This window comes from Anguilla rostrata, chromosome 10 (assembly GCF_018555375.3).
Source record: "Anguilla rostrata isolate EN2019 chromosome 10, ASM1855537v3, whole genome shotgun sequence".
Lineage (NCBI taxonomy): Eukaryota > Metazoa > Chordata > Actinopteri > Anguilliformes > Anguillidae > Anguilla > Anguilla rostrata.
Window position 1 is genome coordinate 34,625,892 of NC_057942.1, and position 72,089 is coordinate 34,697,980.

The window sequence follows — 72,089 nt, forward strand, 5'->3', positions numbered from 1 at the left end:
AAACGATTTAGCATACGGTGAGATTATAATAAAATATGACAGTAAGCGTAAAGAATCCTTCAGGGGGAAAACTGCGTTCCAGAAACTTGTTTAGCCCTACAATATAATCTATGATTAAAAACACCTGTCATAGAAGTCCACATTTTAAGTGAGTAAAACGCATATCAGGAGAAAATATATATTTCCGGATATACGTTTAATTTTTGCTTTTTTCTTTCAACCCGAGTTTATTATTTATTATTTCTGGACCATACATAGATTGTTAGACAGGCTTTTGACATATGCGTGAAGTTCTTCTATTTATTATTACACATATATAATGATTTGTATTCCTGTAAATTTGTCACCTTTTTTAAGCACTTGTTTACCCACACCGAATACAATAGGCACAATAAGAACAGAACAGGTGGCATGACCATGTGTAGCCTCTTCCATAGAATTGTAGGCCACCAGATCATAATACTACAGAAAGACTACAGAAATCTCATATGACAAAAGGAGTGTCCTGCTGGCACTGAGGCCTATGTGAAATCTTACAGTCAGAATGTGCTATTGTTACCAGTATGAAGGGCTTGGTTTAAAAGACTGCATTATGTGTTTTAAGACATTGATTTATTATTATTATTATTATTATTATTATTATTATTATTATTATTATTATTATTATTATTATTATGGAACAGTTACATAATAATACAGTTACAACTCAGCAGTGTTTGAAGTTACTGAAAAGGGTTAAAATAAAAGATAAGTAAAATAAGGACAAACAGGACAACAACAACAACAAAAAATACAGACTCAAAAAGACAAGCAATGACAGATCAAACAGCACACAAAAAAGTTAATGGCAAGATAAAACTGCAAAAGGATAGAACAGATCATATCTGTTCTATCTTGCTGACCTGAGTGATTTCTTATAAATCAGCTCTCCGATAGGGTAAAATTTGAAACCACTGTGATGAATGAATCATCACTTAGCTAATTAATTTAATATCCCTGGTATATTACATATAATAAAATTAATGCCATTGAGAACCAAAAACAGTTACAGTACCTGACTGTGGTTTGGACTAATACACTATGTGGAAGTAATTACAGGTTTTAACTAAAATATTCAGTTAGTACTGTTAATCATCAAAAGTGTAATAATGAATGAAACAGTAAAGTAGACATTTCACTTTCTCTTGGTAGCAAACATCGTGGGCCTCAAATGGAAATAACAGGCAAGTCATCTGCCGATTCCCCTTTTGCCTAACTTTAATAAAACAGACCCTCATTAACACAAAATGGAGAATGGTCTCTTCGGGCACATCAACCTTCACACCACTTCCTTACGAGTAATTGGTCAACAGCGACTTTGATCTCGCCCTTGATGGTGGCTCACAAGTACCCTTAAAGGACAGAAGCACACAACCTGCTGGTGATGAATGGGAACGTGGAGACAAATGATACAGGAGCCGGTGGAGAGCAGAAAAAGAGTGTGCAATGTAGTGGTGCGCTTTTAGATCCACGAGAGGGCCTTCCTACTTGAGTCTTGTCCGAGGAACTGAAGAGGAATCCGCCCAATCTAAAAGTGATCCTTTGAAGAGGACTTGAAGGGGACTTTTTTATTTTTTTGGAGAGGGGGGTTATATGTGTCAGGTTTTTGTGCTCCACTGCCATTTAACTAAGCTTGTTTTGCTCTGAGGCATCAAAGGTATGGTAGGTGGAGTTACACTCTTACTCCCCCCCCCGTTCTAGCCATTTCATTTCTGGAGAGTTGAGATCTCTATTGGCATTCCACTATGGAATGTTCAACTATTATATAGTGTAATAAATGGAACTCTATTCTTGGTTTGTGGTTAAAGAGAACTTGCCAATCAAGTCTGTTTTTTTGTGTTTTTTTTTTGTTTGGCCAATATATCCATTGCTTTTTTTCTTTAGTATTTTGCTATTTTCCTTAACAGAAACAATTACATTGGGTTGCATCATTTGAAGAAGACAGGATGGTTAACTGCCTCTCCGTTGTTTTTCTAGTGTTCGGAGATGTGAAAATATATATTTTTTTGAAAGTATGAAATAGTGAAAATAACTGAGAAGGCAAGGAGTGAGTAAGAAGTATGAGAAGAATATGTCCCATGTTTAAAAGACAATATGGGATGCGGGCACATTCAGCACTGGAAGATATCTTATTAAGAACTGAGTGTTGACCAGCATTCTGAGCTGAGAGCTCTGCAACAGGGACTCCCCACAGAAATGCTATGATTGATTCATAGCAAGGTCAGGGGAGTGTGACTTAATTTATCCTCCATGCGACCAAAGGCATTACTCATGCTCTATTCTAGTATTAAGGTGCAGATGTAGTGTACTGTATTGTACGGACTGTTGGCAGTGGCTTGCAAGGTCACCTGACCCAGGACCTGTTCAAAGGTCCACTGCCACTCAGTCAGTCCCTGCATGCAGGCTGTTAGCACAGTATTGGAGCTGTTATCTTTCAAGCGCATCAAACCTCACTGGGATGGCAGGTATACCATCCACCAATTTATGCCCAATAGATATCCAGCACCAAGACTTTGGTACTTTTTAGGGTCTCCTATAGAAATTACCAGTGACCACACATGCTCATGTGTTTTTGTAGAGATATGTGTTTTTGTAGAGATATAATTTACCAAAGATGTCATCAGATCAAGTTTTGGCAAATAAGTGATTGCATGGAAACTATGACGTGTTAGCTGCTTCCAAAAATGGGAAGACTGAATGGCATGACTAGTCAATTGGACTAGTAAAGTCCTCTATCATGACACTCTCTAGACTAAAGTCATGGGAAGAATATATAATCTGATAAGCCTGACATTTATTTTATGACAGAAGTTACAATTGGTAGTTAAGTGGCATAAACCTAATATCAGTGTGGCTTTAAAATTCCTTTCACTGAATATGTATAATTAATCATATGTTTACATTTGGAGTGAAGCTCCAATCCTGCTACTAAAAATTTAAATAATAATAATAACATAGAAATGGACTGAGCGTTAGGTTAAAACTGTAAATCATCAGTTGTAACATTTCAAAGATAACACTGTCAAACCTGCATGGATTGAACAAAAAGCAAACGATTGCATATTTGTTTAGAAAATTAACTAAACAGCTATTTTTATCGCTGACGATCACAGAGTGGAATGTGAAATGTGGAAGGAAAACATATCCCTCCAGTGTCCCTTTCAAAGCCTGACACCGATTCACTTTTTCCTTTCGAATCGGGGACGACCCGGGAACGCTCGCCCACACGGTTTACCCCAAAAAAAAAAAAAAAAAAACGTAAACGCTGGAAGCGGTATAACCTGAGCGAACTTAAGCACGGGGCATTTACATAATGCATGTTACATCTGAAAGACGCATCTGATAGACATTAGGCAGGAGTAGCCTACGCAGACAGCTGTGATGAACTCGTCATAATTAACCATGTCTGGGCAACTTTATAAAGCTGTCCAGAGGTTTGAAACGTTAAATGGTTTTGACATTAGACATTGGGTTCGTTTCTGATTTTTTATCTCCCCATTTATCTAGCAGAAGGCATAACAGTGATGTTGAATGTAGTTTCACCATCTGTAACAACTTTTGAAAGCAAAAAACCAGAGCTCACTTCATGAGCTTTTTAATGCACTGTAGGGCATCAGGCCACAGATTACTCGAACAGACTGAATTTAGTGCTGCAGTATTACTCTTAATAAAACTTTGTCTTTTTTTAAAGTGCTGACAGCGAAGAAATGGGATATGCACAGGTATAAGTGTTAACACCCATTTGTCAAAATGTGTGCCTCTGAACAATTTATTTCCACAATTACTGGTACAGAGGCACTGATTTTAAATTTAATTTAATATGTGGCATTCTTATCCAATACTTACATTACTTCTGGTAGCTCAATGTGTTCCATTTCAAGAGCATGGAATCCTGCGTCCATTTCAAAAGCCTTGTTATTGCTCCAATATGGCAATCCCGGAATGACTTACCAGCAGTACCACAAGATCCCTGAACCAGTTTCAGGAGATGAGTTATTGCCCAGTTCCATGAGAGGGGGGCATTCGCCTTCTAGAGATACTTATCTCCCTATATTGCCATAATGGCCATTTGTAAATGGGAAATTCTTTAAAGACATTTGTGAGACTAAACAAATAGGCATTAAAAATAGAAGCGAAAAAACAAAACCAAAAGAGAAACCATAAGAAAAGGTCAGTGTGAGAGATTATGGCCTTTAAATGGCTAAATCAAGGCAGATAGTTAATAGCTTGAAATATGTTCAGGTGCATTGAGGTTATGACAGAAAAGTATGACAGAGAGACGTTCGCTCGTGTAATTTTATTCAGATTCTAATGCAAGTGTATAAATATCAAAGGGTTAAGTGGACGGACAGTAAGTCCGTTTATTTCGCGGACCTCCTGGTCCTTTTGTCCCATGAGAAATTGGCTCCATAGGACTTGACTCTTGGTTTGGATGTCCTCTTCTCTTGGATGTCGTAACTCCAGCCTGCGTAAATAAAAACAAAACAAATCGAAACTACATTTGGATTCAGACCACCATTATCAGTTGTTTCACTGATGGCTGAGGAACACTCTCACTCTGAGGAACACTGATCAACAGTGGTTCCACCCATGAACACACCTTGTCGATTCTGTACCAGTAAGTGGATGCGAATCGTAGCCAAAGCCCCAGGAAAGCTTACCGTTTTTTTCAGCGAAAGCAATAGCGTCTTCCTTGGAACTAAAAGTGAGGATCATGTTGGACAAAGGATCAGCCCTACAAGAGAGTACAAAGAAAAACATGCAGAAAATAAATCCAAATAGCGTGTGATGCATTATTTGCTGCATTGCAAATAATTTAGCAGACGCGCTTATCCAGAGAGACTTACAATTGAAGAGCATATTAACTTAAGTGCATCCACTAAAGTTTTCAAAGCAACAGTGCCAAAGAGCTGGCTCACAACTCCCAGAGTTTGTGCAACATCATTAAAGTGCTAAATGTTCACTTATGACAACCTAGCCTAGAACCATAATACAAATCATATATTCATCCAGCCAACATCTGTACATTTTGCAGTTAGTGCACTTAATTTCCTGTATTCATTAAGTGAAGCAGTCACATGACAGTGCAGTGCAGACAATCTGGGGTGTTTTTCCAGCTGTTCAAACAATGCTACTACCACTTTTCGTTGCGTTTTATGATTATAATTTTTATTTTATTTTTTTAAACAAAAACCAAACATATAATGACGCTGTTCCTCATTTTCCCCTCCATTTCAGGATGGCCATGTGTACAGTATGAAATTTTTTTACGCTTTCTAAAGGTTTGGCTGGCACTTTTTTGTGTGAAGGAGGGGGATTTCAAATAAGCCTGAATGCACACACACATAGTGAAATGTGTGGTACATGAGGTTGGCGAGAGAAACACACATTTTTCTCAAGATGTTAAGTGTGTGTAAAGCAGGCATGTAGATGTGACGTGAGTGTAAAGCAGGCGTGTAAATGTGAAGTCTGTGTAAAGCAGGTGTGTAGAAGTGAAGTGTGTGTAAAGCAGGTGTGTAGATGTGAAGTCCGTGTAAAGCGGGTGTGTAGATGTGAAGTCTGTGTAAAGCAGGTGTGTAGAAGTGAAGTCTGTGTAAAGCAGGTGCGTAAATGTGAAGTGTGTTTAAAGCAGGTGTGTACTTAATGGGGACAGCGAGGGAAACGTACGTGGAGGCCCAGCCCATCAGCGGGTTCTCCCAGCGCTCTCTGGTGTCGAAGTCAATCCTCCACTTGCGGGTGTTGTTGACCCCGGACTGCATGGCTGTCCGCGCCGGCACGAAGATGCGCACTTTTCGGGTTTTGATGTGCTCCTCTGGAACCCCGGTCAAAGAGGTGATGTCCTGGGACAGGAAAGCATAAGTAAGACAAGGCTGCGGGCCACATTTCTGCTAACAGTCCAAGCCAGAGCTGCACATATTTTAAGTACAGTATCTAAACAAATTAAACAAAACAAAAAAAAATCCAAACCTGAGTAATTAACAAAATCATATTTTAAAAAGAAAAAGAAAGAAAAAAAGGAAAGAAAAAAGAAGCATATTCTGGGGCAAGAAGGATTCTATTCAGCGATCTTTAGTGAACCCAGTACAATTCCCCAGGGAATTAGCTAACAAGCGACGGGAAGTCGGTGACAAAACACTGACAAACCTCCCAGCTCGCAGCCAGCAGCCAGGCTAAGGCTGGGAGACCGGGTCCCCTCCTTTCAATACCGCAATTTCACACGTTTCAACGGCCATTATGACTTCAAAGAATCAAATTTTCGCTGTCTTTTAGCTGGGGAAAAAAAAAAAAAACACATCGCTTTCGCTTAGCTGCCAGGTGATTTGTACAAAGCTTTTCGCTTAAACTCGACACAAAAGCGGGCTCGATATCTGTTCTCTGATCTGCAAAGTCGATCAGCAGATACACGTTATGAACTAAGAAGCCATATACAGTGCATGTGTCTGCTACAATGGTGGGTTTTTCTAAAGCGTTCTGTAAAGCCAACACATTGTTCGTTTTGTAAGCAATTCAAAACGCCGCCACCCTAAATGGTGAGTAAAATTAATGTGTGATTCACTTCCCAAAACATTTTCTTTTCAAAAGAGTCAACTTGGGCTGAAATCAGACTGAGGCATTCTCAATCACGGTTATTTCTTCAGCAATGGGTTCCAGGCTGGTCCCCATTTGGTCGACATTAAAATTGTCTGAACATTACTCACGTTCATTACCTGCAGAAGAACGAAACGAAAGAGACGAGTAAAAAGAATGTCTGGGTTTTTACCATATTTGTAACAATTTTGGATTACTGCTTTAATTTGCTGTTAATCAAAAGAATATGATCAATGTGCCCATATCTATACAGTAAAGCCCATTCTACGCCGAGAATTGTTCAATGTTCTTCTACTAAAAGAAAGACTGTTCAAGATGGATGGCAATTTCCGTCCTAGCACATGTACGGGTTAGTCATTACCGCCATAGTATTAATAATCCAGACTATGGTAAACACACATCACCTAATCCTCCGTAAACACATCGCAGACCTTTACAATTTTCTTCCAACACTCCAGATGCTGTCAGCCTAAAGCAGCTTGGATTGTTTTATAGGAAAAATAAAGTTTGTTTAAAGCGTTTTGTTTGGATACCGGACTAAAGGTTTCTAAATATGCCTTTTATGAAAGCATTTACTTGGGAGCATGCTCAGAAGAGACAGCAGACCACATTTCTAAGGTTTTCATTTTCAAACGTTAACTGCCTTTTTCCAGGACACTTCAAATTCACTTAGTTAAAGTTATCTGCCTACGTAAATAGTACTTGGTAAAGAAACCTATGTGGTAAACTACAGCAAAAGTTCTCTGTCGTATTTAATTCACACAAGTAGCTAATCCACAAGTAACTATAAAAGTGTGCGCAAGGTTGGTAAACATGTTGTCACGATTGCAAATTCAAACACATTGTACATTCGATTCACCGCCCAACATATTCAAAGTCTAGACTTCCATGATATTCTTGAATACATTAAGGAGAAAAAAAAAAACGGCTTCAGGGGAGACTACAGAAGGGACAGGGGCACAAAGCCCTATACAACAAGAGCGACGGAGGCTGGAATGCGGTGCTCCCAGGGAAAACTAGGAAAGGAGATTACAAAGGGAAAACCCACACTGTGGCCACTTTTCTTAAACGTACAGGAAGCAAAATGAGAACTATGAAGTTTGACACTATTCAGGGGTCTACAATACCTGGGTACGCAGACAGAATGGCCCGGCTTAAGAGTCGCCAGGAGAGGCTCGCAAAGTCTCCGTCACGCCAGAGCGTGTCGAGATTTCTGACACCTACGGCCTTTCTAGGAATAAAGAGCAGGGGAGAGGATTCAGACTCGCGGACCGCAGACCTACCGCGCTACAGACTGTTCCCTGTTTTTACAGAGGCTTCCAGTGCAAAACAAGCACGGTTTTTTACAGAGCAAAATGTGGGGCCAAATGGAAAACACTGAGAGCGAAAAGAAATCAAGGTAACTTCAAAGAAGAAAATAAAAGAGAACTGGATGAAAAACGGTTGTGTTGTGGTTTTGCAGAAGCTCTCTAACCGCAGGCAAAAAACCTACAAAACAAAACATGCCCTGCCGTCATATGTTGAGACGATGAAAATGCACACAGCAGATGTGACATCAGATGAATAACTACAGTATCAATTAAGCCATAAAGCAGTCACAAACAAATGTCTGTGTGCGAGAGCATGGACAGTCGCTCGCAGATCATTCGAAGAAACTAGTCAGATAGTCGTGTGCTTCCCAAAAATTCCCAGTCCTCTCAATTTTGTAGCAGGTGCACGGACATTATATTGTCCAGACATAGCAAGGGCAACTTAATTAATATTAATTAACGTTCCATCATTAGCAGGACTAAAAAACAGGTGGTCTACTCTGAAGGTCATAGGGTCGTAATGTATGTTACATTACAAGCTGGAAATCTGTGTTGCATGCCCTGCACAAGACTGTAGTCACTCGACCTGTGCGATTCTCTCCAATTCTCTCCGTCATCTTTTCTGTTCTGACGGGACAGCCATTGTTAGAGCAGCATTGTGTGGATGTCTGTCGGCCTGTTGGAGCGGCATCGCATCAAGAACGCACTCCGGGAGTGGAGGCCTCGGGACGTCGTCGACGTGCCGCAGAGCAAAGTTCGGTGGAACGCTCAAACTGCTGGCGGTGCCGTCATCCGCACTAACCTCTGGCCGCTATAAACGAGCTATACAGAGCAAAAACAGAGACGCAACGCTCTGTTTATGAGCAGCATTTGTCCCTGGCAGGTGCATATCCCACATAAAATAAAAGTCAACTCAACTATCAGAAGCTGGGGCCAAGTATCTCCATGACCAGTTCTTTCCCAGTAGTTTTTTTAAGTGACTTCCAGTCCATGAGTGACCCTTACATAGTTTGGACTGATTCACAGATGATGATCTTTTTCCGTAACTTACTGACTTAACAGGTTTCTACAGCCACCCTGTCCAAATAGATTAGCCAGTCACTGACAAGAATGGTCTTTCTGATAAAGATAACATGTTGGGTAAAGATATACCACATAAACCTCAAGATGAATGACAAAAGGCCTGTTCTCTGAATCTCTGAAGGCATCTTGGTGAAACACATTGGTTTCATCGATACATTTTTCATTTGTTTCTTAACCCACGTGAACAAGAAGCCCTCTTTAAACTGTCCTCTGAATCTAAAAAAACAAACAAAAAAACCTTTAACTTCAGTTTATTTTTGTATATGACTAAAGTGGGTTCCATAAAATTACTGACCAATGTTCTCTCTTTCGTTCCTCCTCATGGTCATTAGTTAGAGCGCCAGAACAAGGGGTGGAAAAAAATACACACGGCAAACTGGGAATAGCGCGATCCATCACTGCGCAATGACACGCCACTTACGCTCTGTGCGGTGAAATTTACTCGCTGTTACATCTTCCAGCCCCGATGAAAATATCATCTGTCGGGGGCAGACGGGTGCTCCTCTGGTGATACATTTCAAAAGCAGTCGATGTTTGTGGGGACCGGGTTACGCGGCACTAAAAAAATGCGGACTTGAAAAGCAATTAGCAGATGGAACTCCCGTCATCTGGCCCGCCACACATGCAGATCCACTTACTGTACGGGCCGTAGACAAACCTAATACGCCCGACCCATCTGTGCGATACCGCTTTCATTCCAGAGGGAGGTCTTAAACCTCTGCGGAATATTTAGCCGTCTAACGGCGTCGAGAATTCTTTTACAGCTTTGAGCACTTCTGAAGATCAGAGGCCTTTTTGTACCACTCCCCGAATTAATAAAAAATGTTGCTAAAGAAAAAAATGTCGGCTATACGTTGGGACAATTCTAATTTGTGTGGCTCTACACTGTGGTGGTCACGTTCTTAGCGTGTCTTCTCGTGAAGGCAGACATGTGTTGAGTGTGGACAGAGAAAGAGATACAATGGTACTCACAGAGTAGGCTTTGAGAACATTGTGTGATATCATCAGTGATATATCAGCATTACATTGCAGGGTGTAAGACCGATAGGCCAGTCAGTCAGTTCATCTGCAAAGATCAGGATCAAGCAAGGAAGCCATGCCAATGACCGAAGGACACCGAGCAGAATCGTACAGCTTCCACAGCTCGGAGACAGGTGAGAAGTGTCTTAACTCTTAGGGTGGGAGCAGGCTGCTCTTGGGTCAAGGGCAAGCAAGCCTCAACAAACCACTTCAACGCTCAATCTGATCTGGAGAACGCCACTTCATTGTACACACTGGAGCCAACTGCTGTCAACAAAGAAGGGAACTTCTTCACACCGCCAAGAGCCTAGGAGCCATATGGAGGCAGCATGATGAACAAGACCAGGGGTAAAAGCTAAAATATTATCTGTTTCAAGTCATAAATCATGAAAGGCTGACCTTAAAGGTCAGTGATATTTACCATTAAAACACAACCCACATTCAGCCACCTGTTACACAAGATGGCTCCTCTGCAATTCGAAGGCACTGAAACGAAATTGATCTGTTCAAACAGTCAGCCCGAAAACGGTCTCAGTTTTGCCACATACAGTATATACAGTGCACTTGAAGGAGAGCACTGTATATACTGTATCCATGTTCTCCATTCTCACACTCATGTAAGGATGGCTGCGCAGCTGCTGCAGTAATTTCACAGGACAGGGTTTCAAACTCTAAACGTCGCAGACACAGCTGTCTGACTCCGTAACCGGTCGCGCACCAGTGTACGATTGCTCTGTGCGTAGCGGTAGCCATACCGTTACAGAGGGATGCGATTGATACGTTTTACCGCGTTCTAGAGCAGCTAGAGCAATCCCACAAGCCAGTATACAATGCAGACTTTTTTGTATCAGTTTGATTAAAAAGAAAAAAATACATACAAAATACCGTGTGTGGGCAGAGCAAGATTTAACAGGCACACGCATGCTAAAGGAATTCTTGAAACGGTGTGTGTGTTTGAGTGTGTGTGGTGGGGTTTAATGAAATCCAGCCCAGCGCACCAGCCTGAATGTCCGTGTCTCTCGTTCTTCGACAGAGCGGGAACGGCCGCCGCTGGAGAGCCCTTTAAAGGTTACTCTCTCTTGAGTGTTAAGTAAATGAAATACTATTTAGCGGATAATGCATGAAGCCTCTTGTCTAGCCCCTTCAAACGGTCACATCCTCTGACCCAGTGCTCCAGACTGAGGCCTTGAAATTTTTCGCACAAGAATGCCGTGTGAGGGGCAACCAGACAAAACAGACACTTGAGATGTGCGTGCTTGTGTGTGTTGTGTGTGTGTGTGGTGGTCAGGGTAAAGTGGGGGGTTGACAGATTACACTGGAGGTCTGTTGCCGAATCTGCCTGACAAAGACCTCCGTTCAATCTAACCGCACTGCGCTTTGTTCTGAACTTTGAATAAAGAATTTTTGAATGCCGCTCATCTTGGAATGTTCAGAGGGCGAAGCTAACGAAAGAAATGTAGAGCAAGATGCGACAAAACACAACGCTCTCTTGATACCTTTTGCTTAAAGTCGTGGACAAGGTGCACTTGGTTAGACTGAAGAATATTTACCAGGAAGGCTTTTGCCTTCGCAATGATGAGCATTGTGCTGGTAATGAGGTGAAATTGCACTGAAGGGACCGTCGCTGCATGCCAAATCAGCAGGCTGGCACAAAGGGACCATTGAGCGCTGAATACCTGTTCAATGCACCCTCCGTGCCCCCCCCCCTCTCTCATCACCTGCTCCCCCCCCCCCTCCCCAAATCCCCTTCCTTCAGACTTGTTAAACTCAAAGTGCTCTCTGACAAGCTCAATAAAAAAAAGCTTCACAAGCAGTTAAAGGTTCTAGCGTTTCCTTTATTTGGGTCATCCTCTCCCTGCTTGAACTCTCTCCTTTCCGCCCAATAGGATGTAAGCAGCTGCCCCCGGACATCCCGCGTGAAGCTCCGTGTCACTGGCCAGGCCGCCAAGTGGTCTAGAGGCACAACGCGCTGAATCAAACTGCAATGGCTAAGGAAAGCAGGCCAGGCCATGGCAGGCCCCAGAGGGGTAACCCAGGGGCCACACCTCCGCGCCTCCCTTCAGCCTAGTACACATGCGAACGCTTGATAGAACCTGGCCATTATTTCTCTAAGGGGGCGTAGTTTGTGTCCGAATTTTCTCCCGAAAATTCCAAACAAACAGGTATTTCTATAATATCTGCAACTCTGCCTTTTCCCTATTTAAATTAATATGATCAACTGAGCGAAATTTACACAACATTTTGTGCACATTAACAGCTTGTTGACCACAGCAGCGCTGAGCGCAGTTTCCTCAGAGATCACACTGGCGCCTTTTCTGTCCGCGCAGGGCTGTGAGACAAAGAGAGGAGGGGCCCCCACGGCGCTCTGCGGCCGCTAGAGACGCCGCCGGCGCCCCCCGGCCCGGCCTTTCCTTTTAATTTCCAAACCAGACACCGCGAGGCCTCTGCGTTTCTGCAGGGTCACGGCTAAACACCTGCCGTGTGTCCGGCGTACAGCCAGACCTGACCTCACGTCAGAAACGTGAAGAAGAAAAAAAAAAACAGCCCTGCCCGTGCTTCCGCTGCGCTTGTGCGCGAATCGCATAACTGCGCTTTCCTGCTTTCATTTGACTGGATACACATCAGTACATAAAACGGTCTGCACGTTAGCGCTTTGTACGGAAGAGACTAAAGCGAGCATAAGCAATGCGGCGTTAGCCATTTTGCGGTGCCCGTGTTACGAAACGCCCGACAGCTACAGTGTGCGCATGCAGCAGACAGCTTCGTGGCCACACCACGTTCTGTGGGCCGAGTTGTTTGTGCCCAGCTTCATGTCACAATGAAAGCTCTGTGGCCGGCAGTCTGAGAATGGCTGGCTTCTGAGTGGGAGGCTTTTTTTCTGCACTTCTCTTTTCTTTTTTCTGCCTCTTTTCCCCTTTACTTCACAGTGGCCCCAGCTGGGAGCTGAGAGGCAGTTAAGGGGTTAAGGGCCAGTGCCAGTCTGACTGCTCCACCAGTCTGGGAGAGGCTGGCCACCTCGTTTTACCCCTGCCCCAACACGTCTGCTCAAACCTCACCCTGCCCCAAACACGTCTGCTCAAACCTCACCCTGCCACAAACGTGACTGCTCATGCATTTTCCTGCCCCAAACACACATCCTCAAACCTCCCCCTGCTCCGAACCACATCTACTCACCTCCTGAACCTGCCCTGTACCCACATCGCTAATGCACGCTACCCTGCGCCCACTCCAAACCATCCCTCCCACAAACACTCCACAGTACAGCACATCCTATACCACTGGCTGTTAAACTGTTAAATAACAATTATTCATTACCAGTGAAAAACTGCATTCATGCTCATTTCTGATAAACACAGCATTATATTTTGACATTTAGCAAACAGCAGATGATGCAGTTTTGAAAGTCATACCATCCTTTCGAACTGTGAACATGAAATTGTTGTACCTTCAATCTACGACAATGCATGACAGCTGAAAACATTACTTTGTGTTGCACTGACTGAACACTGATGAGTTACTGAAATCATCTGGCGAATGGAGTGGGTTGGGTTAGTGTGTGTTCATAGCACTAGGTGAGAACAGGCCTCAGTAGCCACTCCAGACACGAGGTCCAGTGAAAGTGTTCAGACTGTGAAGGTGAACGCAGGCCGGCACGTTCAGGGCGAGGGACCCTCACCAGCTTCTCGTCCACCGTGATGAGCTGCGACTCGCGCTCCGCCTTCTCCGCCGGCCTGCATGCCGAGGCGCTCACGGACCTGCAAGACAACGAGCCAGAGAGAGAGAGACGCTTCAGCCAGGAGCCTGAGGCGTGAACGCAAACGCAAACGCGAGCGGCCGTGCTTGAACGCGAACACAAACAACCGTGCGTGAACGCGCCGGCCGAAACCAGCCGTCCCGTAGGAGGAGAGGAGGATGAGGGGAATGCAAAACAAAAAAAAGAGAGGACGGGCAGATCCCTCCTGGCCCGTTCGGCTCGCTCTGCCGGGAATCCCACTTAGCGGTAGGTCGCAGACGGTGCTGGGCCACCGGCCAACTGTCACCTGCCGTGCAAATACGGGGGGGGGGGGGTTGACTTACTGAGAACAGAAAATAACTGACACTGCTGAGGGCAAAGACTCTTTCTCTAACTTACCCCCCCCCAATTCACAGTGTGTCATTAGAGGACAAGGCCAATCCCGGCCATGGAATCTGAGCTGGGCACCATTCCAACAGTGAGGGGGCGGAGGAGGGGGGGATGGGGACGATGGCGGATCAGCACTTTTCAGACTTTGACGCGAGGCTCTGCTCGGCTTTCCTCGTACAGAGGGGCTCTTCTCGGACAATGTGGCTGTGGCGCCGTGCCACCCTGCTCTTTCATCTGCGTAATCGCGCCAGTTCTTTGAACAGTACAACATTTGACGAACTAGCGACTCTGCGGGTGCCCCATGCCAAGAAACTTTGCAAAATCGTGCAGCTTGATATTAGTGCAGACGCTTTTCTTACGCCTTTCAGTTACAATATCATTGGTTGACCTATCACAGTTTGGACCTGAAACTTGTCTTGCACAGTGCTGTGCAGCAGATAACTCACAGAGAACACTCTCACAGAGAATGGAAAGAGTGAGGTGGTTGAACAGTGAGAAGTTCAGATGAGTCGCTTGTTCTTGAATTATTTAATGAACAAATACTAATTAATACCACCCTGATGAGCAGGCTGCATCGAGGGAATTTTTTTTTCTTCTGATGGTGCCCTGGCAGTTAATGTTCTATGTATGAAACAGCATATTGGACTGTTGGGCTCATAAGGACACTTCATTCATTACCAGAAGCCTGCAGAAAACGGGGCTGATGGCTGACATTATACGTCTGATTTTTATCAGGTCCACAGCTGTCTAGTTTGTCCTCTCAATAGCCTATTCATAACTATACAACACTGCAAAAGACTTCATGATTAAAGACGTCAACACCAATAAGGACATTGTGTACTTTTTACACCCACACATATGGACCTCGTTGTGTGGCTGGGGACAATGTCATGCTGAAATGTCATTGCATTACGATTTGCCTTCACTGGGAACAAGCCCAAGCCGTGAAACACAGCCCCAGATCAAGGGGTGTCCACACACTTTTGGACATATAGTGTATATACTGTGCAATTATGCGTCTAAGCCAAACATATTTTGAGAAAACACCTTACGTAATCTAACGTAATGACGTACATTTCATGGACAGGGCAAGCTAGCCTGCGGACCTGTTTACAAATACGTACTCGCTACTCACTAATGACGACGTTCAGCTTCCCTCTCTGCAGGGGACAGGACATTTAATAACACGTCCTTGCCGTTAGGTAACTTGCAAGAAAATGCTAACAACTACCGTTGTGCATCAATTTACTGTTCACAATGGGCAAACGCAGATAAAACCCAGCTACATTAGCTTAACAGCCAGTTGGCTTGTTATCTTTACAGGTAACATTAGATCTAACAACTCAGCTAGCAAACCATTCATGTAAAACTAGCTAGGTGATGTGAACGCCAATTCGTCAACTAGCTAGCTGGTTTGGTTAGCTAGGTGAGCTTTGGTATGTCATCTAGAAACAATGACGTGTTACTAAAAATGTTATTTATAAAGGTAATTCTGGGAAGACTGGTTAGCTCGTTTAAATTAGTTAGCTAGCTTGTGTTAACGTTAACTCCTAACTAGCAAAGCAGAAGCAAAGTACGCAGATGTCGCAAAACGTTCATTTAGGAATTGACTACAAGGACATTGCTGGAAATCTCTGTCAGTCCGTTTATGCAGTCTTTACGTCTTGCGCAGACACATACAGAATCGAAATTGGCTAAGTTAGCAAAAGACATCAGACCTGTCTAGAAATTGGATTTTGTTACAACGACTAGTTTTGGCTAGTTTGCTATTCTCAGAAGCTAGCTAGCTAGTGGCTATATAACGAACGGCAGCACCTGGTCATTCTGATGCTGTACACACGCCTTTTACCAGTACGGATGGATCTTGATACTGAATACAATGTTTAGTAGTAACAAAACACATTGATTAGAGAGTCACATTCTTTACCTGGTTGAATTCAGCAAAATCTTAGTCGCTGTATTCAGCAAAGATAACCGCCTTAGACCCAAAAGTGACATTGAAGACGCCATATTCCTACCGTAAAAAATAAATTCTACGGCAAGCGCAAAGGTTCAAAATAGATGCTGTTCAACATGTTCAGTTGTACTGTAGCGCACCATGACTGATGTAGCCTCATACAATTTAGTATATTAGTATTAAATCTTCTACTATCTAACGAAGATATTTCAAAACGTATATTAACACTGACTCAGGTCCGATGGACCTTTATGTTAAGGTAATTTTCTATAGATAATCATGGATGCTAACCCATATACTTTGATTTACTCACGACTTGGCAGGCCTAGTTGTAGTTAGTACAAAAATGTGCGTGTGCATGTATGTGTAAATTATTATTATTATTATTATTCTCCAAATATTATGTGATTAGCCATATTCTTAAAATTGCACTACCCACAATATTATGCACTTTCTGTTCTTTTCAACGTGTACTTGTCATGCTGCACTGTAAAAAATAGTAGTTGCATGAGCTACTATTGTTATTTCATGTCAGTAGTAAATCAAACTTTTTAAAAAGGTTGAAAATGAAAACTAATTAATGTACACCATTAGAAGATTTCATGTCACATATTTGGCCTAACTTCATTATTATTTTGGACAAAGTGAAAAAGACTTGACACATAACAGGGTTAATGCTGCTTTTGGATGATTACCTGAACTGTCTTGATTTGTGTGCACCAAACAACATAATCAAAATAGATCCAGTCATATTATTGCACCATTGTTCCATGGTATGTTCAATACACTGTATGACAAAGACAATAAAAAACATGAATTATAAGGGAAATTTATTTTATTTTCACTCTTCATATCTGTACAAATACCATCATAACTTTTTATATACATTTTACATTTACATAAAAAAATACAAAACTATATATTTTCAAACTGATTTTATGTTTTATCTTGTCATGTTTGAAAATAAAAATGCATGTTTAAAACAATGTGAAAAAAGAAAATTGATAAAGTCTGATATATTGTTACTTAGCTTTGTATATCCACTTAATCTAGGAGCTCTGCAAGAGCTATATGGAGCAGAACATTGGATATGATGAAAAATTGCATTGGGGAAAAAAGGCAAATGTTAATGGCACATTTTTGACACAAATCAAGTATCTTCCCAAAGCCATTGATATTTGAATGTGGAAAACACAGAATACTGCTACTGAATATTTCTACTCTGTCTGCATTAGTTCTCTGTCTTCAGGACAAAAATTGGCCTACTTTTTGGGGAAAAAGGCTCATTTTTTAATATTACTGTGCTGCACCATATAAAGTACTTTTGCAGAACCATTGAGATAGTCCCTTTGGTCAGTTATAATGAATTGTAAACAAAACCAGAAACATTTATGTACAATAGTGAATGACAGATTCCCCAATAAATAAAACACACAGGCTAACATGCATTTATGTGTAAAATAAACATCTGAAAAATAGAGAATGATAAGCTATAAGCAGATTTTTTACAGCTCACGGAATGCAATTTACAGCTTGCAGAAGATTTATACTTTACATGGCAGCACTGTACCACACAATAAATAACACTGCTTCTCTTTGGACAAATATATTTCTTCATAATAAAAAAGAAAGGAAATTACAATGAAAAACAAGTGAAAAAAACCTAAATAAAATGGTAGAGTCAGCCAGACATCATAAATGTATAAATTATAAAACACAAAACACAGTATAAATAAACATCTAGCAGACCGAACTATATGTATACTTTTCTTTTTTTGTCTTCAAAAATAAATAAGCATACACATATGTACAGTATGGACATGATTCCTTGCTCTAGGATGGTTCCAATAGTGGTGGCGTTTTTATCCGTGCAGTAACGATGAAAAATGGATATAAGCCGTGTAGTCCTGGTCTTCATCCTCATCCTCATCCTCCTGGTCTTCGTTAATGGCTATATGGGACAATATATGATAGCTGTTGTATGAACAAGAATCACAACAGCACAGAATCTCAGTGCATGTTTTCAAAGCTCTGTGAAAAGCCCCAGCGTAAGCTTTGTGTTTCGTTTTACACGGCTTGGCAGTCGATGGCGTACCACGGCAATCAACAATGAGCTGTGGGATCTCAAATTATGCAACAAAATCTACATAATCTAAAAAGTCAGGGTTTTCTACAAAAAGGGAGGGTGGGGGGGGGGTGTGTAGCTTGAATGGGCTTTGCCTCTATTTCGGCAGATTCCTGAAAGAAGGCAAAAAGTGCTCATGTGTTCTAGGATTTTTGCTTTTCATCATTAAGGTAACCTTTGTTTCTGACAGAGCTGCTGCCACCAGACCGGATGACACCTTGAATTGCAGCTTCACTTTAGATGGGCAGGCCAAGAGGCAGCTTTGAGGTATTTTCTACAATACATTTCACAATAGAAACAAAATTGTTAATCACACAGGCAGAGCGACAATAGACGTGGGCAATCCCCTAGTACTCCACACCAACAGTTCTGATGAGTTCAGACAGACAGCACATCTACTACTAACAGCAACATAAATTCAGCTGATAGATACTGGCTTTCTATTAACCGAGTTGAAACAAGAGAGCATTGTTCTACAAGCTTCCACTGCATATCCTGCAAACTGTAAAATGCCATATTTATAAATTCACAAGGTGATCATAAAATTGGTCCATTGGAATTGTTTACATACCTTTAGGCATGGTCACATTTAATTAAGTTCAGTCCAAGCAAAGACGTGGAGAACAGTGGTCATTTGCAGTGAAAATAGCATTATTCCATCAGACATGATGAAATAGCCTTCAGTGTCTTGGAATGTGACTTTGATGATCATGGCTACTGAAAAATGAATGGCAGCTCCAAAACACTGAGCACATAAGAAGAGTAAATGTGCATCATTGGTAGAATGAACAGTGTGAACAGACAGATCACATGTTGGCCAAATTGTATGACATACTAAAATGGCACCAATGTTACAATCACCTAATGCACATTTCATGAATGGATATACCCAGCATTTTTCCTATACACGAAGGCATAGATGTCATAGCTGAACTTAGTGCATTTGAAGTGATTGATTACAGCCAAAAGAAAAACAAAAAATATAAAATAATAACAAAAACATAAATACACTTTTTGCAAGAAAATAAAAAATATATAATAATAACATTATGGCCATGGCATTTAAAAGCTGCAAAGATATGACTTGAAGTCTCAGTTCAGTTTAACAACACTACAGCAATCAAAAGGCCTCAAGAGTATTTAAGGCAACCTGCTCTGGCAGGTAGTGTGTTACTAAGAAGACCACACACCCATCTAGTATTGAGTATCAAGATTCTAAATGCCAATGTTAGTTTTCAAATATATATTCCTGTTAGTTGTATGATGTTAATTAGTATCTCAATGGCTCTTGAAATGATTCATCTGTTCTATTTAGTTATTCATACGTTTTTTTTTTTTTTTTTTTTTTTTACAAAAGAGAATGAATGAAACCAGCACAAGAAGTCTTGCAAGTATTTTCATTCATAAGTCCTTTTTGAGGCTTATTCTGGAAGGGTGGGGGTTGTGGGGTGGAGGTTGGGGGGTGGTTTGTAGAAGTGAAGGCTGCTGGGTAATGTCTTTCACTCTATGGATTACTTACAGTTGCAAGATCCAGAATGCTTAACTTCCAGGAGAACCCCCAAAGCGCAAGCGGCCTGCTTCATGGCGCACTCGCTGCGATACGTGGTGTTATCGCTGGCGCACACGGCCTCGTCCGACCGACTCTCCGGACATATCTCGCCACACACGGAACAGCGGCCCCGGCTCATCCGCGCATCCCAGAGACACTTCTTTCCCGCGCTGCACTGAATGTCATCACAAGACTTGGCCTCTGCAGCAAAAAACAAGAAAACATTAACTCCCTGCATGCTAACACACGTAGGCTACCTCCGTAGCCACCATTTACTAACACCAAGTACTAACAATACTTGATTCTGGACAGGAATTTGCATAGGGATTAGTATTTTTAATTTACATATTGTTTTTTATTGTCCCAGAAACTTTGAGCTGACTCAACTGTTGTCAAGTGGATTTTAGTTTGTGCACTGTGTCATTGCATTGCCAATATCTACCACGCAAACCGAGATCCTAATACACAAACAAAATAAAACAGCCGGGAAACGTTTTACCAGCATAAATACATTTATTACTCCAAAATACATTGGTATGTAAGTACAAAGTGCAACATATTGATAATAGCCAATAGATAACAATGGCTATTACTGTCAATTAATGGGAAAATAGGATCCAGCTCTTTTGACAGTACAGACTTATGGTAGAGCTTCGTTTTATATTATTTGTTTGCTTTTGTACTTACTAATGCATTTCCCCTCGTATGCAACTCCAATTGATCGGCCAACAAGGCATGTAGCCCTTCTCAAGTGACAAGCGCTGGCATAGATGATCCCGTCGTTTCCACACAGGTATTGTTCAGGTGATGTTACTTCGGGACAAATCCGATTACATGTCACACAATACGCATTATTGGTCTGGTCCACTACGCACGTAGAGCTTCCCGGGCACAAAACATCACGACATGTCTCTGTACAAAGTCGAAAAAATGAAAAACAAAATTAGAATTACATTTTTAAAAATAAAAGTGCCTCTCGCGTCATCTCATGCTTAAGTCTCCCTTCTCACTATCATCGTGCAATAAATGTCGGTCTTTGTAATTCTACGGCCAAGCAGTTGGCTATAAATCCCCATTTTAAAGTATTACTGGGGTAACATGGTCAACAACAGCCACTGACAGTAAACACCTGTAACAAGCTGGAAAACAACGCCGGATAACTTACTCTTGCATTTGCCCTGATATTGCACCTCGAGGTCTGGGTGACCTTTACACCTCGCTTTCAGCAAGGCGCACTCGTCTCTGTACGTCTTCCCATCGGTGCCGCAGACAGGTCCTTTCCAGGTCACGTTTGAACAGTCCGGGGCGCAGACGCAGCGAGGCTTGCTCCTCTTGTTCATTTTACATCGTTTTCCCGGACCACAGTCGACGTTGTCACATGTTTCTGTAATTAAATTATTCACTTAGCCAATAGGATCAAATTAATGCATATACTCGCGTCGTATTTGCACACAGGATATCGCAGATGATCACAAATAGCCAAGCTAAACATCGTCGAACAATATACTGCTACTAATTGTGTTAAATAGTAGACTGCTATAAATACTTGCAATTGACCCAGTTTGCAACTGCAGGTTGAAATAAATGCATCGGAGAAAGTAATGCCAAGACAGACAGAAGACAGCCACCTTTGCAGGGCATGCAGTTTGGAGCTCCACCACTGAAGATCATCCACCTAAACAGCGTGCTATTCGGGACGTCTTCCTCAGTCCACGAGGTCCCTAGTCGACCTCCTCTACAACATTCTTCTCTGCTCATTCCAGAAAGGTAGAGGACCTGGCACCTTCCGTTATTCCCCTGCTGCAGCCAGCAGTTACCAGCTGTAAAATAAATAAATAAAGAAGCCAGTCGAATTAACGTCTGAGGGCACTGACCCAGACACAACACGCGCACCATGTCTTGGCTTATGCCCCCACCCCCGCCCGTCCTCCTCCCACATGTCGTATTTTGTCAGATTTTGCAATTTAACACTTGCTGTCTGATCTCTGTCTATCTACTGACAGTGTGTCGAATAAATTTGGAAACTGTGCAGCATAGCCTACAGCGTGAAATTTCCAACCACATAGCGCCTATAGCCATTTGGACAAGCCATTACTCCTTATGTTAGGAGCTTCATGGTTCTTAAACAGAAATTTGCACGAGCCTACTACCAAATACTCGCATTAATATGTGCTTCAGTTTTCCTAGATTAGCAGCCATGTGTAACTACAACACATGTTTGTCTTTTTACGTTATATTTTTCATATAGTTATTATAATTATACCAATTGTTAAGAGTAATAGTTTTATACTTGATTCGGTTTCTCCCACGCACTCTCACACATTGCTTTTGTAATCTAGCCTATTCATAAGCAGCCCAAAGCAATCTGTGTCAGTCAGCATTTATCAAAGAAAGAGTAGGGCGAGACGCAACAATCTAGGCACCGTGGCGCAACGGACCCAGCTATGCGGTCACGCAAGGTTTGTGTTAGCCTACTTCGTAATTATTCTACCAGGGCGAAAGTTTCTGGATGAGTTGGGCATTGGATTTCATGAACTACCTAATGACTCAAAGCTAAGTAGCCTTTCTGGTTTCGTCGTTGTGGCAATCGATTTAGGTCAGCAATGTCAGGGTTCTGATCCAAGCTAAAATGTTAGGATTTTCGATTATAATGACAGTATGTTATCATGTAATACAGTTAATCCCGACATATGTCCCTGGCAATAAATTGATTTTATTCCACGTGTAAATTTCCCACCGCAAATCTCTGAGCTGAAAGGGAATTTTTACCTGAAGTTGTCATCAGATATTCTGAACAATGCTCATGTAGGCTGCTTTTCTAGCGTATTGCCTACACCATAGCATTAACAACATCGACAACAACGACAATAATAATAATAATAATAATAATAATAATAATACAGTTTACTGCGTTGGGTAAAAATGAACTATTTTATTGTATTCTATCTAGAATCCAAGTGGTAAATGATTTATGTGCAAATTAAAGCATGTTTCACGGTAACGCAGAAATGTAGGCTGAAGAAATCGGGCAACCAGGCACTTTTAAATAGCACTTTTTTTAGCGCACCTGCTCCTTGGAACCCGTTGCACGGCAAAGCACATGCCACAAGTAGTCAAGTAGCAAGTTCTGTCAAAATAACTGGAAGTATTTATAAAAACTTTTCCACTGTGATCAGTTGGCTAAAATTTTGTTTGTTTGATTGGTTAATGTTTACACTCCCACCCACATACTTCAGGCGAAATCGTTACAAACGTATTTATTGGCACAAACTTAAAAAAAAAAAGTAATATGGTGCAAAACAATAATGTAATTGATCACTTACCGAACACTTTCTGATCTTCAATGAAATAGCAGAGCCATACGAGTAAGAAAAACATGCCCGGCTGGAGCTGGCGTTGCTTTAGCATCCTTAGCATGTTGGAGGCAAAGTGAGCGAGTCTATTGGAACAGGCAGCGGTAAAGTAATCTTCTTAAGAAGGCAGTGTTGAATGAATGTCAGTCTGTGAATGCAGCCTCTCTTTTTAAATCTATAAGGGTCTCAGGCCGACTGTCTGTGGTGGGCGGTCTTCTAATCGGTGGGGGTGGGGAGAAAGGTTTTTTTTTTTTTAGTTATTTCAATCCCAATCAGGTGACATCTCTTGTCGAAACTTTCCCTCGCTGCAAGAGTATACAGTGGGAGACCATGTGTAGTGCGCGCGTCATAGTGAACAGAGAAGGAACTGAAGTGGATTAATATAGCGATATTCATATGAGAGAGAGCGATAGTTAAAGAGAGAGAGGGAGAGTGCGAGAGAGTATTGTATTCATTAAGTTTTACGTTTATTTTTCTGTAGAAAGGCACAGGCTTTTGGATTTTTTTTCCTCAAGGCATAGGCTACTAGCCTATCGTGATTGTTTATTCACTTAATAGCCTACGTTACACATTAGCGTTGATGCTCACTATTAAGACTTGCATTAGTTTGTATGAGTTAGCACATTTCAGATGTTTCAAATCCAAGTTTACAATGTAATGCTGAATCCCTCGATGCCAATAAAGTTATTAAGCAGGTATTATTAATATGAATATGTAGATGTATTGCGCCTATATCTCTTTATACTACTACTACTACTACTACTACTACTACTAATAATAATAATAATAGTAGTAGTAACACTGAATTGTCTCTCGAGTGTCTCCCCTTTCAACTTGTCCGCTGATAACCGATATTTTTCCACCAACTGCTGATAGTGTTAATCTTTTAGTGAGATGGGATCTGTATTGGCAGCATTGCATTGCATTGTCTAGACAATAATAGATGTCAGAATACAGGCGTGCTAATATTAGCACAGACAGTTGTTTGGGTTCCTCGGTCAGGTCAATCATTTAAATATATCCAACCCGGTTTGCAAATAGCCGTCGGAGTAAAGTAAGAGTATTGCATTACACTGGGGTGGTATACACCAAAGCATCGGTTGTTTTGAGAAAAGCCGTTCTGTTAGTTCACAGAGAAGTCCGCGTGCGACCTCTTCAGCAGTAGTACGCCAGCTGCAGATGGCTGGCGAGTTACTTAGAATTACTTAGGCTACTGAGAAATAATAAAACATGTCATGTGTCATCCGTTTCCTATGCAGTTGCGCTTAGACTATGCACTTTGATGGTCCCTTAAGCTCTCAAATCCAGAAAACACTATTGAATGCTTCTTCAAAAATGAAAAATAAGATATAATACATAACTACTTTCTGTATTGAAAAATGGTGATCTGATTGTTTATCACATAACTTCATGAATGACCTGTTGCATTCTTAAAGGAATAATTTGGCCACATATGGAAAATCCATTGCGCTGCTCATTTCTCCCTAACTTCAAACAGAGCAATTACAGACTAGCTCTGTGACACCCGCTGTCCTTTCCTCCCTTTGATTGGTGGTGTTCACCTTCAGAGTTTGATGACACTGATCTTTATTGATGTACATGGAAACTGACCGAGATGCTCATTTTAATGTGCACTGGAATCCACAATTCTTGATTGAGCTTAGAGGGCAGGGGTGTGTCCAATGGGGAGGGTGGGGTGGCATGGGCCCCCCCTTTGGAATTTGATTGGCCAACCCAGGTGCCACCCCTATTTTTCCACCTAAAATAGGGCATTATCATTTGCTGATATAACTGTTGGGGATAGTGTTTCCCCCCTTAGCCCTTACTGAGTATGTAAATCCTGGTGAACCCCAACCCCCCCCCGTTTGAGGGGCATGAGTGTGACAGGTGAGGGTGCTCGCCGGACGCAAAGGCTTCCTATTTCAAACAGCTTGGGAACGTACTCGAAAATCAGTTTCAACCTAATGAAGCTGACAGTTTGACAGAGGGGGACTGGGAATTCAGCTGAGAAATTGCAGGTTTAAATCTCAGCAGTACTGCTGTTGTATATTTTGGCAAAGTACCTAGCCTTAATTGCTACAGTAAATACATATGTGTAGATTGACAGTGTTTAATAATGTAAGGGTATTGAATAAACTAGTCCACATTGTACTGATAATATTTAGTTTAAAGTAGAACACATGTAGGAATAATGCTCTAGTCTGACATTTGTCCTATATGCATCAATGTCTATAGTCCCCTGGAATTTCAACAGCATCTTAGAAGATATCTGTCAGTTGTAAAACGTTTTCCCCCTAATCCGCTCTATTGGGATAATAAATCCCACATTATTCCTCATTAGGCATTATAAGGTGGAGCATTTTAGCACTTGGCAACCCTGGATGGTTCCTTGACTTTGATAAACTGTGAATGTAGTATTGGGTTTCCCCTAGTGGCAGACAGGGAGTACTACATATGTTCTCACCTCAAGAGAATACCTGCCAGGTCAGCCCTTGTTCAATACTGCTTTCTCCTGATGACTGCAGCTGTTAACTTTCCTCTATCAATTACTAAATAGTTAGGGATAAGAAATGTTCAATAGACCTAATCCCTTATGCTGTTCATATCCCAAACCATGGTAATTCCATGTATCCATTTATTCATGAATTGTTCATTTTTAAGTGCTAGTACAATGCAGTCTGAAGCAGTTGCCTTTATCGACAGATACACAATATGGGACTAAATTACGTCTTATTGTGTTACACAGCCCAACCTAAGGTCAGCATGTTTGTTGTGAACTGATGTTAAAAAACACAGCATTTCAGAGCAAATAAATACTGCTACAGATTATGGATTTTTCATTCGACATAAATATCTGGTTAAGACATATCAGAAATTGCAATGATTTTCTTCAACATAAAATATACAACAATATATGACATTATTGATTTATATAATAATAATAATAATAATAATAATAATAATAATAATTTTGAAATTAGGAGTAATGTATAAAAAAGGAAGAAGTTTTGTAATTATTGAAGTATGGCGACACCTGGTGGCAACACAACATGAAACCTTTGAGTGCTTGTGAATGAAATCCTTGGAGCTATTCTTGAGCAAAAAATGAATACACTAACATCCCTTTAATAGGAATTTAATTTATTAAAATCAAGTATTACTTACTATACAAAATTCTATTCATATAGATCCCATGTTTTGATAGTAATTTGAAAACAAACAAAATTGCAGTGCACAACATACTTTTTCAAATGAGTATAAACGTGGAAATCACGTGAAATGCACCCGCTACTGTGTGGTTGTTATGAATAGTCATCATTAAATTTAACAACGAGGACTACCTCTCTTACAAATGGGCTGTTCCTTTATTAAAATAGAGAAGTAAGGCGTGGACCTGCTGACAGCAGCTTCTATGCTATGAAATAGAAGGAAGTCATTTTATGTAGGAATGGAGAGTTACCAGCTGTGATTGGCTGTTGGGTCATTCAGCCTCTGTTCTTAATTATTTAAATTATTTTACTGATGATTTAATTGCATATTAGCATGTAAATAAGTTGCCACTGAGGGCAGCGGACTGATCATTGTCCTTGAGACCATGATATTGCATATTCTTGGAGTTTACAGAATTCAAATGGGTATATTTTCCACAAAAACAGTAATATGTGCATCTACCCTAGTACTGAACAAAATAGCTTATGATATACTTATGGTTTAATTAAATATTATCTAATGTGGCTATAAATTATTCTTGTAAGGCAGGCTACATAAATTGTAGTGATTGTTTATTGTGTTCAATGTTTTTCATTAATAGCCTTAAGTTATTTACTAAGCTCAAGCACCTTTCTTTTTTCAAAAACAGAATTATTTTGTTTATTATTTATACACAGTCTGAAAATTCAAGTTAACCCATACAATATGTTTGTGTTCTGTTATATTGTGCAATATCCTCAAATCCACTCACATGAACCAATTACACCACCACCTTTCCACCTTCTGCAAGTTAATAGACTGTATAACATTGTGGACTGAGAGACTTACTAAAAAACAGGGCGCTATTAGCTGTAGCACTGGTGTCTCTAGACCAGAAGGGGGAGCTTGTAATACATTCATAATCCATCCGAGGATGAGATGGGGACTCTGTTCCGTAGACATCAGACATTATGTGTAAGATTGCAAATATTTGATTATAATGTTCTTTACTGAACATTCTCATGCTGATGTAGCAATCGCTACAGGTAACTGAAAACAATAGAGCTCTATAACATTGACTTATAATTTAAAAAAATAAAAAAAAGATTCCAAAAAAATGTACTCTTCAAAGGGCTAAATTACGTTTGTGACTCACCCTCAGATGGCACCTATTGTGAAGTGTAGAGCTGTATGGCTATGAATTGAATTTTATTTTTGTCCAATCACACTAAACATAAAAATAACATATACTGATGTATATGTCAGCATGGGAGAAAAATTTTCACTCACAGTAAAAAAAAAACAATTACAGTTCATCTCAGTTGTGAGTTATACAGCTGTGCTTTTACAATTTGTACAGACAAATAAATTGAAATTGATAAATCAACAAATAGATTTCACTAACTACAATTACAGTCCACCAGAGTAATGGTTACCTGATGTAAATTCAGTGCATGGCAGCAATCTTATAGAAGTAATACAGATATAGAACAAAGGACAGAATATTTCTGACTATACTAATAAACCCAGTGACTTGTACCATGATCAGGAAAGTGGTGCAATTATATTCCTTCTGATACTTGCAGACATGAAGGCGTCTTTTTGTCTGACAGTCAGCTTCATTTTTCCATTAATGAAACAGAAAAAAAATCGCCCATTAGGGATGCCTGAGAAGTCAGCCGTTTCACATTCTTGGCCGTTTCGCGGCGTTCAGTGGCTTTGGTCAGGCTGACCTGTCGACTCCCCTTCCGTGAGTCAGCAGGCAGGAGGTCAGAAGGAATGCTGTGACGGGCCCTGCATTGCTGAAGCTAAAGTTCTGCAACAGGAACTCCTCAGTCCAAGCAGGAAGGAATGCGGTGCATGTAATCTCCACTCTGATGGATTGTCTCTGGCTTGGGTTGCACCTGCTGTTGCTGTGTGTTCTTTGCACGCTTTCTTATGGTCATGCCCCGCTGCCCTGTGGCTCCTCGTTTGCTCCCTCCGCCTCTGCGTTCTTCAGCAGTTGCTGATACTTGCTCTTGAAGAAGCCCAACTGGAATTAATCGGGGTGAAATAACAGTCACATAATCAGGTGCAAGATCAACATAAGTGCAGCCCTGTTTCGAAGGTGTGAACTACAGCCTCAATAAGGCTAATTGTAAACTGATTATAATAGCCAATCATGAAACGTATAAAGCAGAGCGGACATTTTATATAGATACCCAATGGTTCTGTGATGTTTTTAGGATGAATCAGAGTTTCTTATTGTCTATGTTGATTCACAATAGAAATGCTATTTGAAAATTAATGCTAAAGTCAACAGTAAGCTTGCACTGAACATTGCAGATTGTGCAAGTAGGCTCTCACCTTCCACAGTAGTAATACCGCAGCAGCCAATAAGAGCAGTCCCCCAAGAACACTGCCCACGATCACCCCTATTGGAAGATCCCCAATCTCCCCTGGCTTAGTGATCGTTATTTCCACCTGAGAAGGGCGCAAAATGCAACTGCTGCAAGAATTGTGGGTACATTCTGACATCCTTCTACATAGCCTATTGAGTACTCAACCCTAGTGCTCGTTACTGTCTGAACACATTTTAAGGGCCCCACAAACTGTCTTTTCACTGTAAGCCTGCGTGAAGAATCATACAATTATTTTTTATTTTTTTGTGTGAAAATTAACTCATTATATTCAATGCTATAGAAGAATATTCAAAAGTTCACTGTAGGAAGACAGTTGAATATTGCAAAGGAGACATACCAGTAACTTCTTATTAGTGATGACTAGCAGCTCAGGCTGGGATGTTTCAATCTCAGAATTTATGGCGAGTTTGATGGACTGGAAAGTTGACTGTACAATGAAAGGAAAATAAAATAAAAATAAACTGTAAAGTAATGTACTGTATGAACTGCATGAACTGCATTGACCAATATATCCATGGATTTACTATGTAATCACATTCAATGTAAATATCGTTTATGAGCCGTACATATGACTTACAGAGGCAAATGTGCCATTCCAGATCCTTGTGGTGACGTTGACAAAGTAATCACTCTTTATTCCCATGTCTTTGAACACACATTTCATGGAATTGCATGCAGCAGTTTTACAGTCCTGCAGAAGAGATAGATTATGAGGTACTCTAGTGATATTAATTTACCACACGTTCAATAAAAATGAGTGCATCATGTAATGTGATGGTAGATCTCCAGAAACAGGGTTAGGAACCACTGATGTTGAGCCCTGCTCCTCACCAGCTCCTTGGTTCCCCTGAAGCTCTCCTGGGAGAAGGAGGCCGTGAAGGGCTTCCTGCTGATGTGCAGTGGGTCCAGCAGGCCGTTTGCCTCACAGCTCACGGCGCCGCCCTGCAGGAAACCATGTGCTATTAGTGTGTGCCCGGCTTGCGCCATCCTTTCGCCGTTATTGTTTCATTTCACAACGCGCGGGGGAAATTAAAGGCAGGAACTTGGGGGCAGGAAGTGACAGGGAACAAGGAGGATTTATTCACAAACTAATGTGGACGTAAACCATCCCACGTCTGTTTGCATGCTTCTGTTTCATAAAAACTGTGTCAATCAGAAATGGATCCTAAAACTGAAATAACATCCCTCGAAAGTGAGGATTCCTTTAACTGTGACAAATACACAGAATTGCACTTAATAAAAAAAAAATTACCAATGGAAACCACACATTGTTGGCAAAGAAAAAAAATCACAGTAAAGGACAAACGCTGATTGAATTCTGGCCTAAGTTTTCAACAGGACAAACAAATAAATAGATTCTGTAATAATGTCATGCACTGTTTTCATAAACTTGTTTGAACTCTATGGAGACTGAAAGATTACTTAGAATATGAATAAAACCCACCGATCCAGTGCTGACACCAGTCACATACAATAGCGGGTTTCCTCCTTTGGTGGTAACTGGCAGTGATACAGTGAGGAAGGCCAGACTGACTGGAAAGTTGACAGTGGAAACCTGGAGAAGAAATCAGACGCTCACAGCAAATACGTCCTTGCTGACAACGTTTGTTAGAACGTGCACAGGCTAGCTAGCTACATTTTCATTTTACTATTATTAGGGCGTTATTTATCTGCAGCTCTCAATAATACACAGTATATACCATAGTATAATTATGTATATATATATATATATATATATATATATATATATATATATAATTATAGGGCCCCCTGGTGGTCACAGGGCCCTAAGCAGCCATTTCTGTCACATACTGGGTCTAGCAAGTAGAACACATTCCTATGATAGCAAAAGGCCGATCCACTGTTTATTAAACACATGGTGATATTCGCTTACTTTCAGTGTAAAGTTGAACTCTGGACCAATGTCATTGTAATTCTTTACTGTAGTCTTTGCTTTAGTCTTCTGATCCACCACATAAAAATTAATATTCGTTTCTCTGGGAAAAGAAATGAAAAACAAGTTTTGTTGTGATACTCAAATGTTATGTGCAATTATTTTACAGGCATTGACATCATCCCACTGAGTCAGCTGGTTGAATTGTTCGATTTCCAAACCTGGAGACCCAGGCCTTCTGGCACAGAGAACTTGCAATACGTGCACCCTGTGTGATCATCAGTGTACTTAGTTTTGCTCTTTGTCCCTGGGTGAGGCAAGCATTGTGTGGACTCACTACCTGCTGAAATGAATTCACGTGTCAATCTGTTGTTGGGGAATTACCAAAGAGTGTTACAATTCAATTACCTTGTTTCAGTTAGGTTTATGAACCATTATCTGTGGTGATTTCTGATGCATTTTCAGACCACAAAATATTTACTGAAAAACAATTGCACCTACAGGCCAACCAAGACAAACTAAAAACCAAGGCACAAATGTTCAAACCTTTAGAGAAGATTACCACAGAGGGATATCATGCTCATCTTTTAATGAAATTGACGCAGGTTACCTCGTAAGAATGATTTCAGAGTCGTACTGAATAGGAATGGAGATGTCAACTTTGTTGTCGGCAGGGTTCTCTTCCCCACTGTCACTGTAGAGCATAAAGAGTGGGAAAGATGCATGAGTGGAGCTGAGCTGATTGACCTGGATGTGACCTAGAGCTGTTTTTGGTGAAAGCTCCTCATATTGCAGCTATTTTCCCTTCAACTGAGTGACTCTCCATTAAAGCCCGTACTGGCTTGCTGCCCAATATTTCCAATCGGAAGTCCACTGGCCCGACATGCCATTTAAGAATCTAGAACTCATTTAAAATTAAACAGCCCTTAATCCCCTGCTTTGAAAATGTCTCCTATCATATAATTTTCATTTTCACTTTCTCTTCTCATCCTTTTTTTCTTTTTTCTTTCCTCTTCCTCCTACCCTTTTACGTTAATGGATTTTCTATGTTCTCAGTTGCTTTTTGTGAAAGTAGAAAAAAATAAATAAACAAAAGACAAACAATCCCATCTCCATAAACATTATAGACCCTTCAAAAGATAGACAGACGGAAGACAGCAAAATCTTCTTCCTCAGAAACAAAAAACAACGAAACTGTACTAAATGCAAAATTGTGCTGTGCTACCCTCACCTTTTGGCTTCAAAGTTCACAAGAGCTTCATTCCGCAGCTGTTTCAGGTTGAAGTCGAAGCTGATCCCAAAACTGACCTAACAGAGTTGAATTCAAAGACACAATGATTAGTCCCAAGTCACTGTTAGTGCCTTATATGGCCTGTCGAATAGCATTTCGAGTGATGTCATGCACACCTCTTGGTCTTTCCCAAGGGCCGGGTAGGCCACCTGGCAGGACAGTACTTGAGTTTCCCTGATAGATGTGCATTTGACTTCTGTTCCATCACTCTGAAAGGACAGTAGGACAGGTCAAGGATCCACCACTCAAGTACTGTCATCCCAATTCAGGCTGAATTAGCTGCATTGTTAAAAAGTTAAACTGATTATAGGTTTTTGGATAGGCATCACCACAGTGTTCCAGCAATTTAACACTTACTGGAGGAGTTATGGAGGCGTAAAACAGATTTTTGGAGAATGTGGCGACGACCCTAGTGTTGTATGCATTCTCCTTCCTGTTTGCCACCAAGACGTTAAAGGAGAGCCTTCTGTTCTTAGAGCTGACCAGCATTGCAGAAGCACTGGAAAACAGGAACTGTGTCACCAAAAAGCCGGTTTAATTTGCTTTAGTAAAACATACTATTGCTCCGCTATATTGCTATTCTGCAGAAGACAAACAATGCATTACTACTTTAGCACTTACAAAATACACAATCTAAGAACCAAAAACTACTAACATAGCTGAATAACTTACAAACAAGCAACGACTCACTGGGCATAATACTTTTTGGCTGGACCGCAACAGTGGGGCCAGCCCTACAAACGCAAATGTCTGTGACTGTGTGAGTGACTGACTGAGTGAGTGATGAAGTTTACACCATTGGTCGGCCGAGTTATGAAGTCACACCATTGGTTGGCCGGATCACGTGTGTTAGGTCCAGCCATATACTAGGTTTTAACCTGGCCTTGTTTGTTATGAATTCCACCACAAGGACCCTGAATTGTACATTGGTTTTAGCAAATGTTTGGCCTTTGAGTAAATTACCACAGTGGGGATAGAGATGGTGTTAACAAATAAGGAAAACAAGATTAGAGGAAGGGCACATAGTAGAACAACAGAAACATTGTACATTGCTGAGTGGTCTGCAGATCGTAGTAAAAACCTTGCTGTCTGTTACAGCCCTTTTCAGCCTACAAAGGAGTAGTAAAAGCATACTTGTTAAAATATATAAAGAAAATAAATGAGTATTTTTAGGGGACTGGATCATACAGTCTTTTCCAACCATAGCATGGAAATCTTTAGACTTGCCCAATGCTATTTGTGAATTGTAAATGCAGCGATTTTGGTTCTGCCTATGAGACTATGTGTGAAAAAGATTAAATAGCAATGATTCTTTTCTATTCTCTTCTGCCTCATATATATTCATCTAATTGCGAGGGAAATGGGACCTGCCAACAAGTGTCAGAAAAACACGGCCAGCCTTCTCCGTGATAATAGTCAGCCTTCCATGATGTATTCACCACAAGCACTAAGACGAAAGTGTGGAATTCCCAAATGATTTGCTAAAAAGAACAGCCTTTGGTGGAAACCTGGCCAGGGTCCAGTTCAATATAAGCAATGAGAGTCACTCACCTTGGGCCTGCCTTCTCTTTCTTTACATTCAGAACCAGATCGCCCACACACACCTCGTCAGGGCCACAGTCCTTTGAGAAGGGAACCTGCCAATTATGCCATTAAGACTTTATACAACAATCTATCCAGGCAGGCAGCTATTAGGTTCATTTCTTGCGGCCGGTTCATTATAATGCAGGAACAAATAAGGAATGTAGAAAGAAAGGCAGAATTTTTTACAGTATCATGGATCAGTACGGTAATGGAAACGTACAAAGAACTCCCAGGAATTTGGAGCGAACGCATCCAGGACGGGATTGGCATCTGGTTTCTGAAGCTCGATGTCAACTCGCAGACCAATGGAGTTCATGAAGTCAGGAGCTTCCTGTTGGTAATTGAAAATTGCAGGCAAATATAAAAGACTCCTATTCACTCTAGTCTTTGCTTTACATTGCATAGAATTTGTTCTGCAAGCACTCAGGACTACACAACACATTGAGAAATGAATGAGCAATATAACAACTCATTGACAAATATGTTTATTTATTAATTGGGTGCATATTGGCATTCAGTGGCTGAATCAATTCTTTTTTGACCATAAGGGTCTCTATCCATCTACATTCTCCTTAGTGCGAATAATCATACAGTTCATGGCATAGCTGACATGTTTAAACCTAAGGAAGCCGTAAATGTTTTGAAATGCCTGTAGCCTTCACAGCATTCTTGTGCAGACAGCTGCTAGATTTAGCACCCTGCATTCCCCTTTACCTGCACGTAAACTTGGTGGTCGTCGCAGACGTCTCTGCCGTGAATCTGAGTATCCTTCTGCAGAAATCGCTCGTTGGTTTTGCTGAACAGGCCACGTGAGCTCACCCGAGACGAATCCAGATCAGCGTCAAGAGTCAGTTTGTATGTTATTGCTGCAGCAAGGAAACCAATAATCCATAGCAAGTAGAACATTAACAATATACAATATGCTACACATATAATGTATACAATGACGTACAAAAACACCGCAAAGTTCTTTCTTGAAGGGATGAATGTGCTTCATGCTTTATTGTAGTGAATTCTGATTGATTTTGTACAATTGAATTTTAATAAAAGGCACTTTTATTCACTAACTTGTTTCAGGGAAGAAAAAACAAAACTTACCAAGAGGTCCAACAGTCGTTTTAGGCTTGAAAGTTGCACTGAAACAAATTCTACTTTGGAAACAGGACACCTGTCTCCCATTGATATTGCAGGGTTTACTAAGGATACTGATTTTGTCAGGTGTGAAAGTGACTTTTGCCTTCACAGTTGCTAATCCCCTGGACCTGGAGGCAAAATGTTAATTATTTTATGTGAACCAATGTTTCTAGTAACTTTACAATTACAAAAGATTACAATTAACCATGCAGCATTAGTAGAAAATCAGAAAACCACCCACTCCAAAAACACCCTCAGGCTCATTATTTAAACATAAGAGCTGTTACAAACTGATAACAATGAATTAAGAGGCACATAATTCACTACAACAGCACAATAATCATTTGTTTATGGAATCACTTTCATCCACGGCAATTTATGCAGTTAGCGTTGGATAAACAATCAATGAATTCAGCAGGATGTTTAATTCAGTATTTCAGTGGAAGTACCTTGTTAAACAGTACAATGGCAATGCCCCACTGTGGCAACAACCCTGCAACCTTATATTTACAAGCCTGAAAGTGCTACATATATACACTAAAGAGTTAACATAATTTAGAAATGCAAAAATGCACACCCAACTGTTTGAGGTGCAGACACGCTAAAATAATTTTGAACAACAAAACTTAATTTCAGTGGGGATGAATGTGATGACGACAATAGCCAGAATGCTTGAATTCAGTCTTCATAGTCATTAACCACAAAAGATGAAACATATCACTTAACTACATGTAAAACCTGAAATGAAACACCACATGAAACTATTCCACATTTAACTATTCCATCTAGTGAAAACTCACCAGAGCTGAACCACATTGCCATAGGCTCCCACAGAGACATCTGGAATGGTATCACCGTTCAAATCACCATTGGCATCCAAAGACCTTCCAAAATACTGTAGTCTGGGATCTAATTTTTCACCTAGAATTTTCTAGAACATAGAAAAAAAACACAATTATTTCACCAAACTACTGCAAACTCAAGAGCGGAAAGGTTTTAATGAAGCACTGAAAGTGCATTTCACTCAAGCGCATCAAGTGCATCACTGATACTTCTAACAAGTTTGCACTTCTTTTCGGAGAAGAAGACACTTTTTGGTACCTGAGAATACTGCTTGTGGATGGTCTTCCTGTCACCATTGTAGATATAAATAGCGCCCCTGTTTTGATCCTCTAAGGGGGCCCCCACCACAATGTCACTGAAGCCATCTAAGTTGAGGTCAGGAATGGCAGAAATGGCCATTCCGAAACGAGAATTCTCTGAGGTAGGTGGCCCATAGAGAAAGCCCTGCTCACTGAGAATTCCCTGAAAAGAAAAAAAGAACTTACTTTTGACTTAAATATTATAACTCAGTATAGCGGGACATAAAAACGATAACAGTGCTAACAGTGCATTAACAGTAGCAGTAATGTTTTTCTGCATTATAATTAGTGCCAGAGATGTGCATCTAAATTTATGACGGCAATTAGAAATGTACATCCAACTTGGCTGTATCAAATGACCACAACAAATGGGGCAAATTGAAATCATGCAATAGCACTTCTGAAAAAAATGCCTATATATGCATATACTGTAAGTAAATGGAACTATTTGTAGCGCTTTAGGGTAAATTTGTTTTTTACTGGAAATGCATAGGCTCCAGCACCTCCCGCGACCGGGTATAGATAATGGATGGATGGAAATGTATGTTCGCAGTGTAATTCACCTTGGTGACTGAGAAGAGGTAAACTCTTCCTTCTTCCCACTTTTGGTCGGTCATAAACATTGGCGCTCCAACCAACAGGACGTCTGATACTCCATCCTTATCCACATCCAGGGCACACAGCACGCTTCCAAAATAGGAACCAATCTACGATTCGCAGCAGAGGCAGCGGACATCATAATTATTAATGTTTTCAATAAGTTCCGAAACATCTGTTTCTTTCATTGAACATATTTGAGCTCCTTGTTGTCTTTTAAGATTATACTTTAAATTTTCTTGGGATGATTTGCACATAATCATTCATTGTGTGAGTGACTGGATGATTCCTACCTGTTCACCTTTTTCTGAATCTATAACTTTGGGCTGCTTTTGGGTGTCTATGGTGTACACAAGGACCTGGCCTGTATGGTTGGAACGAGGGGCGCCAGACACATAGTAGACAGAGCTTTCGTCATTCAGGGTTGTCACCGAGTAACCTGGACAAAAATATGTGCAACTACACATATTATACTGGCAGTATGTTCAAAAGGTCCATTCCATACACATTGGGTTACAGCAGAGCGGACATTTAAGCTCATATCTCAATTACCCAGTAATGAACTGTGGTTCCTGTCCTCCAGGATTTTCTCAAATGACGTCTTTGGAAAAATATTTGCTTTTGTTCCAGTTTGGTGGACGACTGTCCCACTCCATCCGTACGCCCCCACGGCACCCAACATCATCACATCCTGAATTTGGGAAGAGGAACGGGTCATACATTCAAAACCGTTGCTATACCATAGAATAACCATTCAAATTTCAAGGACACAACATACCTCTCCAACATTAGTGTCATTTAGAGAGGAATCTCCAGATGAATTTTGCTGATCGGTTGATGAATGGTTGAATTATTGATTGACTGACTGACTGACATACCTCTTTTTTGGAATAGTGAGTGCTGAATCCAACCTGGGACATTTCCATTTGGAAATTACCTCCTTTCCCAGTGCCTGAGAGGAAGAAAAAAGGTAGCCATATTTATTATAGAACAAGGCCTTTAGTTTGTGAAGCAAATCTGTCAGAGGCTTAGAAATGTTGAATAGATGAACAGTAAAACTAAACCAAAGTTCATATACAAGCACAGAAAGTGTTACAATAACATACAGCAACAAAAAGACGGTGTGCTTCTGCTGAGGTTAATTACCCTCTATGTTGAAGATTCGTTCCCCGAGTGTTCCGGCGATCTCCGATAGAGCTTCTTCTGCTGAGACGTTGAAAAAATACTTTTCTGCAGGTGCACTGGCAATTGACTTGATTTCTGCTATGAGATTTTTTGTATCTATCTCATTTCTTATATAATAGCCGAGAACCTACAATTGTAATAAAAGCATGGCAAGGTAAGATGTATGCCTTAAATACAAACAATCAGTAATGTAAAAACATGAACAAAATTACACAATCGTTCGCCGATTTTGTCATTAAATATACACTTGTGTTGACGAAATTTATGCCCAGAAGCAATGGGATGGTGAGGCAGAACCACTGATGCCATTGTCTCAGTGATTTGAGCCAATCACAATTGTTGTGCTGTGGAGTGTAATGTCATTGGTTGGTTGATTGGTTCCCATAACTAATCTATCACTAGTCAATAGCACTTATCTAACCAACAAAATAATGACTTCTAAGATTTTCTTTTTGTAACATACACTTTCCCCTTCACTTACCGCTATGCCGAATCGAGTTATCCCTTTCTCCTCGCATTTCTTAATGACCTGGTCCCTTATTTGTTTGTCATGAGATTCTCCGTCCGTGACGACGACCATTACTTTGGCTGCCCCGGGTCGACCGCCATTCTCGGGGAGGAAAGCCCAAACCCTGGAAAAAAGACAACAAGCCAGTGCACCTCATAGCCTTGCACGTGTGGTCATTTTAGGTATCGAGCTAGCAAAACATTGCTCGATAATGCTTCTGAATAAGGAATTTATTCTGACCTTCAATACAACTTGTAGTGCTGGGTAAAAAATGCAATGTGTATTTAATGACCCAACAGAGGCTTCTTAACATAAATATGAGTCGGGCGTGTTCGCTTTTTAGTGTTCGATTTTCAGTGTAAACAGTGCAAGTGACGAACGCACCTGGTGAAATCAATGGCATGGAAGGTGTTCGTTTCATGCCCGTGCATCTGAGTTATCCTCGAGGCAGCCGCGATAACGTCCTCTTTGGTTTTGTAGGCATTGAGAGTGAATTCAAAAGACGGATTAACAGCGTACTGAATAACACTCACCTGAAAGCAAAACATTTGCACTGTTAATAACCTATGTGACACAGCTAGTTCTGTGGCCTTTTAAATCATTTATGCGTGTAACTGAACTGATTTGACACTAGCATTACATTTAAGTTCATATAATGTAAAATGACTGAAATAAGTCTCAGGAATCACCCGCTAAAAGCATATTCTTAAGAGAAATATTAGAAAACGTGTTATTCAATTTGAGATAATTATTTGAATTTTGAAGTTAATAGTCAAAGATAAAATGCACTGGTTTTCAAACTGGAAAGCTGAAGAGTGTTCTCCTTCTGCTCACCTGAGTATTATCTGGGCCAATGTCTAAGGTCGGTAACAGTTTCTCGAGAAAGGCAACAATTGGTGACCATGGCCAAATGCTATTAGATCCATCCAGAACAATTGCAATGTCCATTGGGCCCCCACAGGCTGAAAAAGAGAGAGAAATCTTAAAAGAAAATGGGCATTTTAGGAAATAGCAGTTCACAAAGTTGTTCTCCGCGTTCGACTTGAGGGGGAGCAAGGGGGAGTGAGGGGGAGCGAGGGGGACCTTGACCCCCCACGAAAAAGACCCGAGCCTCCCCGGTCTGCAATCACAACAGTCCCCCATATCACAATCTCACAGACTCCATCCAGTGTAATTCCAACCCTCGTTGCACTGATATAGAACCGGAAAACATTAGTGGTGGTTCTGCATGATTTTTGCAGTAAATATCGATTCAGTCGCGTACCCGTACGACTGAAGGTGAGTATCGGGTAAAAGGAACAGGTAGCGCTGGGGGTCTTACTCTGAATGGCGGGAGAAAAGGTGCTCAGAGGGATGAAGAGAGGGCTCACTTCACTGCAGATCCCGGGGTAGAAATACTGGCTGCCGCACTGTTGGGCCCAAAGGGGGCCGCATGTCTATGAAGAGCACAGGAGAGTTAGCAGTATGACAGCACAGTCAACAACAGCTCTTCGGTGATGTGTTAAAAATGTGTTAATATGCCACACTATAAAAAAGCACTTTACACACTCAAAAGAACGTGCCATTTTAAAGAATCCATTTTTGTATAGAAAAAAACGATCATGCTGCGAGGCATCTTTCCTGTGAATTGGCACTTTCATATTTCTCTGCCTGCATCAAAGGGTACCCACTGCCTTAAAAATACGATGTGAACCTAGTCACACCCATTCTACCTGCTAGCGTAAGGCTAAAGGGCCGCTCGACTCATTGATATAAAGCAGTGCATTACCAATTCGGCTGCACAATTATCAGCACACTTTTGGGAATAGGAAAGCAGCTGATTGTGAAATTCCGAAATAATTTACCATAAATCCATTTGTTTTTGGCAGGGGAGTGACAGTCAAACCAAGACTCATGTTGGCGTCAATATTTCTCACAGACGGAATCCTGACCGAGTCTGCAATATCAAAATGACAAAGTTTCTAAAAACTGAGATGCCTGTACACATATAAACAAGAGTATCAGCAATATTACTATAGACAACACACAAAACAGAAATGCAGCCCTTCTTGCTTGGTTTATAAATGTGTCAAAGCAAGAATGTTCCAACCAATCCACTACACATAGGCACAATTCATAACAGAAAATAACATGAAATTTAAAGCAGAATTTCCATTGTGGGGCCATGAAAATCATAAATAGATGTATTGCTTTATTGATCCGTAAATCCTTAAATCAGGTTTCCAGTGAGTACAGCACTAATTAAAAGTAAAAGTTAAACATCACACACAAACAAGAGATATAACAATATACAGAAAATAAAGAAAAAATAAAAAAATAGCACGGTTATATAAAATGCAGCGTTGTTCCATAATTAAATAGGTTAAACAATAAATAATAGATTCATATGAGGCAGTTACACTTATATCCTGAGTTGTGCGTCTGTGCAGGAAAAAGATTTCAAAAGGAACAAACTATAAGCCAGGTTATATGTATAAACATTTGTTTATATTTGTTTAATTAATGGCGTTACATTATATGGTTCACAGGAGTGAAATCATTGGAGAGAAGATCACTTACTCTGTAGGTTGAGTTTATCGCAGTTAGTTTTGGTCCCTGAGATTTGACACCTGTAAACATCCCCCTTCTGGTTTTGTGGGAAACCACTTCGGGGAGACCCAACCAGGAGCCTTGAAGGAAGAGGAATACACCGTCAGGAATGTTTTGGCAAAATGCAGATGTCTGTTTGTGAAATTCATTTCCACATATTCCCCATTAAATAAATTTAACAAAAATATTATTCATATTCCAAACTATATGGGGCCACAAGAGATTTGTGTTTTTTAATCTTAAACCCTTAAACTCAGTTCCTTTCAATTAACTTATTTTGAAAAAATAAAAATAAAAAAGCGAATGTTAGTGTAAAATTAATGGACCCCCCTTGAGAATCTTTGAGGTTTATAAATGAGGAATATACATGAGTTACTTGCATAAACTCCTTATAGTGCATTTGTGGTTAAAAATAGACAGAGGGTAGTCAATGAGTCTGAGTCAGGAATCACACTCCCAAGATTAAACATGACAAAGACACAGTCAGCAGCCCTAGATCCTTGGAAAAAAGGGTGTCACATCAACAGGAATTTCTACAGATAAGCTGACCACAGTGAAACATAAGGTGGCATCAGATTTGACATGCTATGATATTGACATATACATGCTACACAAGGCATCGACACAGTAGTAAGAAGGTTTAAAACTGTCCCTTTCAGATATATATTTGATAGCTTATACATTAATGCCAATTCAGCACTATGGACTGACATACAATTGTTGGACCTAATGTGACTCACTTGACCTTGTGGAAAGAAATACCACACCACTGTTACACTTGCACCCAGCTTCACACAGACATGAGGCACAGACCCAAGCATGCCTCACTGGCCTGGAAAGTTTTGTGCCAACAGCAAGTGTTACCATGGCAGCAATGATGGTCAAATGTCAAAATTTGCAACACAACATGCTGTAAACACCATTTTGCATTCCAGCATGTGAAGAAGGAACTTCATTTGTCTTTATCACTTCATTAATAAGACACGCACTCACACATTACAGTCTGTATCCATGGAAGATGCATGGGGACATTATCTTTAGATATGACTGAATGGATGCTGCCCATGTGATATTCACGTTAATATAAACCCCACAGTCATATCAGATGGCCAGCAAAGTTTACTAACATAAATTCGGAAAGATCATTTACAATTCTATGTCATTCCTTCTGAGTTATATTATATATTTGAAATGGTCATGCAAACTAAATGAGCTAGAAAAGATATTCCATCTGCCACAATACATTTGAGCAAATCTGAGCAGTTTCTTTTTCCATTTTTCATTCATCAATACGTTTTCAACACTGTATAGAGAGAAAGCAGTGAACATGAGTGTAGCCTGAATATAAGTAGAGGGCATGTTTGTGCTTAATCATAATGGCACAGTTTTATATTATTATTACCATTTTTTACAATGTATTGTCCTGGAGAGCGCAGACTAAATACAGTGGTTATACAGTACAATGCACAAGTATCCAGAGTCAAGACAGCAGGACCACTGCCACATATTTATGATAATAGCGCTGTGTGAATCGGAGCTTGATTCGCGTAGGCGTGGAGAGGAACAAGGAAGCTCACAGTGAGAACTGGGGCTTTGAGAGTACACTCAGTGACACCAGTTCTCCTTCTGACCACGTCTCTCATTTTCTCCCAGAGACCTGCTATGGGACAGGAAATGGCCCATTAAACAGAGAGCACTTTGACCTTTGTGACGATATGCCATGACCAAAGATTTTAAGTTTTCTGAACAGATATTCAACTCTTGTGAAATGTTCACCCTTCCCCAATGTTAATAAGTGCAATGTATTCCTGTCACATTATGCATATTTATGAGGGGCGACATTTACTAGAGTTGACATTATCACGACATTATTACTCTATTTTTATTACTGCACTAAATGACACCAGATTAATTCATGCTCCTTACTACACAATTCTAAAATAACACTAACTTCCATTCTGTGTGATGGTAGTGACTTTGCTATGAAAACCAGATAGATGAGAAAAAACTCATGAATATACATATAATCTCGATGTCAATCATTTTGTACATTACAAATGGAAAGTGCACAAAGGCCATAAGTGGTTTCAGCATACCACCATGCAACTGACAATACATCATAACCCATGTCCTGTTCGCAGTGTTATTGTCTACATGTATAACTCAGGTTAAGGGTTAAGAACCTTGTGCCCAGTATTTATTAATAATAAACGCTCACCACACATCAGGTCAGGTAGAGAAGGATACAACAATTTTTAGACAAACTGAGGGATGATTAGGCAGCAGGTGGAGAAAGGCAGGTTGGGAACTTCACCAGGAGACAGGCAAACCCCCTACTCCTTGCAATGAGTGTCATAGGATGTTTAATGACCGGAGTGAGTCAGGGCCCCACAGTTTAACATCTCATTAGACGGCATCTCCTACAGCAATGTCCCCATCACTGCACTGGGGCTTTGGGGTTATTTTGACGAGAGGGAAGAATGCCCCCTACTGGCGCACCAACACCACTTCCAACAGCAACTTAGTATTCCCAGGAGGTCTCTCATCCACATACTAACCAAGCCCACACCTGTTTAGCTTCAGCCATTCAGCAGGTATCCTGCATACATGGTGGTATGGCTGAATTCTGCTGAAATCCTTCAGCAGACTGTTTACACACACTGTTTATCTTCTTTCATCTTCTCCTTTGCAATTAAACCCATTCCTCAGAAATAATTTGCTGGGTCTAAATGACCAATCCACATTTACGTCTTATGGGGAGTGGGGAAAAAAACAAAAAAAAAACAAAACAAGCAAACAAGGAAGTTACTGTATGGTTCAACCCGGGGGATACTGAAACAACATCTTCTCAGGAAGCAGAAAGCATTATCAAATACAGGAAGTCTGCGGATCCTGAAGGATTCAAGCGGACCAGGGAAATCTGAGGCTACGGGCAAAAGCACGTCAACAGAATCCCAGCCACCAAGATGCTGGGCCACGTGAGGACATAACACAGTTTTTAAAAATAAATACACACTGCGGGATGTTGTTGGATTAGGCACTAGGTGGAATTTACTGTTGTTTTCAGGGGTTATTTTACTTTGAATCTGCTTTAAATGCCATATATATGTAAATGTGTGTGTGTGTGTGTGTGTGTATGTGTGTGCATGCATACTAGTACAGCTCTATGAGAAATTCCCCACAGGCAACCCATATATGGTTTGACTTAGTTTTATTGTTTTGGTAGCTTTAGCTACAAAACATAACTTCAATATGAGCTTCTGGACAGCAGGAAGGACTATATCACAAAGGACTTAGATTCAAATCTTTATTTTAATATAAGCATCCGCTATCATATTAATTAGTACCAAGAACTTTGTGTCATGTATTCATGCACATAATATTGAATTCCATCCATTTCTGCAATGGCTGACCTCACTCGACTGTTTTTAATATCTGTAGTGTTACTGCATACCCTGTTTGGATGCTTGTAGTTATTTTGCTTTTCGCGTTGAGAGTTGAACAAAACCATGTGCAAATGTAAACAAGGTAGCCTAATGAACACTGTGAGGGATATTTTATTCAAAGGCAATCTATTTTTCATGCATTTTCAGACATAAAGATAATTATTAAATTAAACACCTGCCTGAAATTAAACAATCGTAAAAGGGGGCAACATAGCGTAGTAATAAGGGAACTGGGATTGTAGCTGAGAAGCTACAGGTTCAATTCCAAAGAGGGGCACTGCCATTGTTCCTTTGCGCACTCTTTCCGAGCTGTGGCACTTGAGGTGAACTGGTTCGGGGAAATGCTATTTGTTGCTCCAAATAAGAATGACTGGTAAATGCCTAAATGGAAGTGGGTGTTGTACTTAGTGGCAGGAAAACAGCACATTTCTGTGTTCATCCATAAATTTAATAAAAACAATATAATAAAACTGTCTAACAGTCAAAGTATGATGATTCCCTAGGCTTGACATAAACACAAAAACAACTTGATGCACATTAATGCTGCTGCCCCCAATACCCCCCCCCCCCCCCTCCCCCACCCTTTTACCAAGTTTCACATCAGCCTTGTGGATTTATGAATGGAAAATGATATTCTACTTCCCACATTTTCCAGCATGCAATCTATCATCTTTGTGCTACTGCTGTTGAGTGGAGAGGGATCACCCGGATGAATGTCCTCTTGAGTTTGATGGACTTTTGTGGTCTTAAAAACCAAGCGATCACTAACATGCTTGGCAACAGCTACAATTTGTGGCGGTAGGTTGCAGCAACGAAATGCATGAAATGGAGCGAAAAGTACTACAGTACCCTCTTCCTAAATCATTCTGGAATCCCCCCCACCCACATAATGTTGCCGATAACATCGGATATAATTGGACAGGCTTTTGCGATAAAAGAATGAATTATGGAGCTCCGGATAGGCCAAATATGGTTCAAGATTCTAGCTGATTGACTGAACAAAAACCCCAAGCACAATATGCACAGAAGAAACGGGTGAAAACATTGATCAGTTCTCACAACTGCAAGAACACATTATCAAAAAGATCACACAAACTGACATTCCAATAAGCCACTCGAGGGTATAATGACTAAATCAATCGATCAATCATACGTGACAAAACACACATTAAAAATGTATCCTTACCATTTTCCTTTGTGATTTATAAACTGCTGCACGGTGTAACCAAACTCTTCTGACACAGGCCCAGAAAACACCTTCGCTCCTGATAATCCCACATTAAAAGGCTCTGAAGAGTGAATTCCAAAAACTGCACAGAGAGAGAAAAGTACAGAGGATCACAATTTAAACAGAGATAACTCAACAAGAAATATATAGAAAATAATATAATATAACATGTACAGTACGCAGTGTCGATGGTATGTCATTTAAGAATCACAAACACATGAAAAACTTTCCATTTTAGTTACTTCTACAGTTAGTGAAAGATTGTGTATAAACCATTTTAATGGCCGGTAGACTAACCAAGCGCCATTTTAAAAACATGCTGGTTTGTAGGTAGTTAGCACAGAGGTAGGAATTCTTGGTGCTTGCTCTCTTAAACATGCCTTGCCGGTGGAATGGAATGTCACCTAGCTCTAGCTAACCTAATGGATATCCAGGGGCCATGAAATTTGATCTTTTCTGTAGAAAATTCCAAAAAAAGAAGAAGGAAGAAGATGCTGATTGATCTGTAATGTTCACAAGACCCAGCATGTTTTATTTGGCTCTTGTGTATCTGGGAGTCTGTGATCAGTCACTGGTGGAGTGTGTAACTTCCTGTTAGTGTTTTGCCTTCATATCAAACATAATAGGAACAATGACCTGACATACTTTGTTCTTTAGTCAATAATAATAATAATACTAATACAGAAGCCAATCTGAATTTAAGATATGGAGTTTAATTATCTTAATTATTCAAAGGCAGAGAATCAGTGATCTAAGCATTATCAGTACACACAGGACCTTCAGCCCAAGAGTTCAGCACCATCAGAATATATGATCTTCAGAAAGTTCTATCGTTTTAACACAAATAGGCCACAGATAACACTGTGGTCCAGGTTCCCTCAGCATGAGTAAGCTTCCCCTCCACCCAAGTGGAGTAAAGTATGAAGCATACAGGAAAGCTATTATGCTAATTGTGTTTATCTTATCTAAACTGGGCACTACAATGCACTGCTGTAGCCTCTCCTCTCTCAATCTGCACAGCCAGATTCCTAATTTGGCCCTTATCACCAGAGCCTAGCGACTTGGTAAGGCTTCTTTATCAAACCACCATAAAGGGAGTTGCTCATTACAGCACCATCCACTGAGGTAAGCTGCCAGAAAAAGGGATACTCGGCAAAACCGTGGTCAATGAGGCATCACCTCCTGTCCATGATCTACCATTTGCTATTTGTTTATTTTCCCTCATGAGTGTGTGACTGTTAATGATAGAATGTCCATAATTAACGAGTCTCTGTCATGGCAAACCTTGCTTCACCACTCTTTTATACACAGTACATTTTCCAGTGTTAATTCAACTCTAACAGAGTACATCAGTACCATAGGGACCATATAGGAGTTGATTTAACACTTAACATTTAACTGTGTTCATGTCAGATCGCACAGTACAATTTTCAATTTCAAAAATAAATCGGTGTGGTCTTCTGGTCCATGTAGCACCACAGGGGATCTTTGCACTGTGTTGGAACTCACTCCTAGTTGTCATTCTTGCCAGGTCGACATGTTTATTTAGCAAAGCAACTATGCACTGCTGTAGGAGGAATCCTCCCATTCAAAAATGACACATTGGAAACAGCGTCAAAAACGTCAATGTGGCCCTGTGGCGTTATCAGTACTATAAGCTTTTACCAGTGTTTCCGGACAACACTTGAAAAAAATAGAATCATTGCCATTTTTTATATACTACTGTTTTGCTTTATATATATTCTTTAAAACTACGCTTACACAGAAAAGCAAGCCAGGTTGTAGCAGTCACCTAAGCTTAGTTGCTTACTAGTTTCCTTCAGTGCATGTTTTTTTTCCCTGCTTAATTTGATAATTTCTTTTTGATTTTCATTTTGAGATTCCTTTGATTCAGCACTTGATTAGAGGGCTATGTGGATCACCTGTTGATCAGTGCCTAGGAGACCGGCAGGTAATTGGTCATTGAGAGCAGCTGTGGTGCATTTTCTCTTGTCCAATGAGGGTGTGGCGACACCCTTCTTGTTGGCATTAAAAGAGGCAGGAAATGGCATTTCTAGCTTGATTTCTGATTCTGCCATCTTTTATTCTGCTCTTCATATTAGCAAGGCTCTTTAGGCTTGGAACTCAGCTGTGTTCTAGGACTTTTTGGTTTAGATTTTCATTGCTTTAATTGTCTGGTCTATGGGTGATGCTGTGTAAGAGAATTACAAAGCTTAGCTGTTTTCAACATGTTATACTAAGAAAACACCTATTCTGGGTCATCTGTGTTAGAGCAACTAGCAGAGCTAGACTTTGCTAATCACTGCAAGTCTGTATTACATGCCTAAATGATTGTCAAGCTCTGTGCCCTTTTATTTTTAACTATAAAAGTCCTCACAAAAACTATTCAATAGAAAGGATTGTAACTGGTACGCAGGAAGAGGAACTCCAAATTTAGTTTTCTTTTACATTGAAGAGTAATTTGTTTAATTCATCAATGTTATTATGTTATTCATCCTTTCCTTCTGTGGTTGGAACTAGCATTGACTCCTTCCTGATCAGCTGGGGATTAGGGATAATGGTACCACCACAAGATAATGCAGAGCTACACTGTTTACAATTTTTTTTTTTTAATCAAGGTGGCTCTACTTAGTTACCTGTTTGCCTAAAAATCTTGAGTTAGTTGAACAAGATGTTCAGTTCTTCATAATACTTCTGCATAAAGAAGTATGGAACTAGTTTGTTTAGAGTACAAAATCTAGTCCATAAGTCTTCAATTGGATTTTCATTTTTTTCCTTTTAAACTAGATGGTGTTAATTTTTGCATACTTGTCCATGGTGATGATGTAATACAAAGGTTTAACAAGACATTATTTTGGAACGCCAGCATAAAGAGGTGTAAAGTTCATGGGTCAAAGTAAGTCCTGCCATGTGTTTCATCCACCCATGAACTCAGCCAGCTAATTGTTTACTGAATTAGGTGGACTTCTTGGCTGAAAACTGTGATAATTGGCAAATCCTGGAGAGGAATTTTACTTTATGAACTTGGATTTTCCACCTGCCTGCGTATTCAAAAAGTCAGCTGTAGCCTATGAATAACCAATTGAATGGAAACCCCCTCCACCTAACGGACAATCGTCACAGACTTGTGACAATGAGGTGCCAGCAGTGTCATCCCACTGTTTCCTAACCTCTTGGTCTGACACCACCCCCTGAGCTTACCTTGTTTTTTCTTAATGTCATTTTGATAATCTGCTCCTGGGGGCATTATTTATTTGTACATTTGTTTCTGATAGTACATGATGATGATGATGATGATGATAATAATAATAATAATAATAATTAATAATAATAAATAAATAAATAAATAAATAAATAAATAAATAATAATACTTGTTAATAATAAAAACAACTGAACTGAATAATAAAAGCACACTTCTAGGTCAGAAAATGTCCTGTATTCACGTTTAGCTTCTCAGTGCTGTGAAGTTTGATTTGGTCGTACAGTGCAGTCCCATAGTCTCCTACTAATCCTCATTTACAACATTTTACACAAGCACCAAAACATCGTCGAAACTTTTTCGCTATGCAATAAAACGAGGAACTTTTTTTTGTTTTGCCGCCTCTAGCTGTCTATGAATAAATCAATCACCCTGACGCTCTTTATAACTTCCGAGGCACCTGTAAAGAAAAATCCCATAAGAATTTTTCTTGCATTTCATTGGCAGTCGATCTGTGTCGGCTAAAGATTGTTATATCTCAAGAAGTACTGCAGGCTGCCAAAGAGAACTTATGAATGAAATTCCACCACTACACGCAGGTGCTAACATTGTAAATTGTACTCCCAACAACAGCAAAACGTGTTTTCCAGCTTCCGTGGCATAGCAATTCGATATAGCTCATTAGATTTGTTAATTTGAATCAACTGATCCGCTTCGAGATAAAGTATGTCACAGTCACATTAGAAGTTAAATGCAATTTTAAAAAGTCCTATATGTTCAGAGATGGAAGATAATATAGAACTTACTTATAATCAGAAGGATTACCAATATATCCCTTGAAGTATAATCCATTTTAATAGAATCCAAATTTTGTTGAAAAACTGTCTGGAAGCGTTTCCGCCGTAGGTTCGTTCTTCCTCTTCACAACCCTCCGCTGTGATGCGATCTAAGGTCCCCACTCTCCACAAGTCTTCTTAGTTTCAGTGGGCTTGGGAAAACAGTGATGTGACGTTCACACAACACCCCCTTGCAAAGCAGACTGGGCAGTACTCTCTTCGAAATTTACCTAGTGGGTTAAGAGTATCTCACAATAGTTTTGTCATAATATTCACACAGAAGCAAATGATGTGCAGAGAATCTCAAGAGAGTGATGACATTGTTTCGTCTTACATCGCTAAACGTATTGCTTATAATTAGCAACGTAAACAAAGTATCTTACGCTCGATATAATATGATGTTGCACCTTGCACGCAGGATTCTGTGTTCTGTGTTCGACAGCCCTGTACAGCTCCCTAAAATTTCCAAACACCAAAGAACCAGGCACGGATTGGTGTGCGTTTGATTTACTGTAGTTGCACTCGAGGTTTATGGGATTCAGCAACAGGGCAAACTCTATTGGAAAAAAAAACAACGTACATCAAAAGCTCACTAAGGTGAGAAGCAACTTTTCAAATTTTGGAAAAAAAAAAAAAAAACCAATGCAGGAAGATTTCAGCGCATGACATAGAACAGAGCGAGACATTCCACATACGCAAGACCTGCAATATTTCAGCAATTGAGTATTTGTACAGCCTAATCGCCCCGCAGATCATCGAGTCAAACACTGGTATGTAGCTTCATTAAGTCTTGAATTCTGTAGCTACACGCATTTGTACACTTTGTCGGACCCAGTGAATTCCCTTAAGGACGAAAGGCAATATGAAGGACTCGCATACAAACTCCCCGGCCCGTACTAACAAGACAGGGCTTGTGGAGAATGGCATGTGCAATTCAAACCATGGCCTGCGCAGATATTGCCCTCCAGGCAATCCATTTACAGAGAGATCTATAGCGTTTTGGACAAACACATTTTTGTGGATTGGGCTCTGTACTCCAGAATTTTAGATTTGTAATCAAACAATTCTCATGAGTTTAAAGTGCACATTATCAGCTTTTATTAAGGGGTATTTTAAAAATACATTTTGGTTTCATCATGTAGAAATTACAGCACTTCTTATACATAGGCCCCATTTCAGGGCACCATTAAAGATGCCTAACAGTAGCTAACCGACAGCCAGAACAACAGAAGAAAGTTGCCGTCCAGCATTTTTGAATCGGCACCTAAAACCTGAGTTAGGAAAGACCAAGAGCCTGCTGATCTTTAGAGGTCATCACTGGAATAACCGTCTGATTTTTCAGATGCATCCACTCTCACTCCAGTGGAAAGCAATTCACCCACAGTTTTCCCTACCTGGTAATGGTAATTAGTTTTTCAAGGTCAGTTACTGTCAATGATATCCTTTCACTGGGTACAGTGAAAGGATACAGTACTTATTCCTGACCAAGAAAATTGTACATTTATTAATTTGATTTAGGATTTTGGGTTGTTACAGTAATTCAATATTGGGGAAGAAGTACTTTTACATAAAACATACAACAACCCAGAACCTTGCGTTCATGAACAAGGAACCCCCCCCCCCCCCAATAAAAGGAAGAGTTAGTAAAAACTTTAACAATAAAAATAAATTATTTTACAAATCCAAAGGGAACATGACTCAGAAGAGCTCATGTGTTCAGGGATTGAGACATAGACAGCACACTTCCTTTCACAGGCTTATGAGGCTGAGAAACCTCCAGAAATATCCATCCAATGCTAATACCGTGGCCAGCATGTCTCTAAGCACTTTGATGGTACCCATAGTAAATATACATAACTATATATTTTTGTTTTTGATGTTCACAAATGCAATTATGATTCTGTGGAGGTTATCCATATGAATTGTCCCCACAGTGGGATTACAGGAAAATTTCCACAGAAGGGTAGGGTAACTGCTAGTAACCACAGCCATTTGAGGAACTCTGACTGGAGGGCTCAAGGAATTCATGTCATAGCAGCATTCACTCCAGTTTCTTTCACCAATTGTTATTTTTAAAGAAACTCAGTGACCGCTCAATGGAGCTTCATGTAGAGGTGTTTGCGTTGGGGCTAGGTTAACTCCTTGCTCTGCTGCGGTAAGGACCTGTAACTGACAAGAGTAGATGCACAATTACAGACATTGGGGGAGAACAGCTCTCTGTAAAACATACCCTCATCCAGACAGACTCTGTCCAGTGCTGAATCACTGCATGATGAACCATTGATTCACTTGAATATTTCCCTGGTTTAACCATGAGTCTCCTCCACAGTTAAGCTGCTGTTTTCATAGTCTGCAGCATGCCATTACACTGTATTCCATGGGATTGGAGGAAGTTTCCAAGATGCTGTTTCTCCATGACTCGCTGTGCCCACGTGATTTTGGAGTGCTTCAACGGAACGGAAACGAGCATTCATTCAAGGATTCATTCATTTACAGCATTATGTAATATTGAAAAATAGGAATGAACTGTTGGAAATCCATAAATATTTCAGTGAGCCATTCCCTTGGTGGCTGATCATTTAAACTGTATTCAGAATGACCAATGCACACACCGCACAGTCCAATCCTAAATTCAGAACTAAATCTGTTTTGTCAAACCCGGTTGTTAAAAAAGGAATAATCACATTTGAGGAACTGGAGAAGATATTTATGGTCTACAACCACTTCAGCTTCAGGAATTTCAATAAAGGTTTGAACAAAAACCAGCATACATAGGAGTAGACCCAAGGACCAGGAATGTAACCTCTGGGTTAGAGTTAGGTGTGGCCATTAGAGGGCAGTATTGGCACATGGGTCATGCTTGTGATGGAACGGTGAGGGCTCATTTATGCCATAATGAGCGGAGCTTCAGGGACTTGTGAATTTCTGACCCGTTTGCTCTCCACAACAAATCTCAATGTTTGGTTTACAACTGAGCACATGATAGTGAGTGTTTTTTTTAAATGGGAAGATGTACTACAGAGTTAAAATGGAGTACAATTACATGGTTACAATGGAGTACAACTTATTTCCATCCTATGGCAAAAATATAACCTCATATGCCTTGCCCTTTTGCTGCCTAATAGTATTGGCTGACATGCTATTTTTCTTGCTTTCTTATGACAAAATGTCCCATTTCCAATTGCAGTGTACAAATTGCTGTTATTTCCAGAAGGTGGCAGTATTTCCCTCTATTCCCTACACCCTAACATTATTTCATAGGAAATGAATGCTTCAAAATGTCAAACATTATTATGGAGATCTCAAAATTTTAGAATTTTTTCAGTCAGCTTTTACTATTTGTGGACACAGACAGAACAGAAAACACAACATTTGTGCAGATGAAAAATGGTTTACGATATACCACTTGTTTATGTTTACATTTCAGTTTTTTGAATGTGTGACGTTGAACACAGCATTCTGGAAACCTCAAAATGTGTTCATGGATATGAACCCATGACTGAAATGATATAGAGTGCTAAGAAGAGGACCTAATATTCAGAATGTGTTTTTTTTTATTTTTGCGGTGTAGGAGGGGATTGTGGGAACCAATGACTGGGCTGGGAAGGTCCATACTTTCGAGCACATCTCCAGCAGCATTGATCAGAGCAGCAAGGAGTTTCTAGCGGTGATTTTCAAGGATCCGATTTCTCTGGGAAAGGAGGCCAAAATCAATCCAGTCAGCTGCTGAGCTGATGTGTATTAATGTTGTATAAAACATGGTGTTTCAGGCAGCAATTTCAGATGGGCTTGCTCAGTATGAACAAGACGTGGTGCAAACAGGACTGCACAGAGAAATCTCCTCAAGATGCCACACGTGCTGACATCATAGCCAGTCAAACTTTATCAAGGGTGTCTGAAGGTTGAATGTGTGTCCTTATCAGGTGTGAAAATCTGTGCGGTCTACACTTAAGATAGCTTTTTGTTTTTTAACACAAGGAATTGTAACAATTGTTGTTATTTCCTCAATTTCTATTTATTTCAATAAATAAACTCTTTTTGTTCAATTTCGGGAACAAAGTGGATTTTGCCCAAAGTAGACTCTTTCGGGTTATAATGGTGGTTTCATGGCTTTTGGGTGTGATCATGGACGCCCTGTTAAAAACCTGGTATAAATTAAACATGCATTACTTTTGTTTCTTGTAACATGATGAATTGGACATTCGCTGACATTAAGCAAAATATACAGAAAAAAGAGGTGCTTTCTCACACGGGGAAGAACTTATTGCACCTTATTGCTTTCTCATGAGTTATAAGAAAGGCTACCAGTTTGTCTCCCCTTGGCTTCTCTCATTGTACTTCAGTCCTCTGTCAGCTAGAGGTCACAATAGGCTTTGTAAAACCCCCTTCTCAAACAGTTATCCTATTTGCGACACCTCAATCTAAGTTGATAATGCAAAAGTACAAGACGATGATTGACAGTGATGTTTACTTGCAACACTCGCATATTAAATTCAGATCATACAACTTACAACCTTGGACATTCCACTGTATTTCTTTGTTGTACAGGGGCATAATAGGTTTTGTTAGCAGTGGGGGAAAATGAGAGGGTCATTTTCAATCAGAACCTCTGTGAACATTAACATGGCTTCCTTGACTTTCATTGGGACAGTTCTGGTCCTCATGTCGACAGTTGCCAATAACTAACTCCAAAAGCCACATATCGACACTAGATACAGGAAGCTCTCTTATACCTGCACTAAGTAAGCAATTGAACACCTGACTAATCAGAACCACCTGCAAAGCCATTTGGCCCAAATGTTATGGTGCCCTGAAATGGTGGGACTATGTGTAAAAAGTACAGTAATTTCTACATGGTGAAACCAAAATATGTATAAAAATGTAATACAAGCTGAGAATATGTATATTAACGACATGTGAGTTGTTTGGTTACAAAGCTAAAATTCAGTACAGAGTATTGTACACAGAAAAAAATGTCTTTGTCCCAGACTTTTATTTCTCTGACTTTGCAACACTGGTTCCTGTAGTTTCAGAAACAGGCCTTGAGATTAGGGATTAAGTTTAGTGAAGTAATGGGGACGAGGGAGGCCGTGCAGCTCTGTGAAATCTGGGCTCAGGACACCTCGACCCCCCCTGGGCGAAATGTCGGGTCAACTGTGAGCTTTCCTTTTTTATTTTTTTATTTTTTTGCACTTTGGAGAATATCAATGCGGGACCCGGCTTGTGCCATTGATTTGAACTTAAGCCGCCTGTAGCGAGCACCATTGTATTGGTTTGATTAATTAAAAAGCAAACGGTTTTCAGCATGGATGGCTGGGTTTGGCCGCGGGGCGGAGGGCCAGCGGACTGCGGAGGGAGCCGTGGGGTGGTAAAAAGCTCTCAGCGCAGCGACGTCCTTTCGGCTTTGGGGGGTGGGGTGGGGTGGTGGGGTGGGGTGGGGGAATGGATGAAAAACATTAGCCATTCGTGCCTTGCCGAGTTCTGACAGCTTCTGCTCTGGGGCTTGAATTTATGACCCATTACTGTGGCCTAGCCGGGGTTTGGTTGGTGCATTATGTTTCGTGTCACATTGCATCAGCCCGCGCGCGTGTGATGTCCATTGAGAAACCTAGTTCTGCTCCAGAAGTCCTCAGTGGCGCTGATACTGTATGGATTGCATTGCCGCGTTTCTGTTCTTGTGCATCCAATGAAATTCATGCCTTCGGTCCGTTATCCTCAGAATCCCCCAGCTGCGATGTTTACAGGATTTTTAGGACACGGCAACCCCCAGTATGGTGTTGCTGTTGGGTTTGAGTCCGGCGTCCTGCATGTGCACCAGGGGAGTAGGAGCTTCGTAAAGCAATAGTCGCTAAACACAATCCAAGTTTCATCACGCCGTTTGCATAGCTTTGATAGTTTGTGTATTTAGTTTCATGGCGTACTTCAGTAACGATGCTATTGTGTCTGGCTTCCTTAATGCATTTTTCTGGAATGTTTTCTGAGCTTTAACTTTAAGTGCTCCTTGCATGTTAGTGTTGAATCTATAAGGAAGAGAATTATTGCTCTGTTATGCAGCTGATGCTGTAGGTATTGAGGTCTAGTGATGTATGTATTTAGTATGTGAACAAGACAACCGGCTGGTCTACTTAACAGGACAACTCAAACTGATTTGTTTGATGCTGTAGTGCTGTCTTAAGTCACAACACTGATTGTCCCGAATAACAGTGACATAATATCCCTAGACCTTCTGTCAATAGCTGAATATCAGCTTCTCATAATGGTAAATGTGCTAACAGTAATTATTATTTTTAAGTTTTTGACTACCTTTTTTTGGAAGGATGAGGTGCTCTGAAGCCCTATTGAACTCAGATGCGTGACACAATGCTGTCTGATAAATGCTGGTCTGATGTTCCATTAAATGATCGATGTGGGTAACTGACTTTTGGATAAATGCTTCTGGACTTCAAAAGGTCAGCATTTGTTAGTCCATCGGCGGAGTGATTAATCAATCAATGCAGGAGGCCCTGGAGCAGAGAGCCAAACACCCCCCCACCCCCATTTATGCTAGGAGCTTTACTCAGCCAGTGTATGTTTGGAAAAACATGCATTCAAAGAGAATCGATACCGAAATCCTGAATTAAAAATGTGATTTTCCTGAGTTTATTCAAATATGTCTCTAGCCTTTTCTTTCTTGATCAACACCCTATTAATTCTTTACATCGAATCATTTGAAATCCCCCAGATATGACCTTTCAAGAGGAAGTCTCTTGCTTCATTTCTAGGAAGAGTGAGGGCGTATCATTTATACTGCAGATTTTTTTGAACCATTATGCATATTCCGCAATGGCAGCTAGAGTCACTCAGAGTGCTACTGGGGCCATTACTGAGGGCAAACTGCTACTAATTGGCCTTTTCAGAGCAGTGCCGGTGATATTTCATTTGCTCTCAGATGGACTGTGGTGCAACAGAGACCACTGTGACACGCAATTTCATTAGAGTTGAGAATCTCTCTGCGTGTCGTGGTTGGCTGTTGCTCGACTGACACTGGTCTTGTGTCGGCTCCGTCATGAGGCACTCATTTTGAAAATGATGGTTGGCTTTTATCCTGTAGATTCGAGCCTATACAGTTTGAAAACGTTAGGATAAAGATGCATTTTATTTGTAGAGTACTTTTAAGGCTGCAGGTTCAAAGTTCTTTACAATGGCATGATGAATGTTAATAAAGCAATACACATAATAAACCAATACATGTATTCTATCTCCACATTAGTATGTTCTTATATTTTAATTGTCTTGTTTTTGTCTCATGTCAACAAATGAAGGTATTTCAAATTAAAGTCCAAATCATTACTGTGTCTTATAAGAAAACATGGAAATGAATATTCTGCATCTTAATTTTGAAGTTAAGATACATAATTATTTGAAATCAGTACATTAATTCTGGAATATATTGCGTATGTAATGTTATTTTATACAGAGAAAGGCATATGCTGAACTAATACGGAAAATGCATTATATTGCTTAAATATGTTCAAATTGTGACAGGACATTCTAAATGGAAGGCTTTCAGGTTTGGTAACAATTGAATTAAAAAGCTCCATGTAATAATGTAAAAGGACTGTGGCTTTGTTTTTCCTGAAAGCAAATAAGTCATAATTATGAAACAAAGCCAAGAAGGGGAAAAAAAGAAGAAAAAATACATTCACTGTTTGTATGCATGTGGTGGTCCTGCTGTGTGTTGACACATTTCCAATACGCTTTCAACATTGTACAAAATTAACGAACTCTCCAACCAAGATGTGGTAACTGAGCACTAACCCATAATTAGCTGAAGGAAAACAAATGCGTTTTCTCCCAATTATAAAAACAACATGCACAATTCACACCCACCGCACCCCCACCCCCACCCCCACCCATCCAGATTTCTTATTATGAATCCAAATGGCTCCAGTGGTTGATATTTAACGGCAGTGCACTCTGATTGAGTTTGCCATTCTTGACATGCCATCAAGGCAATTTGCAGTGGGAGCTTTCATGTGTGTTGAACCAAGAGAATTAATCAGTTCACAATTAAAGAAATTAAGCGTTGCATGCAGGGGGGACAATAGCTATTTACTGGGTCTTTCTTCATTACCTAATTGTTTATTGTGAGATGTGAATAGATTTAGGGAAAGCATGGACTGTCTCTACCAAAAGGGGGCAGCAGAGTCCCATTTTGAAAAAGAGGGACGTAAAGCCTTTGTGATGTAGTAAAATACGAGGGAGGTTTCACAAAATTTTGAAATAACATATCTACACATTTGAATAAATAACAAACATATCTCTTCAAGACATCTCTGCCTGAAATGCCCCTCAAGTGATGTCCACCATGGTTATAAAAAAAAAGGAAAAATTGAAAAATTGCCTTTTCTACCAGAGGAAGAGGGAAGCCCGGATGAGAAAGCATGTGCATACAGTGCGGTGAAAAAGTATTTGCCTCCTTCCAGATTTCCTCTATTAGTGCATATGTGTCACACTGAATGGTTTCAGATCTTCAGACAAAATGTAATATTAGAGAAAAGGAATTTTTAAATCATTTAAAAAATTATTTAATTTATTTAAGGAAAAAGCTATAAAACAACCATATCATCAAGGAATTTGCCCCCTAGTTACTTACAGTAATCATTCAATTAACCAAGTTTAATTGAAAATTATATTCAGCTGATTGAACACAGCCTGGCTTGAGTGCAGCCAGCCCTGTTGAATCTAAACCTCACTCATATTGAACCTTACCATCCGAATGAAGTAGTCACCACAAAGTTTCTACAAGCACACTATACCATGATCAAAGGGAATTCCAGAAGAGATGAGAAAAAATATATATATCAGTCTGAAAAGGGTTTTAAGGCCATTTCTTAGGCTCTGAGACAGTGGCGAGAACTTCAAGTCTCTCTAGCCTCAGCTAAGGTCCCCAATAAGAAAGAGACTGGGCCAAAAATGGGAGTCATGGAAGAGGTGCAGGGTGAAAAGCACTACTATGCATTTTGTGTTTACTCGGGTTCCCTTTGTCTAATGTTACATTTTCTCTACGGATTTGAAACCATTGGAGAAATATGCGACACGGAGGAAATTAGGAAAGGGGCAAATACTTTTCATGGCACTCTACACTTCCTTGATTTGGTTTTTCTTTTGAAAGGGATTGCAGTTGCCCAATGGAATATAAATCATTCCATTACTAGTATTTTACACAGAAAAAGATAATTAGCATTTCTTGAATGATTCCTTTATTTTTTATTTTGTCAAAATGCCATTAAAAAAATAAAAATAAATAAAAATTAAGCTAAATATCCAGGTGATGATAACTGGTACACACATGGAAATGTACTGCATAATTAACCATTGTTCAAAATAATGTGAGCTAAAAGGTATTAATAAACCACACAAGTGCTTTCACTTGGATTTACAGTTTAATGTCCTTTGAGCCCTTGCTGTATGTAATACTGTCCTATGTAATCTCACCTTTGCATTATTAGAAGCAAAAAGGGAAGGGATGGTTTCCATGAGTGTGGTTTGTGGGATGTATTTAGTGATCACGGCTCATGTAGCGATACTGCTGTGCTCACTACCCCTACCATGAAAACACACTGAGTGGCAGAGGACCCCCACAGGACCAGAAATCTCCAGATTATCAGGGTTCATCCACCACTCCAGATGGTAACTTTTGCCATATGGGCCTCGCTGACCACCATGTGTCCCCCCCAAAAAAAGAACACTTCCTTTCCTGCATCTTACCTGAACAGTCTCAACGCTGGACATCTCAAAGATTTTATATCTGTGCAATTGTGTTTTTCAAACCATATTTAGCAGTGCAGTCCTGCCTCCCTGTGTTACTAATATCAAAAATAAGAGTAACAGGCACATCCTCTAGCCTTCTATGGCATACCATATGACCCCATTAAAATGTATGTGACCTAAATGAAGAGAAAAGAGCTTTGAAAACTAAAAATATTAATGTACTGAAATATGTTGTTTCTCAATTAATGATGTAGCAGGAAATATGGTTATAAATTACAAAGAGGGTCAATGTACTGGGGCCAAAATAAAAGTCCATTATGCTACTGTAGTTAATTTAACGGAGTTCATTTTTTCGGTATGGAGTAGTATTCTGTTCTCAGTAAGCTCATCCTCAATACAGCATAAGACTTATATTGTGAGGTGTTACCCTTTTTGACAAAAGATATGGCTAAGGAGTTTCATTGGATAGATTGGAATTTGGCATTGAGAGACGAGAGTCATCATTGCTGAGGATCCACATGGCCACAGTGATGTTTCGTGGAATGTTGTATTAACATGTTCTGGTGGCTAGCACTTATCTGACTGTTTACCCTTGACTCAGTCATGCTAAAGATATAGAACAGGGAGAAGTTTTTTCTGACTGATGGAAGAGGGTAGATTCGGCTTCTTAAGATCATATTTAGGTACACCAAATAACATAAAAAGAAAAAAACTATTCACACAGGCTCAGAGCTGTATAGTACAGTGAGGCAAACATACATAAACAAAGCCTTTTTTCCAGAACAAAATATATAAGCCAATGTTAGTTCTACAAAATAATAAAATAACAACATGAATGGTAAATATTTTAATATATGTAAGTATGTCAATGGTTCTGAGTGACGTTTATTACACACATGTTGAAGCTTGAGTGTCTACAACAATCTCATGAAATTGTCATGGGGTGAAATTGTCAGGTGCTGAGCTGAAATACTGTAACTTTCTCCTTTATTGATTCTGCGCTGCTAGCAGAATAGAAGTCACCTAAGCTAGCTAGCGAAGCTATTGTAGGTCTTCTAGCTAGGCATTCTAGCTAGCTGTTTGGCTAGCGGCATACAGCATGCCTGAATAATAATCAAAACCATTTTAATACAATACATTCTGTATCTTCCATTTTTTTTGTCTTTTCTGAATGCTGGCAAGCACCCCAATCCTCATTGCAGTGCAGTTATCCACAGATGTCCAATGCCACGGCCAGTCAGTGATCCATCATGGCTTCCTCACTCACTCAGAAATTCTGATGTCCCTGATCCCAATACCTGCATACTTGCCGTGCAGGAGATCTTTGTACCCATAATTCCATGCACAAGCCATGTTCCATGTGACAGGTCATTATTAATCAGACCCTCTGAGTGCCATTGGGTATTAGAACATCAAACGGTAGTCAAAAAATCAGAACAAACCGAAACCTGCAAAGCAACCTTTTTGCCTGACTAAGCATAATTTGTTTACTTTGTTCAATTGGATCACAGTATGCTATAATGCTTTAATTACCAGGTGCTGGGTGAACATATGTTTGGCTCTAACCTTGGTGGACCCTTGCAAAATGGACCTCGGGTCAAACGTTTTAAGCCGCTCAGCAATACCAAGATCATTGGCTGCGCTCACTACTGTTCATATCTGTTTATGGTTTTAGCTCTGGAAATGACATGGTGAAAGAAATGAAAGATGTGGTGATGGAAGTAGATTTGTATTTGCTGATTGGCAAGCCTTGTTTCACTCCTCACAGTGCTGTTTATTGCACATCTTGTTTCTTGCACTGAGGGGGAAATATAGCTCCAGGTCAGCAGTCTTAATCTTGACAGCTAAGGTGCACGCAGAGTAGGCCTAAATCTATCAACAAACGCAATGACAACGCATCTCTTTTGTGGCTCAGATGGATGAGCAGGCATAAAATATGACGAGAGACGGAGAATAAAAGTGCCAGCTACCGGTCTCCGCTCGCTGGATAAAATCTGGAGACGCCTGTCACTCGGTGGAATGCGAGTGATTTAGACAGAGCACTTACGCCAAGGTCACTGGGAACGATTTGAACAGAGATGTGCACTCTAGGCTGACCTTTACCTCGGCAAAACAATCGCACGCTCCTTCCTCTACCTGGGCGGAAATGTTTTATTTGTTTGGCCGATTTCTCATTTATTTGGCTTGCACACACCAAAAAAAAAAAAAAACAACTTGGGGGGAAAAAAAAGTGGCAAGACCAGTTGAGCTACTGAAGAAACCCGGGAAACAGCTTTGTCACGCTTGGAATTTGAGTCCGTGACCCAAACGAGGACAAGAGTGCAAAGTCTTGCTGTCAATCAGGAAGGCTCCTCGGCAACGGGTGTCCTTGCCTCGACGCGGTCCACAATGCAGTGCGTGTTGGCGGGCAGGTGGTCAGGTGGAGCGTTTCATTCAGTCCTTGTGGGTGTGTAAATTGGCTTGAGTTGCCAGGGGACACACACCTGCCAGAATCCTGGTTTGCGAGGACCTTGTTTTCAGGCCTCTGGTATGTCTTAGTTCTGAGGAACAGGTGCTTTGACTTTAGAATCTGCGCCAGTTAGAGCTGCTTTCCACCCCCCCACCCCCCTCAGACATACAGTAAGCCTTTATCAAAGTTCAGATGTGACTCCCCCCCCCGCTTCTCTTCCCGCTCTTAATCCCATCCCCAGCTGTACCCCGCGGCCTGGGTTTGTGATGCCGGGTGGGAGCGATGCGCACTGGGCCCTCTGTTGCTGTGCCACTGACCCTGGTGCTGTGATTTGCCCACACGCCACTCCGGGTGGGGAGGGTGCGGTGGGGGGTGTAGGGAGGTAAGAGCATATCTGGGTGGGAGTCGGGGGGAGGGGAGCGGGGGCGGGGTGTCACTTTCCTCGCAGACAGCTGGCCTGTGCTTCCTCGCGGAGGAGTGAGTGCTCTTGGAGAGAGAGCGCAAGCTTCAGACCGGGCCTCTGGCGGAGCTCTAAGTGGACCCGGCCGTGGATCCCCGCGCCGACGAGCACACGGCCCGTGGCTGCGTTTTTCACGGGCTGTGGGCAAACAGCAGAGCCGGGCCAGCGTCTAAAACAACCCCGAGGTGAAATCCACAAATGGATTGTGCTTTGAACTACGGCTGCAACTGGTGCAGAAGAACGCATTTTAACCAATATAGAAATATCATGACTGGCCAAGGCCGCGAATGTGGTGCAGTAACACTGCATGCTCTCTTCTCTCGTACAGTGGGTGTCATAGTAGCAAATTCATTATTATTTCCGACTTTAATTATTATCATTAACAGGTCAGTCCCAACAAACCTCTCTGTTCGCGGTGAACAGCTTTTTTGGTAACATTTGTTCAGATTTGCGATAGTATGATCTACATTATGAATAAATGACGTTAGCTCATTGTAGATTGTGCTATGGACAATTTTGAGCTTTGAACAATTTTAAGAGACGCACAACTCTCTTTTTTTTCTGTTTTGTAAAAGGTCAGACTGGGAAAAAAGGATTGGCTATTTCACAAGCTACATCTTGCATCGCCACCAATTACTTGGGAGGAAACGCAGCTAGAGAAAGCCTGATCTGATCTTGAAATCAGTCTAATTCTGCCGATAGGCGACGGGCCAGATTAAGCCCAGGGATTAAGATCTAACATAAGATCTGACGGGGGGTGGGGGGTGGGGCTGCAAATCTGACAGCAAGAGCAGGACGGCACAGTGGGAGTCGCGCAGAGCAGTACCAGCAGGGCACTTTAACAGGGAAATGATGCCGAATTTTGGATAAGAGCCTCTTAAAGTGCTTTAAATCCGACGCGAGGGAGCCTCGGTAATCTGATATTCATTGCTCTTGTCGCAAAGAGAGTGCAGGCAGAATCGACCCTGAACATTTTTTTTCTTCTTCTTAAGAAATAGAAATACAGCCCGTTGCGATGTTTCCTCCATTTTTTGTCAGAAAAGAAATGATTTGGTCGCTTTGAGCAATGTGATTGTGTTCCGGATTTCACATTGCATTGCATTTCATAACCAAGAGAAACATCACACAGATTGCTTTCTGGGGAGAGGTAATTTCCTAAAAGCACTCTGTTTTATTTGGTTAAAAAGTGATGTAACTGTTGCAGACCTGAATCGGATTTGTAGCTGTGAAGATGGGGGGGAATCACTGTAAAAGCAACTCAAACTCATAACCCCTCTCTTTCCTGGTTCCTTGGGGGGGTGGGGGGTGCTGGGTGCTGGTCAGAGGTCTACTTCGGTCGGTCATTGAGGGTTTCCAAGCTTTCACAGATACGAAACCCAGAACTTAATAAAAATAAATAATAATAATAATAAAATTCTAATCATAAGAAAAAATAACAATAATAGGAACTCAGGGAGACAAAATCTATGTCTCCTACAAAATCTCAAATATCTATGTTCCTGGCATCTGCTGGCTAGCTGGAAGCTCTCAAAGAGTGAAAGGAGATTATGTGAAAACATAAATGGAGCTTTTACATTTAAAAAAAAAAAAATCCAGCAGGCCTAATCTAATCTAATCTAATCCTCTTCAATCCAATTTTTAATGCTGGCTACACATAGGATTAAAGTGGTGCAGTTCTCTTTGTAGGCCATTTGACAGAGGCGGCATCTGTGCCGGTGGTTTGTCGAGCAGCATGTCAAAGTGTAAGATCAGAAACAGACAAAAGGTGAACGCTGGCTTCATGTTAACAAGGATTCTTCGTGTGTAGGATTTGGCAATGAACCTGGTTGAATTTTGTGTTGACTGGTATGAATACGTATACATTTGCATGTACTTGTACTTGTGTCTGTATGACATGCAAATTACACGTTTATGTGTTTTTAATGCAAGAAATCAGACACATTTCAAAGATGATGATGATGATCTCAGAGAGAAAATAATACAATTGTCATACAGCTGATGTTTTTTTGAGAATAGATCCTAGAGTGGTATGCCTCCAGCACTGAGGTAAAACAATTAGGGTAATGTATTTAAAAACAAGGTAACAGTAATTTGTGACAACTCCCCTGAAAGGCCGCAAATTCTAAAACCATAAGTTATGACAGGTACTTAGTCAGAATATTTGGTTGCGTACACCCTTGAATTCCCTATACAGCTACATCTTAGAGGCTATATATAAAACAATTGCATATCTTCAACAGTTTGACATGTAGAGACAATCTCTCTCACAGCATCCGTCAAACGGGCTTGTGATCACTTGTCTGCGCCATATATGTTCAATGTTCAGCTGCGTGCATCGGAAAAGCCACTGAAGTAGGACATAGCATGGTGCTTGAGTTGAGATGTTCTCTGGAAGGGTTAAAATGCGAATGAATTATGCAACACCAAATTAGCGCAACGCCAAATTATTTTATCGACACACTCCCTTGTGCCGCCCAACACATGTACGCACCAACACCTTTTTTTTTTTGCCTTGAAATTAGCAAACCGGCCAAAATATTCTGTCTTCCACAGGATGATATTAGCAATTCCGGTAGCGCTAACGTTGTCACAGAAATAGGCCTTTAAGTGTTTTATTTATGGCAACTTTTCAATTTATTACAGGCTAGAGCCACAGTATTTCATCTACTTACTATATCTCACTTCAGATTGCAGGCTAAAATGAAGTCATGACTTTTATGCAAGTTAATTAAAAAAGCTGAGGTAGAAACCCTGCTGAGGGAAAATAACAGCTATTATTTAATGAATAGGATATGAAAAGATATATAAATTCTATTAATCATACTAAAGGCTCCAGTAAATTATAAGCTTCAATTACACTCAAATAGTCAAAAAATTCTGATTGTGGGGAAAATGCTAAAGTATGGTGTATTATTTCACCGTCAAGATTGTTTTAAGGTGATGAAAGGTGATTACTAAGAACATTCAATCTGACTATGGTGCCACTTTACCCATAACTCAAATTCAACCAGGCATTCAATTTATTGAACTGCTCAACATTGTTTCATTAATTTCTGTGAACTCACATCGATATTTAAAAGTTCTTTTGAAATGCCACTCTTCCAGATATGATCTCAAAATTCTTATTGAATGTTCACTTGGCAGACTACAATTCTCAAGTTTGTTTCCAGGTTATTCTTTGAGCTCCATTGTTTCCAATAACCAGAAGTGGCTGTTACATCATCAGCATCAGAAAGTGAAAGCACTTTGCTGAACAGTGAAATTATAAGTGATCACCAGAAAGCAGCCATATGGGACCGAAGCCATAGTGGAGCATAGCATTTTACTGTGGTTATCATCGTTGCAGGTAGCAACTGTGGTGTCAGGTAGTCCTGTGGCCTTCTATAGAAAATGCTAGCGGCAACCAGATCCCAGGAGACACTTATGAGATGGAGGGGAAGGAGAAAAGAAATAAAAGAAATGCAGGGAATGTAATTTCTGTATGAAATGCCAGGGCTCTTTCAGTGAACAGGGCCTGATAGCAGCTCCACACCTGGACCATGCTATTAGCAGACCATGACCAGAATACAGCTGGCTGCAGTAAGGCAGGTTATCATTACATTCATACCATACAGTTCACGCCAATGGCATGCTAAACGCTCAGGGGCTCCCAGCTGTCATCAATGAGAAATACGCCTCTTCTGAATGCCTGCCTTGCCTTTTCTGTATTATCACGTGACTTCACAGACAGTCACTGGCAAATGAATGTGAATGAGTGCATCAGAAGGGTGAACATGTGTGTTACATGAACTGTTCTCTGGTTTGATGTAGGGAACACAGTAGTGACTGAATTCAAAGTTTAGGAGAAAGAGGAGTTCAAGTCAATATGAGATTGGTTTATCGTGGCTCAAATATATTTTCAGAGAAAGTAGTGTTGCCCCTCCAAAAAAAAGAAAAGAAATGCTCACCAAATGCTATGGTTATTCTGCTTAAGGCTGCATAAATGTTCCTCAGCATCTTGCAATGTACCTATGGGCTGCCAGTTGTGTGAGCTGTTGTGTGTCAAATAGTCAACTGGTCAAGGGTGAATACATTGAATGAGCGCATGTGATCTCTGCACAGGTCCAGTGCTATAGCCCTGACACAGGCACAGGAGCATAATACAATTGCCAATTTCATATGGGTTGGGGGGGGGGGTTGAAGAAAATAATACGGCCTGTAATTCTTAACAGCATGCTAAGGAGCTTTGGCAATGTATTCAGTGGAAACATTTGCAGACGACAGTGGGCAGGCGTGGATTAGAAAGCAGAGCTTTGTATTCCTTCTATCCTGAACCACATGTCATTGAAAAGCATCATATGTGCAGATTTAAAAAAAAAAAAAAATAAAAATAAAATAACAACCCCTTGAGCTCGTAGCACGGCTTGGTTTAGCATTGCTTTCGAATGACTACAAAGTGGAAAAGCGCGGCGCGGCGACATTTCGGAGCGAAGCGCATTCTAAATGCGCGGATGTTTCCATGCGTTTATGGATGAGATCCCCGACACTGGAGCCCAGTGGTGTCAGGAGGGACATGTACCCAATGAGCGACGGCCCTAATCTCATGTCACCCTGGCATCTGCCATTACACATCACTGTGCATCACTGCGCTTCTGAATGAGAACCAGCGGAAAAAAAAAATACATAAAGTCATTTCCCCACTCAAGAACCCAATGGCAGCTGGTGCAGGCTGCATTAAAGGTGTTTATATAAGCTGTTTACACGACGATAAGGCTCTGCAATGTCAGATTTACATGGTGAATAAATATTTGACAGCGGGGCAAGCAGCTGTTTAACAGTATGCCATTAAGTGCACAGGTCTTCCAGCACCTTCTCTGTTTAAGAGGGGTCAGCATTCCTCAGTCTCACAGCATTATTGCTGCGCTGTCCCCATTTACGATGAGCTTATGGGCCGTCCACATCATGCAGCTCATACAAAGCACGAGGGTTTAAGTAGATCGGAAAACCTGCTGCACGGATTAATATTGAACATTAGTCATTTAAAGCCCACTGGCTCTGGAAATGAGCAATGTTGCTATGTATTATCCCTGAACATTTAACAGTTTTGGTTTTATTTGCTTGATTGTTAAATATATGTCAATGTCACATTCGGTCAGTTTGTTCACTGAGATTTCATTTGTAAGCAGCTGGGATATTTTACTGGGTTTCTGCATGTAAGTGAAATGTGTAAATGTCTGACTTTTTCCTGATGCAAATGCATCTTGCTTGAAATTCATCCTGAAATCTTTTTATAGGAAAAAAAACAATTGTTCATGACAAGTAGCATAATTCAAATAAGTTAGTGATTAAATCCCTGATTGTTGGTCCCACATTTCGGTTTACAATGTCAAACATATTTTAAAACACTTTAATTTAAACAATGATTTGCAATTGTATAACAGCAACCAGGTTAGCATAAGAATTGGAAAAAAAAAATATTATAGCATTAATGTGATTAAGTCCCGCACACATCTCCACACTGCAATTCTACTTCTTAATTTCTAAAATAAATAAATAAATAAATAAATAAATAAATAAATAAATAATCCAGGCATGCAGCCACCAACCGAGCAAACGAAACTGCAACACGCCCCATAAACCCCTTTTTGCGTTATTTCTGAAAATAGGTTCCTCCTCCCCTAGCCCTCGCCCTCGCCCCCTTGTCATGCTGCTGCGTATAAACGGAGAAGCGTGAAAAATGGCAGCGTTTCAGCGTCTGGCTGTTTGCATTTCTATAAATGGCATCTAATGTTAATGGACTCGGGTGGCGACGCTGGGTCATTAATCCGCTAGCCAGAACGGAGAGGGGGCGAAAAGCTGGGCACGCTCGGCGTATCGCTAAGTAAAGACATCAGAGCGGGAGTGTAAACATCATTTGGACACGGCAGTTTTTCTGCTTAAGCGGGCTTGATGCTGATGAGGACAGACTTTTCTTTGAAAGTGCAGCGATCTGCACCGGGCGTGATCGATGTCACCGGAACAGCGATTATCGCTCCGCTGAAGGGTGCAAATTTGACGTGAAGCAAAAAATAAAAAAATTATTTTTTTTTCTTTCCATTTTGATTCATCAGATATACTGTTTTACAGCAAGTGACGAAAGAGCCAGATTGATGAGTGAAGTATTGCAGGGATTTGCCTCACTTTTTAGACTGTGCTGGGAAAAGCAGGGTCTGACACATATTGTGGTATGGACTCGTATTCCCTTCACAAGTTCCCAGGGATATGGAATAAAAATATTCGATGAGGTCATTCTATGGGCATTTTTTTCTTATTGGTGTAAGAAGCTGTGAAATGAATTTCGTCCCTCTCTCTTTTCACACAAACGGTGCTATGCACCATTTCAATGGGTAAAGCAACTTTTTTGTGTGTTTATGACTCACTTTTGAAACCATTTCAAATTTGCACAGGTGAGAAACTTTTCATTTAGGAAAAAAAGTACTGCATGCAAATGTGATTTTGACTCGAGGTTCATCTGTCAGGAATTCCATCTTTAATTCAGTGATTTTCATAAAGACACATTAATATAACATTTTACTGACAACAAAGATATACATAGCATCATAAACAATATTGTGTAATTCTATTTCAAATAAAACCCTCTACGACACAGTATTTATGTCCTCATGCCTTTAACATCGTTGGTTTTTGGGATCTGCTTTTTGTGCAAGCAATCATGGAACACTACACTTGACCACTCATTCACAACATTTGCTTATTCTCCTATCATATCAAAGGATGTCCTTTCGTCTTGAGGGGCAACTCTGATAATCTGTCAGTCTCTCAAATCCAGTGGGGACGTCTGGAAGTAATATTATCAAACTGTGCGATTGCAAGGTTAAGCACTTTGCATTCCTTGTTAGAAAACACATGGAATCATGCCTGCTTTAAAACTGTTTAACCCAGGAAAACTACAAATAGTAATAACTGAACATTCTAATGCTGATGTAATAATCACTACTGGTAATTGAAAGCAATGGAGTTCTGGAACACTGACTTTAAGTCCATGAATGGCAGGGACCAAGTGCCTAAAATTATGTTTCCACAGATATTTGCTTGTAATTTTCAGCTGTACCCTGAGTGTATTTATGATGTTACTGTAATTCTCTGATTACAGAAGAGCCGAAAGCTGACTTTAACAGACACGCCAGGGAAATGGAGAGGAAAGTTTGTTTCTCACACCAGGCAATGTCATCGGACGGAGGCAGACTGAGTTTTCTGCCTGAGATCACCACTCTTTGTGTGTGTGTGTGTGTGTGTGTGTGGGACATAATAAAATCTGCAGAAGAGTGCTGTTTTTCTACCGTGCACATCCCTGCCCCAGGGGTCACTTTATTATAAAAATGTAAAAATCCATTCAGTTTTACTTAATCAGCTGAAAAGGGAAAGCATTTCCACATCATTAATCAAGTCCTCTTTCTCAGTGGGGCCTGTCTGCTCCGCAAACCGCCTTCTGAATCATTAATAATAATAATAAAAGAACCGAGAAGATTGGAATTCAAAGCAGCCCAATCATTTCCAAAACGGACCAGGAGGCATCAATATTGAACGAAGCCAAGTATATTACAGTCAGCGGACAACGTGCAAGCAACAAGGGCACGATTTTCCTGAGTTTGGTATGACATTGTGTCCAGAAGCAGTCATCATTCATCTGTCTCATTGATTTTTATAATGCGCTGATTTATTTCTCGAAATGATTTTTTCATTGGCGATCTTTAATACACATTAAAAAATGTCCATGTTTGTGGATCTGAGACAACCGAAAATAAATATTCTTTGAGACATGAAGTAATTTTCTTGGGTAATTCCTTGAACGGAGGTTTTCTTTGGCACAGTAATTACTTTGGTTCATGGCTTCAGAAGACATGCTAATTGAAACTGTAATGTCTCTTTTCTGTTTTGTATTTATTGCTGCTTATTGACCTGTGATAATATCAGATTTGTGCATTCAATTATTCAGTGTATTGCTTTATTGGTGCCTTGCTCACAGTTAAATAGCAATAACCCACATCTCATCATTCACACATTTTATATAGGCATTCTGATTACACATATGCAATCAACCTCTCTGTTTCCACTCTCCTGAATCATCTACTGTATATTCTTGGGAAATTTAAGCTTCTTTTCTGTTTTAATGACCAATAAAAAATGTTTTTCTTTTTCTCTTTAATGAGTTGGAAAATAAGCAAGTATTCTTTCTCACATCTAGGAATATTCATCTTTAATAACTTGTTTAATTCATGTTTAATTCTGCAGTGGGCGACAAGAACACAAAGTCCCTTATAATACACTTTCATTAAAAAATTGCAATGCTCAAAATATCAATTGTACTCCTCGTCATACATAGCTAATGAAGAGCCCTTAGACATTGTATATGTCATGCATGTTATGACAATACAGAGACATATTGTGCTTATTTCATGCCAGTGAATGAACCTGACAAGTTGAATGAATGAATAGCAGTCACAGATGGAAATATAATCAATTCCACAAGACTAATGTTATTTGCTTTGCTTATGACAAAGAAATGACATGCCTCTGTCTCAGTATGACTGGCATTACTAATGGCTATGCACACATAGATGTAACGGAGGAAAAAAGTATTGTTTTAAATTAAATATCTCCAAAATGGAATATTAATTATCTCCAAGCAAGGGCCATGAATACAATTGGCTACTCTTTGCTTTTTTACGTTTTCTCATTATTTTTGAAAATATAAGGAAAAAACTCACTGTTTCTGTCCCAATCTATTATTAATTACACGTGGATTACGATTATTAAGGGGACAGTGTAGTATAATGGGAAATTAACTGATCTTGTAACCTAAAGGTCACAGGCACTGCAGGACACTGCTTGAGCAAGGTACTTAACCTGCATTACTTCAGTATATCCAGCTGTATAAATGAATGCAATGTAAAAAGTTGTGTAAGTCAATCTGGATGAGAATGTCTGCTAAATGCCTGCAATGTAATGGTATGATTGTGCGATAGCAGTTACAAAACGACAATGACTATTATGTGTTGATGTAATGAGCCAGGTCTGATTCTCAGTCCAATGGTCTCTCATCATAGCTATTAACAATTTGATCATAGCTATTAACCCTTTAAGGTGGGAGATTCCACATATGTGATTAGAATGTTCTCAACTAAACATTCTAATGCTGAACAATCGCTGTTAGAGTTCTATAACACTGACTTAGAATTTTGGAGAGAAAAAAAAGCATTCTAAACCATCTACACTTCAAAGGACACACATTCAATACCAACAGAAATAACAATGTGATAGCTGGATTCTGGCAGAACTATGCTGGCTTTATTCCCCTGTTGTGGCTCTTTCAGGTACCCGATCAGCTTAATTTCCATGACAGTTGTGAGTTTCTAAATGCGATGCTTGTTGGCTGAATGGTTTATGAGTATTCACAGGTATAACTGAACGTGATGACAGGGAAATCAAACTATCTTTTTGATCTATGTGATCAGGTGTACTCAGAGAATATCCCTTGTAGCACAGCCATATATCAAAACCGACAGTCACATATTACAATAAAAAAAGAAGCAGAGGGAATGGGGGAGACATGCATATATTTTATGACATCATAAGGGAAACGCAGGGGTGGCTTTCTACCAAGCAATGGAAATCTATTACAGAGATTATAACCTGCCACATACCCTCATCTCATATCAACAAGCTACCTTTTAATATTTTTTCCATGCTATTCACAGCGAATGGAGAACCTGACACAAATCCATAGTTCTGCTAGTTTTTTGTACAATGATCTTAAATATTAGGTACTAGCACTACTTGTAACAACTAGACATCGTTCCAGCAGTGTGAACAGATACCATGAAAACCCTTCTAAATTGATCATGAGCATGAAAAATGGGGGATATGGCATGGTACTCTTTGTTGCTTATTCATGCCTACTGAGATTTTCTTTCTACTCACCAATGTTTTTAGCAAATATGTGTGCCAGTCCTCTTGTATCACATCAGATTAACGTGCATGTATTCTTATTTGAATAACTGGTGTGACTTTTGAAA

The 72,089-nt window shown here is 40.4% G+C and overlaps 3 protein-coding genes across 3 annotated transcripts; all 3 read right to left on the reverse strand.

Moving 5' to 3' along the window:
* Positions 1 to 4,317: 4,317 nt before the first annotated feature.
* On the reverse strand, positions 4,318 to 16,249 carry ndufs4 (NADH:ubiquinone oxidoreductase subunit S4). The gene is made up of 5 exons (XM_064296686.1): positions 16,091 to 16,249; positions 13,717 to 13,795; positions 5,707 to 5,879; positions 4,701 to 4,774; positions 4,318 to 4,504 (listed from the first exon to the last, which is right to left on the reverse strand). Exons 1-5 carry the CDS (start codon positions 16,171 to 16,173, stop codon positions 4,401 to 4,403), a joined length of 513 nt encoding a protein of 170 aa, XP_064152756.1. The 5' UTR covers positions 16,174 to 16,249; the 3' UTR covers positions 4,318 to 4,400.
* Positions 16,250 to 16,937: 688 nt separating this feature from the next.
* On the reverse strand, positions 16,938 to 23,427 carry LOC135233294 (follistatin-A). The gene is made up of 6 exons (XM_064296687.1): positions 23,118 to 23,427; positions 21,423 to 21,614; positions 20,960 to 21,178; positions 20,482 to 20,706; positions 19,765 to 19,995; positions 16,938 to 18,071 (listed from the first exon to the last, which is right to left on the reverse strand). The coding sequence occupies exons 1-6, from the start codon at positions 23,209 to 23,211 to the stop codon at positions 17,983 to 17,985; spliced, it is 1,050 nt and encodes a 349-aa protein (XP_064152757.1). The 5' UTR covers positions 23,212 to 23,427; the 3' UTR covers positions 16,938 to 17,982.
* A 2,844-nt stretch (positions 23,428 to 26,271) lies between these two features.
* LOC135233295 (integrin alpha-2-like) lies at positions 26,272 to 49,695 on the reverse strand. The gene is made up of 30 exons (XM_064296688.1): positions 49,343 to 49,695; positions 45,295 to 45,418; positions 40,633 to 40,742; positions 39,918 to 40,009; positions 39,395 to 39,509; positions 38,908 to 39,035; positions 38,458 to 38,606; positions 38,047 to 38,197; positions 37,527 to 37,692; positions 37,259 to 37,332; positions 36,933 to 37,071; positions 36,674 to 36,819; positions 36,347 to 36,490; positions 35,743 to 35,946; positions 35,442 to 35,572; positions 34,606 to 34,769; positions 34,222 to 34,373; positions 33,728 to 33,838; positions 33,475 to 33,560; positions 32,281 to 32,422; positions 32,040 to 32,132; positions 31,864 to 31,940; positions 31,243 to 31,326; positions 30,633 to 30,735; positions 30,183 to 30,293; positions 29,570 to 29,680; positions 29,316 to 29,429; positions 29,076 to 29,165; positions 28,683 to 28,799; positions 26,272 to 28,368 (listed from the first exon to the last, which is right to left on the reverse strand). The coding sequence occupies exons 1-30, from the start codon at positions 49,386 to 49,388 to the stop codon at positions 28,279 to 28,281; spliced, it is 3,564 nt and encodes a 1,187-aa protein (XP_064152758.1). The 5' UTR covers positions 49,389 to 49,695; the 3' UTR covers positions 26,272 to 28,278.
* Between the last annotated feature and the right edge of the window lie 22,394 nt (positions 49,696 to 72,089).

What these genes read in the sequence shown, in the direction of transcription:
- LOC135233294 (XM_064296687.1), bottom strand. Translation starts at nt 23,211, where the DNA reads ATGCTAAGGATGCTAAAGCAACGCCAGCTCCAGCCGGGCATGTTTTTC. An exon ending in ATATCAGGGCAAATGCAAGA is followed by an intron (nt 20,707 to 20,959) that starts GTAAGTTATCCG and finishes GACTTTGTACAG; the next exon opens with AGACATGTCGTGATGTTTTG. An exon ending in ATACGAGGGGAAATGCATTA is followed by an intron (nt 19,996 to 20,481) that starts GTAAGTACAAAA and finishes TTTTTGCTGCAG; the next exon opens with AGGCCAAGTCTTGTGATGAC.
- ndufs4 (XM_064296686.1), bottom strand. Translation starts at nt 16,173, where the DNA reads ATGGCGTCTTCAATGTCACTTTTGGGTCTAAGGCGGTTATCTTTGCTG. An exon ending in ATTTTGCTGAATTCAACCAG is followed by an intron (nt 13,796 to 16,090) that starts GTAAAGAATGTG and finishes GTTGTCTTGCAG; the next exon opens with GTCCGTGAGCGCCTCGGCAT. An exon ending in TGCTTTCGCTGAAAAAAACG is followed by an intron (nt 4,505 to 4,700) that starts GTAAGCTTTCCT and finishes TTATTTACGCAG; the next exon opens with GCTGGAGTTACGACATCCAA.
- LOC135233295 (XM_064296688.1), bottom strand. Translation starts at nt 49,388, where the DNA reads ATGGATTATACTTCAAGGGATATATTGGTAATCCTTCTGATTATAA. An exon ending in ACCTCTTCTCAGTCACCAAG is followed by an intron (nt 35,947 to 36,346) that starts GTGAATTACACT and finishes TTTTCTTTTCAG; the next exon opens with GGAATTCTCAGTGAGCAGGG. An exon ending in TCACTAATAAGAAGTTACTG is followed by an intron (nt 28,800 to 29,075) that starts GTATGTCTCCTT and finishes CGCCCTTCTCAG; the next exon opens with GTGGAAATAACGATCACTAA.